At 37.0% G+C, this 72,089-nt stretch overlaps 1 protein-coding gene across 3 annotated transcripts; it reads right to left on the bottom strand.

Annotated features, from left to right (window-relative positions):
- Positions 1–21,758: 21,758 nt before the first annotated feature.
- Positions 21,759–58,024, bottom strand: SNX16 (sorting nexin 16). Of its 3 annotated transcripts, XM_060127415.1 has the most exons (9): positions 57,856–58,024; positions 55,876–56,123; positions 55,649–55,788; positions 50,022–50,108; positions 42,629–42,777; positions 28,466–28,535; positions 24,387–24,523; positions 23,744–23,863; positions 21,759–22,888 (listed from the first exon to the last, which is right to left on the bottom strand). In XM_060127415.1, exons 2-9 carry the CDS (start codon positions 56,021–56,023, stop codon positions 22,792–22,794), a joined length of 948 nt encoding a protein of 315 aa, XP_059983398.1. In that variant the 5' UTR covers positions 56,024–56,123; positions 57,856–58,024; the 3' UTR covers positions 21,759–22,791. The 3 variants fall into 3 exon arrangements, with proteins under 3 accessions (XP_059983398.1, XP_059983396.1, XP_059983397.1); XM_060127413.1 differs by having other exon boundaries at positions 55,649–56,123; XM_060127414.1 differs by lacking the exon at positions 57,856–58,024 and adding an exon at positions 57,345–57,818 and having other exon boundaries at positions 55,649–56,123.
- Positions 58,025–72,089: the final 14,065 nt, after the last annotated feature.

The raw sequence follows: 72,089 nt of genomic DNA on the forward strand, positions 1-72,089 counted from the left end.
GTGTGCATCCTCTACAAGTGGTTGTGCTTTTGTGTACTTTACTATACAGTACTGTAGAGAGTACAGTAGTACAGCATCTTTATTTCAAGCCCAGGATGCCTGCAGTTTGTTCATGATTTTCGTAGATTTGAGGAGGTGGATGAGGAGTCCAAAGAGGTCTTCAGTGACCATTAGCAAGAAGCTGGAGCTAGATCTGCAAGAGGACGACTTCACTGAACTCCTTACTGTGCAACTCGAGGAGCTTACTAATGAAGACCTGTTGGAATTGAAGGTCCAGAGACAGGATGAAGAGAGACAAGAGGAAGAAGAAGTAACTGAAGAACCGAAGAGATTCACGATGCAGGAAATGGTAAGGGGATTTTCTTTATTTGAGGAGGTACTGTTAGTTTTTGAGGCACAGGACCTGAACATAGAATGGTACATGAAGGTTGCAGCAGCAGTTTGGAATGCAATCCAGTGCTACAGTGTCATCTATGACAAGAAAAAAGAACTACTACTCAGACATCACTGGATCATTTTTTTCAAGAGGGTAGATAGAATTGAATCCAGCAAGGAACCAGAAACTGTGCCCTCAACGTCAGGTGTGAGTGAAATTTCAGCTTGCCTTCTGTCTCCTATTGCTGATGATCCTTCATCTCTACCATCTCCCACTTCCTCTCCCTCCTCCAGTCAGTAACTCTTCTTGCCTGTTCACTCGATTCCAGCCCACGTATGCCAGCTGTTGTACTGTACTAGTGTAATTTTCAAGGTACTGTACTGTAAGATTGAAAATGTTTTCTTTATTTTTTGTGTTTGTTTTTTATGTATTATTTGAGTGAAAAGTATTATAAACATATTAGAATACAGTACTGTATAGCCGATTGTGTTAGTTGGATACCTAGGCTAACTTTGTTGGATTTACAAACAAATTAGACTTACGAGCATGCTCTCAGAACGGAACTAGTTCATATGTAGGGGACTTACTGTATTGAATTTTAAAGATTTAGTATAAAAAGAATGTAGAATGTGCCATTAGTTCTTTTATATTTATTTTATGTTGAAATATTGTTTTAGATGTATTGGGTTAAGTAAAATATATTATTAACATTTATTTCACCTGATTGTTTTTACCATTTTTGAATATGGCTACTTGGAAATTAAAAATTACAGATGTGGCTCACATTATATTTCTATTGGTTAGCTTTGGGTAAGAAGATCAGTTCCTCATTAACCATGAGTGCACAAGTAATGCATGATTGGAAGTACTAAATGCCGAAGTGTTAAAAATAAAATAAATTTTGCAAAAGGTGACCTCTTACTCTGAAAAGAAATAAAATATTTTGAAATAAAATTATAATGTTGTTGCCCCTCTGTTGACAGTAAGAAGGAATGAAAGAAATGAGAGGAAAGGTGAAAAGTAAATCATCCTTAGATTGAAGAGGTATTGAAAAGAATACAGGTATTAATCAGCCATCTAAAGGTGTTTCCAGCAATGCATCTTAGAATGGAAAAACTTCTGTTTGGAAGTTATAAATTCTGGGATGTTTGCTAAAAATTGGTTATTACAGGGATACCTCATGGGTGGATCTCCATTCGGGCAGTGCTGCTTCATATTTTTTAATAAAATGTTTTCCAATATATCACTTAGACTTTTCTCCTTCTTTTTGGTTGTAAGAAACACACAACGTAGCTTAAGAGACAAACTTGGATTTTTTTGGAAGTGATTTGGATAGTTCCTATAATCAAAGAAAACACTTGAAATGCAAATCAGAGGAAGATTAGAAACCAGAGAGGCTCTGGAATTCACAGCAGCCAGATCTAAGGGACTCCTTTTTCTGAGTAGCCAACGATGAGGAAATGTAAACTGCCACCATTTCGACCAAGCTGTTATTCTGCTCAAGAATCAAATTCCAGAGCCAGAATATTTGATTGACCAAGGTTGGCTCATATAAGTAACTCTGGAGTAGCTACCCGGACCATCATGAACTGAGAAGCAGGAAGGGAGGTTTGCTAAAGCATAATCAAGGTGCTCCTACCTGAAGAAGAGAGAAGGGGTGTTAGCTACCTAAACCTAAAAACACCGCTTCAAACCACACATGTCCACTCAACAACCGAGAATAATTAACTCTGAATTGCAGCATTTCCTTATTCTTGGCAAACATAGAGTCTAAGCACTGATTTATTTAGTAGAAATTGGAGCACAAATAGTTTATACACCACAGTGGTATATGTCTTACTAAAACAAATTGAATAATGTGTCAAACTTAGCAATCCAAGCAAGAAGAAAGAAAAAAATATTTTAAGGGAAAAATTCAGAGAAGCTAGGACCAATAAGGATATCTTGATAGCATTACATTACAGCCCAATGGAACAAATTGATGAACTGTTAGTCAATACCTATTTCACCTCTCTACTTCCTTTCATTTCTTTAATTTAAGACAGATATTAATGTTTCTGATGGAGAAAATGTTTCTTAAAATAGTTAAAATACTCCTCTAACTTCAAATTTACTTTGCATCATTTGTTTCCTGACTGACTAGAAGTTTTATTGCACTTTATACAAGACATTGGAGCTACTTTTCAGAAAAAAAAAAAAAAAGACTTGATATACATTGAGGACGTACAAACAGGGCAAAGCAATAAAACTGTTACTCAGAAGGGAGATATTCGAGCACTGAGCAAGTAGGTAATGCCTCTGATTATGAATGATTCTCCTGAACATTTCCGATATTCACAGGCTACTGAAAGTTATATATACCCTATTATTTGTGGTATCAGGAGGGCTGAGTGTTCCTTTTCAGCATCCAAAAAAAAACTCCAATTCATACTTCTCGATGAAGCACTGAAAGGATGACATGTATGTGGCATGATTATATGTAATATATCTATAAATATATGAAATGTGTGTATGTAGATTATATATGCTTATATACAAATTATACATACTCTCTATATTAATACAATAAGTGTGTGTCCTGTACTCTTGAAAGTCTGCTACTCCTTGCCCTCCATGACTTTCCTGTATTTCCTCAATCTCTACTCTTGCATTTCTTTTTCTTTGGAAGACTCAGTCTTCTTCCTGACTCATAAATGTGAATCATTCCCAGATTTTCTATAATTTAGCTATTTGACCTCTCTTTCTTCTATACTATTCATAGATATCATTTAAATTATAGCTTCAACTACGCTTCTATGAGAATGACTTCGATTTCACATATAAATTTATTCATTCAGTCAACCAATATTTACTAAATATTATACTTTAACTTCTGAGCTAGCATGGGGATTAAAGTTTAATATAACAGTCCTGTCATCATGTATATTTCTAGCTGTGACCTCTATCCCAAGCTCTAGTCAATTAGAAGTTTACTTTAGTTTTCCTGCCATCTCTTCTATGTCAACATCTTTGTCTTAAAGTCTGTTTTATCTCGTGTTTTTATAGGTCCTCCAGCTCTCTTGGTTACAGTTTGCATGGGATATCTTTTTCCATCTTTTTACTCTCAATCTATATCTGTGCTTGAATCTAACGTTAGTCTTTTGTAGACAGCATATAATTAGATATTCTATTTTTATCCATTCACCAATCTCTGCCTTTTAATTGGAGAATTTAAGTGTTACTATTTAATGTAGTTACTGTATTTGTCATTTTGCTGCTTGTTTTCTATATGTCTTATGTCTATCTTTTCTCCTTAATTTCTCCATTACTCACTTCTTTTAAAAAGTTAATATATAAATGGTAAATAAATACATTCTAGTGTACTATTTTAATTCCCTTGCAGCTTCTTTCACTATGTAATTTAAAGTTATTTTCTTAGTGATTTCCTTGGGGATTACAAATAACACCTTAATTTATAACTAGTTCAGATTAATACAAACTTAACTTCAATAGTATACAAAAACTCTGTTTCTATATATCTCCATCCCCCTTTATGTTGCATAAATTACATCTTTAGGCATATGTGCCCATCAACATAGATTTATAGTTATTGCATCATGTACTTGTCTTTTAAATAAAATGGGAAAAAAGAGGAGTTACAAACAAAAAATTACATTAATACTGTCTAATATTTACCTAGCAATAGTTACCTTTACTGCTATTCTTTATTATTTTGTGTTGATTCAAATTACTGTCTAGTGTCCTTTCATTTCTGCTTGAAGGACTTCTTTTAACATGTCTTATAAAGCAGGTCTATTAACAATGAATTCTTTCAGTTTTTCTTTATCAGGGAGTATCTTAATTTCTCCTTCATTTTTTGAAGGGTAGTTTTTTTGGTTATAAAGTTTTGGGTAACAGTTTTTTGTTTTGTTTTTTTTTCTTTCAGCACTTTGAATATGCTACTTCCTTCTGGTCTCCGTGGTTTTTGTTGAGAAATCAGCTGTTAATCTTCCTGAGGATCCTTTGTACATGATGAGTCTCTTCTGTCTGGCTACTTTAAAGATTCTTTGCCTTTTGATAATTTGATTACAATGTGTGCAGGTGTGGATCTTTTTGAGTTTTTCCAACTTAGGGTTCATTGAGTTTCTTGGCTAAGTTGATTCATATCTTTCATCACAGTTGGGACATATTTGCCATTATTTCTTCAAATATGCTTTTGGCTCCCTTTTTCTCTCTCTCTTTATTTGGGTGTCCAATTACATATGTTAGTTTGCTTGGTGTTATCAGACAGGTCTTTTAGTCTCTGTTCTTTTTTTTTTTTTCATTTTTTCTTTTTGCTTTTCAGACTAGATAATCTTAATGGATCTACCTTCAAGTTCACTGATTCTTTCTCTGCCTGATTAAATTTGCTGCTGATTTTCCCTAGTGAATTTTCATTTCAGTTGTTATATTTTTCAACTTCAGAATTTCTATTTAGGTCTTTTTTAGAAATTCTTTCTCCTTATGAATATTTCTTATTTGGTGAGAAATTGTTCTCATGCTTTCCTTTAGTACTCTAGAAATTGTTTGTTTTAGCTGTTTGAACACATTTAAAATGGCCAATTTAAAGTCTTTGTCTAATAAGTCCAACATCTGGGCTTTTTCAGGGATAGTTTTTATTGATTGCTTTTTTCCCCCTGTGTTTGGACCATACTGTCTTGTTTTTTTGTATGTCTCATCATATTTTTGTTGTTGTTGAAAACAGGATATTTTGAATATCATATATTCAAATATTATAATCCATCCCTTCGTGTTTTTTGTTGTTTCTTGAACTTGTTTGCTTGTTTAGTTACTTTTCTGAACTAGTTTTTTAAAGTCTGTAGTTTTTGTTGTGTGTGTCCATTGAAGTCTCTGTTTCATTCGTGGTCAGCTAATAACTGGATACAGATTTCCTTAAGTACCTGGAAATAAAGTATGTTGTATAAAACAAAATATTCTGCATAAAGTGGTGTGTACCACTCTCAGTACCTTTTATGAATGCATAATAACAGTCTACATGATTTGTTAAAATTTCAGTAAGACTTCTGTTTCCTTGAATGTGACGTATGCACAGTCTGCACTACATGGGAAATAAGGCTTACATTTAGTTTATGCATTCCCAAATTATTCATTTGTTCATATATTTTTTTCACGAAAGACTACTTGATGATAGATATTGTGAATTTAAGCAAGACACAGATGCTGCTCTTAGGTAGGTCACAGTCTAGCTCTGTGACCTTGGGAAAGTTTCTTAATTTCTCTGAGGATGAAATTCTTCTATGATATAATAGGAACACTATCCTTGATATCACTGGATTATCATAAGAATTAAATGGGAATATGTATGTAAAACTAGTACAGTACCTGGTACAAAATTAATGCTTAATAAATACTTTCTTCCTCTCCTTGTCAATTCTCAAAGCAACAGAGACATGTTAGGTAACAATTAACACCATCTGTCATGTGCTATCTCTATGCCAACTGAGTGCAAAAGTCTTATTCAATATTTCATTTGTTTGTAAAACATGGCTATGAATTAGGTATTAATTAATTAATATAAGTAGTCATTAATAATAAGCTTGAAAGTGACTCAAAGAGATGAAGCAACTTCCTGAGGACACACAATTGCTAAATTAAGAATTTGAATTCAGTTCTCCTTTAGTTTAATACCTATATACTTAACCTCTTCTCTGTACTTCTGCTGATACCACTGCTTCTCTCACAAGATGACACAGGCATAAAATCCTTAAAAAAATAGTTCCAGACCAGTAGAACCTAAGAAAGGACCATTCCTTGTTTTTCCTTGGCTGTAGAAATCCAGACTGTGAAAAGGGTGAGTGCATCATACTGGTATTTCTCCTAGAAGGTTATTTTACTTTGGACAATGCAAAATTACATAAGCCTAAAACTGTGTAATAAACTCCTGAGAAACTGGGCCAGATTGGTTGCATTTCTAATTAATTAGTTAATTGTTTATTTGTTTTTCTGACAGAGTTTTAATTTTTTATTTTAAAGAACTATTATGCTTTTGGCAGAGAAAGAAAGCAAACTTCAGCCGAAAAGATTGAGCTACTAACAGGCTCCCCTTGGTCCCTATTGGAAAAGTTAGCCCATTTGTAGTTCTTAGTCAAGATCGACAAGTTCAAGATCATGTTTTAAAACTAAGGTTCAAATTGGGAGATTGTGATTAACATAAATGAGAACCTACTGTATAGCACAGGGAACTCTACTCAGTGCTCTCTGGTGACCTAAATGGGAAGGAAATCTAAAAAAGAGTGGATATATGTATAACTGATTCACTTTGCTATACAGCAGAAACTAACACAACATTGTAAAACACCTATACTCCAATGAAAGTTTTTTAAAAAAAGAAAAAAACTAAGGTTCAAAGGAATTTGAGTTGTTTTTACTCTGATTTCTTTCCCGAAGATGTTTGTTGACAGGATCTGGAGCATTCTGCCATAGCTAAAGGTTTCAGATGACTACAATGCTTGAAGTCAATCAGAGCAGACTGTAAAGTGCAGGAGAGCTAAACGTGTGACATGAACACTCCTGGTAGACCCAAGGGTCATTACGTGCCTGTGAGTTCTTCTCTCTCCTTCTCTTAAAATGTTTCGCTTTTTAATGGCCTTAAAGGTATTTACTAAAATAACATCAATAAGACTTGGATTAGGCTTGTATTTAAAGGGTAGAAATATAATTGCTAAATTTTTGAGTTTCTAAAAGCATTGATAAATAAAACAAAGTCTAAAATTAGAGCGTTTTTGTACTGTTTGAAGCAATTAAATGGATCATTTATTGACCTGATCCTAAAATCATGAACTTTAGAATATAATTTTCCCGCCCCTCTGTGGCAATAGACTAGATGGTGAGGTTCCTGAGGGCAAGAACTGTCAACAAATAACCCTAACCAACCAAGCCAAAAGAACAGATAAAAAGGTGAATTGACAAATATTTGTTGAGTACCTATGCTTAGTACCAGGGATACAAAGATAAGTAAGGCTTGTTTATCATAGGAGGTGGTGTAGTCTAATGGATCACGAGCACAGCTCCTGCTGTAGGCTGCTGATCTGGTCCAGGTGTTGGCTCCATCATTTACTAGCTGCATGACTATTACCAGCCAGGTTCCCTGAGAAGCTGACTCTGAGATGGAAAAGAACACAGGAAGTTTAATAAGGGGTACTTTTGGCATCAATACCGAAGGAAAGGATTAGATAGAAGGAGAAGCTGAGCTGCAATGCAATCTAAACGGAGGCCTTAGCTAACCCTGTGAGACAATAAGAAGTGGTATCTGAGTGGAGGCAATCCCCCATAGTGATCGGTTATTGAATGTGGCTGCCTTGATACAAGGTATAGTCTTGGCGTGAAGAAGAGTGCCACAGACAACATTTCAAGGAGATGAGAAAGTCAGTAATATCTTGAAGGGGATGTGGGAGGTACATTATAGCTTCCACCACAGTCACCTTAGATAATTTAACTTTGTTGACCCTTGTTTTCTTCATGTGTAAAATAAATATTTAAAAATATCTTTATAAGATCAAAATTAGGATTAAATATAACCATACAGGTAACATCCATGTTGTGCCTGGCACACGAGAAGTCACAAAGATTCTCCATTGTCATCTTGTTCACAACTTCTCCAATAAGTAAAACAACTACTCTCTAGGGCATTAAGTTTTCAAAAATGGGTAACCTCATTCCTGCCCTAACCACTATTCCTGGTTGGGGGAGGGTTGGCACATCAAAAGACAGTGCAGGGCTTCCCTGGTGGGACAGTGGTTGAGAGTCCGCCTGCTGATGCAGGGAACACGGGTTCGTGCCCCGGTCCGGGAGGATCCCACATGCCGCGGAGTGGCTGTGCCCGTGAGCCATGGCCGCTGAGCCTATGCGATGTGATAAGTGTTCCATTGTTGCTTGGATGCCTTAGTCTGGTCTTCTGGACAAGCTGTTGCTTGAGTTGAGGACTGAAGTGTCTAGTCCAAGGAGCTGGCGGGCAGTGGCTAAGGCAGGGCATTGTGAAAGATTATGCTGGGGTCTAGGATGGCCAGAACACTGGGTGTAAGACAGAGGGTGGGGAGAGATGAGGCTGATAGGAGCCAGGTGATGAAGGTCTCAAATATCCTAGTATAGGATTTGGATTTATGCTGAAGGTACTGGGGAGTCAAGGAAGGATTTTTAAGTGTTAATGAGCTTGTAATTTTACAAAGTCCAGTCTACCACAAAAATAAAGACTAGATTGGAGACAGGTGAAGTGAACACAGAAAGACCCACTGAGAGGTGTAAACTGAGAGCACCGCAATGGGGTTTAGATGAGGGGTCATAGATACCCTCAAGTACTGGTTTGAGAGGCTCAGCAGATGGTTGTGCCATTTTCTATGAAATAGGGATATCAGAAGGTGGATCAGACCTGGGTAGGAGGAAGGGGATCAGTTTGGTTTTGGACATCAACACTGAGATGTTTAGTGCGCATTGATGATTTCAGGGCTGGAGTGCAGAGGGTAACCTGTACAAGAGTCAGAGTTTGGAGTCAGCAAACTGCAGCTGTAGAGAGAAGAGGGTGGAGTGGAGGAGGACTGGCTAATCGCCAGTTAGTGGAAATTGCAACTGAGGAAGGAACAGGATACATGGAAAATCCAGCAGGTTCTTTTTTAGCTTCTATGACATATTTTGACAGAATGGAAAAATTCCTATTTCCAAGAAGCAGCTTTCCATCTTTTAATTATTTGAGCAAAGCCACTTCTCTTCAAAAATCAACCTTTCCCTCAAACGGAAGATATGGAGAAAAGAGGAAGAATTTTATTTTTTTCAAAATAAGGTGACAAAAAGTTTTCAAACATACCACTTTTAGAAAACTAGCCGTAAAAGGAATTAAAACACAAGAAAAGTTTTGATAAAGGAATAAAGAGAATGTGAAAAAATGAAAAGGGTGATATTGGGAGTAGAATTATTAAAAATGTATAGAGACAGGCACCTTTCAACCTTGTGTAGTTGGCAACCTAAGTGAAAAATAGGTAAACTAATAGAAATGGATACATTGCAAAGTTTATTACAACTAAAAAATAGTTGATCATGACTTTTAGCATTTCAGATATAAAAATGGGTAAGGCAAGGGTAAATTTTATATTCTTACTTTATGAAGGTAAAGGTAAAAATTCACCAAAAATTCTATAGTAAATGAAATACATTCCTCTGTAGGCTATTTGAGATCTAGCTGGGATGAGCTCACTCATTCGGGTAGTACATTTTCTTAGATGAGATAGTCTCTCAAGATAAATCTCCTTGGGATGGATCTCCTTTAGGTCTGACAAACCCGTAAAACAACAGCCAGACAGAGATCTTCAATTTGTAGCCTCTCTGACATCGCCTGATAGTTTTTTCCTCCGCAGAATGCGAGGCTATCAAGTGCTACCACGCATCGTTCCCACTAGGCGGCACTCCAAGCTCATCGTCAAGCCGAGTATTAGCCGCCGGCTAAAATCTGCCATAGGCAGCTCGGTTCGTGGAAAATCGCTAATAGTTTGCATTTTATTAATTGAAACTTTAGAATTGATAAATGCTTCTTTATAAACTAGGCAACAAGGCATGACATATGGTTTAACTGAGCCTGAAAGCAAGTCGTCTTTGAAATCCATCCTGCTTCATCTCACACTCCAGGGCATCTTGCGCACCAGTAAGGTGAGGCTGCCAGTGACAGCATCAAGTTTGCAGTGATGCCTGGGGTGGCCCTCTCTTCCCCGAGTACAGGTGGCTTGGGACTGTGCTAACTGGGAGATGCCTTGGTTGACTGCTTCTCAAGGAATTGATAAGACCCAACAACCTTGCTCAGCCATGCACGCAATAGAGGTAACTTCTCTAACAAGCAGCTCAGAGGAGCATGGTTTTCACTGCTCACTCGCACAGAGGAACCAGGACTGCATGATTGCAGCAGCGCCTGAGGGGCTCAACATTCCAGTAAATTCGGAGAAACAGCTCTCCTTGTCTGTGAGCTTCTAGGCATTGGAATGGGCACCGATTTTCAAAGACTTCAGGGAAGAGGATAGGATGCGTGCAGCCAGGCTCAGGCTGGAAGTTGTTGACTCCTGTTTGTTGGTATTAAAATGGGACACAAGATCCTTCTTCACCAACCTCTTCTGTCAACAGAAGCCTAAAAGGTAGAACTGGAACCTGGAATCAGGGACAAATTTGAGAACTCTCCCTCCAGTAACTGTGGGAAAGTTAATACATAGATAATGGCTATGATCTACCATCCATGTCGTCTTTATGGATATAACCAAACACAGGAGAGGTTTGTATGAAATAAAGCAGCACTGGACTGGAAGCCAAAAAGACTTGTTTCCCATGACGCTCTACCACTCAGTCACTGCATTCAGGTAATCTTTCTGGTTTGACTTTTTTTACCTGTAAGATGAGGGATTTGAAGCAAAAGATTTGACAGGCTCCTTCAGGCATAAACATTCTAGGATTGGAATCCAGAGAAGTAGAGTCTGTCTGCAAACTTCCATGCCACAACCCCTGCAGGAGAGCTGTCCAAATCACAGTCGCCTCTGGGGGAAAGGCAGCTTGTTACGTATGGGATTTGTGCCCGAGGATCAGTTTAAACCAGCTAATTTCTAAAGTACTTCTAGTTATAATAGACCCTCTGAGTCTATATTACTTGTGAGTTGTTGATAAAGTATTAATTGACTGAGCTCCAAATACCTTATTTTAAAATTATTTTTAATTTCCAAGATTGGTCACAATCCTTTCACATGCAACAAATATCTATAGAGCCTCTGGCATGCATATGATTAGTGTCTACATGGGGAATGGACTTAAATGTACAGCCCAAAGCAGTAAGTACTCTACCAGAGGAATGTACAAGGTGCTAGGGGTTCAACTTCCTGGGCATCCCAGTGGCAATATGCCATGCAGAGCTGGAAGATAGCATGTCTGGAGTTGAGAACTCACAGAGGGCTGACCATGTCTGGAGTTGAGGGCCTGGAGAAGTAGCTGGGTCAGGAAGGGCCTTGTTCCTTGCAGCACATGTCAAGAACAGGCTCTACCATGCAGACGGCCAATACGGTTTGCTGATTAAATGCCTGAACTCATACAGATTACAAAGTGTTGTGTAACTGAGAGCAATGTCTAAAAAGTTTCTGCAATATTTCTCTAGACAGAATCTAAGGCCAGCATAGACTGTGTCTTTGTTGCTGTCATTTTTCCATAAATTCCATGGACATGGGGAGGAATCTCAAATTGGTTAAATTTAAGGAAATTCTTATTTCTGCATCTCAAAATACAAATTTCTTAGACTACATCTCCTCTCATCCCAGCAGAAGCTTGTGAAAAAAGAATGGAATAACGTAATTCAAATAATATTTATTTTCAAACATTTTTAAGTTGAAAATGCCCTATGTAATAAAATGAGGAACCTACCAAGGCCTAAGGCATACAGTCTGTTTAGTCATGATGACCATTCTGTACCCTGAAAATAAATTTAGGAAGTGACTTCCATATCAGATTTTATGCCTTGACAGTGCACTAAATCAATATTATTCCTCTGACATATTTGAAAGGTGAGACTAAACCAAAAGAAAAATGCTTCCAAGAATAAGTCTGAGGGAATTTGATGTCTGACAACAAATAGATCAACTTCCTTCATTTCCCTATTTCGTTGTGTCCTTAAATAATATGCTCTGTTTGCCTTATGCATTTACACTGGACAATTCATTTTAACTTTCAGTGTTTATAGAGCAGTTTGTAAGCAACACTCATGAAACAAAACTTATCGGAAAGACAGCAGAAGCAGGAAGTTGAGATATCCTAAGTTTTGGCTTTATGCTTCTATTGAAAGAAAATGTGGAGATAATGTTGTGTGTGAAGGTAAGGGGGTAGGAAAGTAGAACACTCAAGGAGCTGAAAAAGGCTAATATGACTATTAGGAAATGAGAAGCAGAGTGATAGATGACCTTGAGAGGTGAGCTCCAACCGATTGTCAACTTGGGTGCATTAAACGTGTATTTCCATGAAAATATCTATTCACACAGAGATCCCACTATCACCAAGTGAAACTATGAAAGGTAGGAATATGGATAGTCCAGGACTGCAGGTAGCTTTCTCTTCTCCACTTAAGTCTCCAGACTGTGACTGAATTATGACCTTTTTATAACACAGCTCTGTAGGCACTGGGTGAGGCAGAAATGCCTGCCTGACAGCTTTACCTGTGCACAGAAGAGCACGCTTAGCACCTTTGCAACACCCATGCTGCCCCGGGGCTATGGTGATATTTCCAGGCCATGGGAGATGCCAGGTCCACAGCTGCACACTTGACACACCCTTTCACATGTCCTCCTTTCAACAAACCAAATTGGTGAACACTATCATTATCTCCATTTTAAATGAGCACTGAGGCTCAGAGAGGCAAAGTAACTTGCTCCACTTGGTAAGAAACAGAGCCACAACTCAAACTTAAGTCTGTTCAATTTTAAAGTATATTCTTAACTAGTATTGGATTAAGAGGTAAGTGAACTTGGAAGGTTCTGAGGCTTCAAGAACTGGAGAAAATTAGGAAATATTTTGTAGATATGAAATGTTCAGAAAAGTAAACCCAACAGGTTTTTACAAAATACTTTGAGGAAGACATTGTAAATATATCCATGTTAGCTATATCAACCTTTATCGAGGAATTAATGTATTACCTAGCTAAAAAGTGAAAGCCATTTCTAAATGTATTTATGTCTTTCAGCACATACAATAAAAGTCTTATTTTGAACATAAAGTTGTTCATATACTATAAAAACAGTTTCTCCAAGACCCTACTAAATAAATCATTGGGTTTCTGAAGGATTGAAGTCTGACACAGTGAAATATCAGCCTCCTAGAAGGAAGGCCACTCCGCTTTTGTCTGTCCCAGCTTTATCCACTGTATTCATATTTGTCTGGTCTTCTTTCCTTCATTTCCGGGGCATGAGCCCAAATGTTGTTGTAACTTGCTCTTCTTTTATCATGCATACTTTAACTATTTCAACTATAGGCCATCTCTCACTTCTTTCTCTGTCTTCCAATTCCTGTTCATTTATCACAGGGAAATCATTAATCCATTTTAAGCAAAAACACATCCCTTATTTTGATTAATGAGCATAAAATTAGAGCCGGTGATTGATAGCCTTTTGTGAAACATGAGTGCATGAAGACACTAAAAATAGAATTAATTGTCAGATAATTATGGCACTGAAAGGGATTCCCTTGTATGGCAGTAGGTGGGCCTTTAGGGCTGACATGGCTCCACTCTAGCTAATGTACAGAAGGCAGGGAGGGAGCCAGTGGTTACTTGGCTTCTGTGACCTTGTGCCCCACGTGTGCTGCATGAGTCACCAAACTAGAGGTTGGCCTCCATGAGAAACCAGGGAGAATTTGGGGAGCTATTTTTGTATCCTTATGGCAAATCTTTTGCACTGTCGGTTGGCTTTGTTGGCCCATTTAGTTGAGGTGGTCAGAGTTGTCATTTTTGAGCAGACTACAAATCTGTATCATCTCTTTGTGTTTGGCCTGACTCTCTTTGAAATCGCCCATTAGATTCTTTACAAAAGTCTCCACTTAGGTTCATCTGTACCATTATTCTAGATTCCACATATATGGAATAGAGACGTAGAGATAGAGAACGGACATGTGGACACAGTGGTGGGAAGAGGAAGGTGGGATGAATTGGGAGATTAGTTTTGACATAAATACACTACCATGCGTAAAATAGATAGCTAGTGGGAATCTGATGTGAAGCATAGGGAGCTCAGCTCGGTGCTCTGTGATGACCTAGATGGGTGGGATGGCGGGGCGGGCAGTGGGAGGGAGGTCCAAGAGCGAGGGGATATAGGTATACATACAGCTGCTTCCCTTCATTGTACAGCAGAAACTAACACAACATTGTAAAGCAATTCTACTCCGATAAAAAAGTCTCCACATACCTTTCATCTCTAATCAAACTGCTTCCCTCAAGCCCTGTATGTCCACATAAATATTTATTGTTAAATTATTCTTGTTTAATCACCAGTTCAAAACCATTTTGCCCCATTGCAAACATTTTACAGATTTCCATTATCTTATAGATTAAAAAAGCATTTTAAGCTCAGTTTGATAAACCATCGCCTACCAAATGGGTCACGTGGAAGTATGGTTAGAACAAAAACCATTTGTAAACCAGACAGAGCCTATTCAAGCCTTCAAAATGTGAAATATACAGTAAATGATGGAATAACATGGTTAATGAATGACATTCGGTCTGTCCACCAATATCAGTTTAATGAAGGATTTCCACTGTGTTTCAGGTTTACGGGTATACACCTGAATGGCCAACAATGATGGTACACAGGGTTGGATGTCAGAGTCTGTTCATTTATAAGTGCCTACTATGTGATAGACTGAGTTTTCACACTCCATTTAGGCCTCAACAGTGTTGTAGTTTGAATGGCACTATCTTCCTTTTACAGGAGACAGGTAGGTTGAGGAATTTGCCATGAGTCAAACACACAGTAGATGGTGGTGTTAAACACATATTAGTTACCATTAGTTTAAAAATTATTTTAAAAAATTACAAAGTGGGCTTCCCTGGTGGCGCAGTGGTTAAGAGTCCGCCTGCCGATGCAGGGGACACGGGTTCGTGCCCCAGTCCGGGAAGATCCCACATGCCGCGGAGCGGCTGGGCTCGTGAGCCATGGCCGCTGAGCCTGCGCGTCCGGAGCCTGTGCTCTGCAACGGGAGAGGCCACAACAGTGAGAGGCCCGTGTACCGCAAAAAAACCACAAACAAACTACAAAGTAATGCATGCTTAATGTAGAAAAGTGAGAGAATACAGATTCATGAAAAGAAGGAAATAGAATTCCTTCGTAATTCCATCTAGCAGATAATTATGGCTATGATCTTACGTATTTATTCTTTATTTAATCGTTACATATTCTTATATTTTACGTATTTATTCTTTCTGTATACCAATGCATAAGTGTATACCTTTTATACTTATAAAAGTGAGACCATACTGTCTTGAAATCTGCTTCTTTCAAGTAGTGGTATTTCATGTACATCTTTAAATCTGCAACCTTGCTTTATTGGGTACAAAAGAATCTACCTTTTTATATATTATAAAATATTTAATAAATCTCCTTAGCAGTGGAAATTTTGGTTGAAGTGTTTGCGATAAATGTGATCATATCCCTCAAGCAAGATCTTTAAACATCACATATATTTCGTTGGTTTAAGTTTCTAGAAGTATAATTCCTAGGTTGAAGGCTATGAATATTTTTAATAGTTTTGCTGTATGTAGTCAGATCAGCTCCAGAAATATTATTCTTAAACCAATTCCCACTGCCACCAGCAATACACAGACTTCATTTCTCCAACTCTAGTAAAAATACCATTAAAAAATATACATATATATAGCAACTATTTTTGATTAGTGAGGTCAAACTTTTCTCATTTTATCGTATATTTGAATTTCTTCTTTTTCTTAACCTTTGCTTTAAATACTAAATATTAAAATTAGCCTCAAACAAGACAAAACTGTGATATTGTGCCATTATTGTATCTCCTCTGAAGGAAGAAGAAAAACATGATCTTCTCTGATAACAAATTACTTATGGGATGAAAAACAAATTAACTGGATGAGACACCTGGGCCCATTAGGTATATTTCCATGATGCTTGTCACCATAGTACACATGGAGTCATGCATTTCTGGTCTTCATTTTAGTGCTAACATATGAGTCCCTGATAGGTTTTAGACTAATGTACAATGGGCAAAGGATATGAAAAACAATCCTAATTTATCTGACTTGAGTTCTACAAGGCACACTGTTCCCCTGAATTTTGGAGGATTGTATCCAAATTCCTGCTGGAGAGCTCCACTTGGATAACCTATAGTATTTCAAACCCAGCGTGTCCAAACTGAATCTATGCCCCCCTCCCTAAAACTCCCCCTCCCTGCGTCACTCTCTTCCTCAGTTGGTAGCACAACAATCCACAGAGAGTGTCAATCCCCAAGACTTAAATTTCCCTTTCAAATACCTCTACTTTCTCTACTAGTTCCCTAATTTAGGTCTTTAATTATTCAATAAATATTTTTGAGCACCTACTATGTGCCTTATCTTTCTAAGCTTGGTAGTGGTGGGGACAGGCAAGGGTTAGAAGAAAGTAGACAAAGCTTCAGAGCTTCCTTGTGGAGGAAGCTCTGAAACAGACAATACGAAAGTAAGAAATCTGCAGTTGAAGTGACTGTTTTGAGGACTATTTGAGGTTGCCTATAAAGATAACACTTAACTTAAAATTTGGAGAAGAGCCAGACAGGTAGGATTCTGGATACAGCATTCTAGACAGGGGATATGGAAAGGTTAGGTGGCAGAAGACCTTAACAGACTCAAGGAACAGAAAGGTGGCCCTGTGGGCTGGCGTTAGGGAGAGGAGTTGTCAGGGTAAAGCCATGTTTGGAGGCCACATACAGAAGTTTGAATGTTACAGTACTAAACATGATAGGAAATCTTTGAAAGTTTTTACGTAGAGAAAAAAACATTATGTGATTTACATTTTTCAGAAAGAACACTATGGCAACTATGGGAGACTATAGTGGGGCAAAGATGGAAGCAGGGAGATCAGTTGATAGAGGCTCACAGTCGTTCACTTGAGATATTTTTGTGGTTTGGACCTGGGAGATGGCAGTGGAGATGAAGAGAATTGGATAAATTCAAGGTATAAGGTAAGCCACCTCCTCGCCACCCCCAAACTTAGAATACATAATTTACCCGCTGAAGTTTTCCATCTTCTCTAGAGAATGTGCTCATTGACACCCATGGTATGCTGGATGCTCGTGGCTGGTTGGATCCTTCTTAAAACACCTGCACGCTCTGTTCCCTCCTAAGAGGGCTGTGTGATTACCAAGCATCAGTTTTGTTTCCAAACTTGTATCAGCTGTACTTAGATTAATTTTAAATAAATTTATTAATAGTATATAAAACAGTGAAATAGGAGAATAAATAATTTCTAGGAAAAACTAGGTCAGATGATACTTGGTAAAAGGGTATGTAAGATAGCAGTACAGGATTGAAAAAGAAAACAGTAAGAAATGTGCTTCCTGTCGCAGATTCCTTCATACATGTCTTCATTCTGCAGAAACCAAAGCTAAGATTCAGAAAATGCATTAGGGGTATGGCTTAGCAAGAGAGAGAATCAGAAACTCTCACTAGTGAAACTATACCAAAGAAAAGCCTTGAACCTCTATAAGAACATTGGTAAATGAATATACACTTATGTGCATTAAGTTAAAATGATATGTTTAAGGTGTGTATCATAGTATGTGTCTCTGATCTATCACATCAGGTAAGTGGACTTCTGCATTTTGTAGCTATAAGTAATGTACAGGATAAGGGAAGAAGAATTATGGATAATTGTACTTGTCACTTGCATAGGCTGGAGCAGACTCTTCGGCTTGGTGTGCCCTTCACATTCCACTTTAAGAAGCAGCTAAAGCACTAGACCTCTACTGCTTGCCAGTCTTTGCCCCCCTTTCCAGTCCTCTCATTCCCATAATTCATCAAGAATATTACCACATCTACCTCAATGCCACACCACATAGAGATCATAAAAAATCGTATCACTCTGAACTCCTTGAAGGGATCATGTGCCTCTCAGTAATTTTCATAACCCAGAGCAGACACACAGTAGATACTCAGTGTTTGTTGAATGAACAAATGAAAGAATATGCTATATTTTTTAAGGCTATCTACTTTTATCTTTTGAACTGAGAAAAATCTTTGCAAGCGTTTAGTGATATCATATTCATTCCATACTGTTATGGACTGAATGTTTGTGTCCCCCCCCAAATTCCTACGTTGAAGCCCTAACTCCCGAGTGTGGCTGTGTATGGAAATGGAGCCTCTAAGAGAGTAATTAAGGTTAAATGAGGTCACAAGGGTGGGGCCCTGATCCAATGGGACTACTGTCCTTACGAGAGATACCAGAGAGCTTGCTCTCCACATGCACGTGCACTGAGGAAGGGCCATGTAAGCACACAGCGAGAAGCTGTCTGCAACCAGGGAGAGTCTTCAGCAGATACCAACCCTGCTGGCACCTTGATCTTGGCATCCAGACTCCAGTACTGTGAGAGAGTAAATTTATTGTCTAAGCCATCCAGTTTTTGGTATTATAGTAGCCCGACCAGACTAATACCTATATGTAGAATACTAGATTTTCATATTTGTCAAAAGGAGCCTCAAATGTAATGTGACCTTGGATATGTCTAATAGATGCTTCTCTCCCCTTTAGCTTTCAAAAAATTTTTTTCTCTGCTAATATACAACATCATCACAGGAAGAAAGGCCTTTTATTTTCTCTTTAAGCTTACAATCCACAATTCAAATTTAAGATAGCTTTTATCTTGGTACAATTAACAAAAAACTACAATTTAGAGTGGTTTAACAAGTGGCTAGTCTCTGTGATTTTCTTACTCTTCCCCCATGCTTGTCATACCTCATGTTTGCAAGATGGCTTTCATAGTACCTCTGGATACCATCTGAGGTCAAAACAAGAGGAAGGGGGGAGAGGATGGGTCAGTAGCATGTTTACCTTCTTACAGGAAAAGCAAGAGATTTCCCAGAAGCTACCAGCAGACTTCTACTTGTGTTACTGGCCATAATGTGTCGCAGGCTCAAACCTAGCTGCAAGGGGAGCTGAGAAAACAAGTATTAAGTTTCTCCAATTCTTATTTTGGAGGTGGCAAAGGAGATGAGGAATGCAAGCATCTGTCAGGTTAGTCAATGAATCGTGTGTGCTAGAGAGGGAACTGGAAGACTGGACTGGCAGATCAGCTCATTCTAGAAGAGTCCTCCTGTCATGAGATTAATCATCACAAGGTGGGCTTTATATTTCACACTGTAGCAAAGGGCTTTAGCCACCATCTGACTAGCACTAATACCTCTTTGATTACAGTTAGCTGGGCTGCAAACATTACACTAGGGTATTTGAAGTCTGTACCTAGTCTTCCCTGTATCTAAAACACTACCTTTCATCTATTGAGTATACATTGGCTGTATTTTTGTTGTTGTTGTTGTTGTTGTTTGATTTGTGTGGAGATATTAACACTGTTCTACTTTTCCATCAATGATAAATACAAGAAAGTGGCAAGTAGGGTTTGCTCTAATTTGAGGCAATGGTTAAAGCCATAATTTGAGTTTATTGTGTTCTGGCCGAGAACCTACCAATAGCTTACCACTAGCCAGCATTTCTAAATTTGCATTCATGTTCACTGATTTTACTTAAAGGCATCTTTTAAAATAATTTGTATAATTACTGGCATCACTTAATGATGCAGTAATTGTTTTAGTACAGGATATGACAAGTTCTTACCTAATGTAGTCTAAAATATCATTAAAATATGAGACTTTACCAGAACAAAAATACATCTGTTCTAATTGAAGAAATTAAATAGGGAAGAAAATTGGAGTTAAAAGAAAATAAGAGGGAAAAATAAAGTCATCTTTACTATACAAAAGGATAACTCATAAGGTTCTATACAGTAGCTACAGGTGAACCACAATTTGGCTTAGAGCTCCCCAGAAAACAAAACAAAAAAGAGAATGACAGTAATACAGTCTTTAAGATAAAAACAAATCAATTGTTTAGGAGACGCACAGGTTTTACTGGAACTGAGACCTACGAGAATTTTCTCCCACGAGTTCTCATAAATGGTACACAATGTGATAGAGAATGCATCAGCTTTAAAAACACATGTATTGAAAATACAAGTTTTGATGATTGTTTTTGCTAGTAGAAGCCAACAGCATAGAAGCAAATCGCAATGGAGTAAAGCTAATTCTATGAAGAATCAAAATGTGGATCAAATATGTAGCTCTTTGAAAATCTCCCAGAATATAAAACTTAGATTCCTTTCTCTTTCTAGTTGGGAATACAAACTTGTTTTAACAACATCTAAAACTTCCTCTATTCCTGTAAGTAATACAAATCCATTTCAAAACCAGACTAATTATTCTTAGACCTAAGGCCACTGTTCCCTGCTAATCTCACAGACAGGTGAAGCAGACTACATGATTTATCTGAGGACCATGGTTTTCCAAATAAATGTGCTTTAAATGGCTAATCTAAGTATAGTAGATAGAACACATTCTAAAATGCTGAATTTTATGGTTGTACTTCTTATACATGGACTTAATTTTCAAAAGGTTAAGTTAAAAGATTATCTACAAAATTGTTTCAGTTATGTTCAAATTTTTAATCAATACTGGTTACATTTGAAGTGCACTGCACATATTTACAAAGACTTAAAATGATCAGTAATATAAAGTGTAAACTTAAAACGAAAATCACAGACTCATTCCACATCTGTGAAATGCAGCAGTTAACTGTAATTAAATTTACAATAATCGTAAGGGATAGGAAGAACATAGAAACTGGAGGAGAAAAATAGTATTCAAGATCTGAACAACACAGCTACTGTTGTACTGAAAAAATAATTTATTAAATGAGTATAATACTGGGAATAAGATGCATTATAAAAGTAAATTCTAAATATAAACAACAGTGGTTTTCCTAATTAACAAGAGTTTTTCTTCACCCATTCAAAGTTTTAAATACAATCTTCTGAAAGGCCAGATTTTGAAAGTGTATGGTTCACTTTAAGACAGACATGTATGTAGCACTATAATATCTGGAATTTATCATCTTGTTTTATTAGACTAAAAATGATATTGATTAATTTAAATGATTGTTCTTTTTAAACCTTTTAAAGCCTAGAATAATATTTTGAAATGAACAAGTAGACCATTTTATTATACTCTTTCTGTCTCCCTGGACAGCACACACATTTCAAATACAGTCTGTGGAAAATATTGAGATAGAGCATACCTGTCCATTTTGATGAAGACTTTAAAAATTTTTGTACTTTGGTAAAAAGCAGTCTCCTTTTTAGATCAAAGGTTGACAACAGCCACTGTATCTATTAATCTACGTCCGTAGAATTTTAAACAACCACATCTTAATATGTACATCAAGATACTGATAAGCTTTTAGCTAGTGAAAGAAAAAAACGGAGACTTATTCTTTCCCCAATAAGTTTCCTTCAGTTTTTAGAAAGCATACGCAGTTAAATATACCAACTGGGATTTCAAAATGCCAGCATGATTACAGTGCTTATTAACAGCAATATGCAAAACAATAGAAATATAAAATAAATAACTTCATACTATAAAAATGAAACAAGGCACTTTCAACAACTATATGCAAAGCTGAGATAAACATTGTTTTCATAACGCGGACTCAAAGACTCTAGGAGACTTCTGTAAAGAGTGAAATAGTGAAGGCACTACATAATTCTTTTTCCTAACTCCACTTACTAAAGAAATTCACCAATTAAACTTGGCACAAAAGAGTTTAATTGTCATAAAGTGCATCACTTGGCTAAATATATTAAGAAGAAAATCAGCATCAATACATTATAGCAACATATTCACATATACAGAAATAAAAATGCAATGCCAGGAGCTGACATAGGAACTTTGTAGGATATATGGCTTTTTCTCTTTTATTTTTTTGTATAACTGCCTATTTGCTTACAATCTATATTTTTAAAGAGTATGCCTTGATTAGCAAAAAGAGGTAGTGTTCTGACAAAGGCAAACCCACTGATTCTATAGGTAGAGATTTAAGATAAAGATTATGTGGAAAATATACAAGTATAACATATAATACACTGGTACAACATTTATTATAGTATTTTGATATTAGCAAATTTGCTTTTAAAATCAAGGCTATTTTATCACTTTAGCTATGTTATTACAGCTCTTTCAAAGAGTTTTCCTTTGGTACTAGAAAGTTTTCTTCTTTTAAATAGTAACATTCCAAATAAGCAACTTTTATTTAGAGATGATAAACATGTCAACATTTAAAACTCAATTCATCTCTACCACTTATTTAAACCATTAATGAAAATATATCATGTCTGAGACACAAGAAGTATATAACAGACAGCAACATGCAATTTATGTCCACTTAACTAATGTAACTGGTGATTTAAACACACACACACACACACACACACACACACACACACACACACACAAAGTGTGCACACCCACGTTAGTCTGGAGCAATATATTGGCAAAACAACAAAATAATTTATGCACAGTATTTAAGGATGTGGGCCTTGATGACAGAACTCCAGATTTTTTTTAGTGTGTTAAATACAAAGTTTGGCTAAAAGACAATGTAAAGCAACAGTGAATATATTTCCTATACCAATAACTTAAATTTTTCTTTATGTAAACTTTATACATGTGCAATCTTGCTGTTTTCTGTAAATGCTTCAGTCTCTTTTTTTCTTTTTAAATATCTGCCACTCTATTCTAAATTTGCAGGAACGTAAAAATGGAAGGAACCACTTGAGATTCATTAGTCGTCTTCCGCATTATATGCCACTTCTGCTACTTCTATGTCTGATGTGGAATTTTCAGGTTCACTAAAACTTGAGCATTGCTTATTATCAGCTCTGCAAAAAAAAGAGAAACACAATGAAGAGACTGGATGCATGCTATTTCACTTCACTATTACCGTAAACATTTTTTAAGTCATGTAAAGAATATTTAAATATTTAATGGAAAAATATTTAATGAAAAGGAACACTTAAATATTCAATCAGAAATTTAATATTTTAAAGTTGTCATTGCCAGATAACACCTTTGGAGATATATTTTTAACTCTTTCAGCTCTCTGAACTACCACTTTTCAATAAAAATCTAGTTTATATTTTTAACTCTTTCAGCTCTCTGAACTACCACTTTTCAATAAAAATCTAGTTTATATTTTTAACTCTCTCAGCTCTCTGAACTACCACTTTTCAATAAAAATCTAGTTTGTAATGACCTTTAACCAACAGAAAATTTGTTCTCATAATTATAGCTCAACCACTATCACTAATGTATTAATGGTGACCTTGGATTTATATGTAATAAAAATTCTTTGTGTGTTCAAATATACCATCTTTCCATCATTCCTATTAGGTAGACAGGGTGGTTGCTATTACAGTGTCCCACTTTTTGCATGGAAAAGACTGACATTGAGAGAGATTAAAGTAATCTGTCAAGATTACAAAATTAATGAATTAACTGAGTCACAGCCCAGTTAATTCAGACGTATCTTCAAAATAAGTAATGAAATTTATAGGCTGGATGACAAAGATTCATTTTTAGGGACAGCCTAGAATATCTATAGTCTTCCTCTGTTTGCTCATCAGATTCATGATATAATAACACTGAGTTCATAAAAACATGCTCTACAGAGTATTATGACTGTTTCTCTCCAATTATTCAGATGATTAGGCTATAATAAACCAAACATTATATACCTAGATTCTTCATCTAAGACATCTTGATCAACCTCAAGTGCAGAGGACTCCACCTTTAGGATCTGTCCACCTTCTGTTCCTGACACGAGCAGTGATTCTTCAGGTTCCAAACATAAGTTCCTAAAGGTAAAGTACAGCAACAAGTTATTTTCTATGAATAAAATAGGTATATATTTATTGTTCTGAATGCATGTAGCTTTAGTAGCCTTCAGCTGTTCTAAGTGTAGTCATATACCTAATAAACTGTTGACTCTGGGTGTCAACAGTGAAATCAGTACTTATGATTAATTTAAAATGATTTTAACATCAATTCGATATATGCTGACAAGAAGGCAAACTAGAACTTTCACATGTGAAAAGCTGGCATAAATGCCTAGAAACAAAGATACTATTTAAATAGGTTAAAATAATGTTTGTCTTGGTGAACAACTAGAGCTTTATTTTCCCGATATTTCCCGTCCTTCAAATTTTCAGGCTTCTAAATAAATAAGCAAACAACAGACAATTTTCCCAATCTACAAGGATGTACACCATGAGTCAAAGACTTTTGGAGTCAGAAATTTCCTAAATTGTAACGTACAAAGGGCATTTAGCCCAGAGTATCGAGCTGAATTAGACTGACAATGCAAGCATCACAACATACCTGATTCTGTTTTCTAGAGTGTCTATAAGAAGTTGCTTCTCACAGAGCAGTTTCTTCAGTGATTCCAACTCTTTTTGTTTTTCAAGTAGTTCTTTTTGAAAACGGTAGTTTGTCTCTTCTAAAGTTTCACAGAAAGCCTTAAAAACAAACAGCAAATAAAAAACACAGGCAGAAAGAGAATAACATTAATTACTTATGCAGTACCTTTCTCAAGGGCATAACTGAAGAGTCAAAGAACATAGTAACCAAAATAATGTGTATACAAACCAGATGATTTGTTCTCCACCCTCATCTTTTTAGGTCTCTGCTACCTTGGTACCTACTGGGCAACTTATAAATAAATACAAGTCCCTTTTCTTGAGAATTATTAAGTAGTAAGCTAGGGTGCCTGAAATGAATATGTGATATCTCTCTAGTGTATAACTGGGAAAAAAATTACTAATAATCACTGTTTTAGCTTCTATTCTCCTTAGCCTGTTTTTGCCCGGTCCTAGATGATTATACTTTAAAGAAAAAAAAATTAAAAAAAGAAAACTGTGGCTATTGCCATTTGTATTAGCTCAGAAGACACATCCTATAATAACGATTTCCTTCATAGTGCCTTCAATATTATTTTCCCTTGCTTCTCCTTTTACTATATTCACTCAAAGACATTCTATCCTTTATACCCAGGAAGCTAAACACTATTGAAATAGATTAAAACAAAATCATACTGCCATGAAGAACGATGTCATGAAAAAAATCTGGGTCACTTACCTTGATGAGCCTTTCAGTGTTGCTTTTAATTGTTCCCAGTTATCTATCATTATCTATCATTCCCTGTCTCCTTTGTGACTACGTTAAACCTTCACCCCTGGCAAATCCCCTACAATATGTTACTACTGGTGAGCCCAAGCCCAGCAGATGATCTTTATTCCTATACCAGAAAAAAAAAAGTTACTCTCCCAGAATCCTAACTACATTTGCATTCCGTTCTTGTCCTCAAGAATATGTGCCTCTTCAAGTTAAGCCCAATCTCCTTTGGAAGCCTGCCCTATCCCATACACTTTCTCTTAAATTTTCAACCTTTCCCTCTCTTTTGGCCTTTAGATTTATTTAATCAAGTTGACTGAAGTTGATTAAGCAAACCTAAAAATCTCTCCACATAAAAACAAAGTCATATCCACCGGTCCCTTGATAGGAGTCTCTCTAGCTACTAACTCATCTTGTTCTTTTCAAAATAAAAAAGATTTCCAGGAAAAAAGTTTTTATCATCCAAATTTAGCTTCCCCATTCATGGCTAAAATCATTAGTAGTTTTACTCGCTTTTCTCTACTAATTATACCCAGGCAAATGCTAAGAATGACTTCTGTCAAATCCAAAGTACTGTTTTTCTCAACTTCATAGCATGTCACTACTGACTTAAAAAGTAAAAAAAAAAAAAAAAAAAAATTAATGGAATCCTCTTTTATTGTGCTCTGTGAAACTTCCTGGTTCCCCTAATTTTACAGTTACTTCTTAGATTCCTACTTGTTCTTTGCATGTGGGCATTCATCAGAGTTTTGTCCTTGATTATATATTCTCTTGCTCTATATTTCATCCTTGGGCAATTACTGTTATCACTTCAACTATAACCTATACTATTTGCTATCGACTTCCAATTTTTTTTTCTGTTCATCTCCAGCCCAGACCTTTCCTGAGTACATAGATATCATTCATATGCCTGTTGGTCCCCTTCAATTGTATGTACCAATGGTAAGTCAAAATGCACTCCCAACGGTACATCTGCACTACCACCTCATCATCAAAGCCACCAGGCAAACATCTTAGATCACTGCATTTCGCTACTTTCTATGCCCCAGGTAACCCAGTCTTTTCCACCTTCCCCTTCTCCTCCTCCCTCACTGCCTCATCAACATCTCGCTATACTCATCTACTCTCTATACTCATTTCTACTGTGCAGTATAAGGCTAGGTAATGTGATCACTGAAAGAGAAGAGTGCAGAAGCAAACCCTTCCTTTCATGTTCATTTGACTTTTGATAAAGGTGCCAATACAATTCAACACAGGGTACTGACACATTTTAGTATCTATAGAAACTTAAGGTCCTCACTTCACACCTTATACAAAATTAGCTCAGTATGGATGTAGGAGTTAAAACTATAAAACTTCTAGAAAAAAAAATAGGAGAAAATCCGGGTGGTCCTGTGTTAGGCAAAGAGTTCTTATGATACAATACCAAAAGCATAAGCCATAAAGGATGTGATAAAATGACCTTCATTATAATTAAAAACATTAGCACTTCAAAAGATACATTATAATTAAAACATTAGCACTTCAAAAGAAGGTAAAAAGACACATACAATGAGAAAATATTTGCAAATCATATATTTGATAAAGGACCTGTAATCAAAATAATGAATTCTTACAAATCAATAAGACAAACAACCCAACTAAAAAAATAAGCCAAAGGCTCACACAGACAATTCATCAAAGAAAACATACAAATGGCAAAAAAGCACATGAAAAAGCGATTAACATAAAAATCATTACGGATGTACAAATTAAAACTATAATGAAATACCATATCACACCTACAAGAATGGCCATAATCCAACAGACAGATAATATCAAATGTTTGTGAGGACATGGAGAAAATGGAACTCTCATACACTACTCGTGGGAATGTAAAATGGCATAGCCACTTGGGAAAACTCTTTGTAAGTCTCTTAAAAAAGTTAAACATAATTTACCATATAACTAAACATTCTACTCTTAGGGATCAACCCAAGAGAGATGAAAACATATGTCCACAAAAAACCTTCTCTGAAATTGTTCATAGCAGCATTATTCATAATAACACAAAACTGGAAACAATCCAAATACCCCTCAGCTGGTGACTGGATAAACAAAATGTGGTATATGTGCGCAACAGAAAACATTCAATAATAAAAGTAATGAAATACTGATAGAGACTATAACATGGATGATGCTCAAAAACATTATGCTAAGTGAACGAAACTAGATGCAAAGATTATATATACTGTATACTATTGCATATTGTATATATTATGCATATACAATATTATGCGTATTGTATATATGAGATTACATATATATAGGCACACATATACACTTATATGCACATATATATATACACACACACAGTATGATTCTATTTATATGAAATATCCAGAAAAGACACATTTGCAGAGGCTGAGAGCAGATCAGTAGTTGTCTGGGAGTGTGGAATGGCTGCAAAATGGCTTGTAGAATTTTTTTTGAGGTGATGGAATTTTCTAAAACTGGATTATGGTAATGGAGACACAACTCTACAAATTTACTAAAAAGTTATTAAATTGTACATTTACAATGGAATAGCAAATAGCAAATTTTATGGATGAAAGTTTTACTTCAATAAAGCTGTTTAAAAAAAAGCTATGGCATTCCTCTAACACAAAGAACTGACTCAGTTTAACTGAAAACATTACAAATCTACCAATTAAATCTGTTCCATTTAAACACTATTAAACATTTGGAAGAAAAACTTGCATAAATCCTAGCTAATCTATTATTACCAAATCTGTCTGTGAATCTAGCCAATTGCTTCAAGAAGTAGGCTACTTTAACACGTCAAGTAGTGTAATTTGAGTAGCCTTAAGCTTGAGCTGAATTGATAACAAGACAATAACTTCTACTTCTGAAGATTAGTTTTTTAATTTGATTTTAACTGTAGGTTCTTTACTTTGATACTTAGATGGAAGAAAACTCAGCATGCAAATGTTACTTTTAAATGTAAAATAAATTTACAAGTAATGTTCTTTTTTCTGAAACGGTATAAATAAAGAGAATAAATGTAGAATTTAATTTTAGGGCTTCGTAGACTATAGGACATGTACGAATTTTTATTTTTTCACTGAATTATGTTCATGTATTTCAATGAAAGAAAGCTTTGACTCAAACATTAAAAGCTTTCTGTGCAAAACTACCATAGTCCGAAATTATAACTTTGCTGTTTGCTGTTCCATTCAAGAAACAATGTAGTTATTGTACGGTATTATTTGTTCCTCTTTTCATGTGATATATAATACAGCACTTACCCTGCTTTCTTCTAGGCTATCAAATGGACCTGGTGGATCATCCAGACAAAGAAATTCTCTCACTGCAAGGCTTTCAAAGGAAAAAAAAAATTAGCTGGGATACAAATAAGTTTACAAAAGAGAGCAAGATAGCAGAAAGCAAAAGTTACTCTGAAGCTAGCTATAGTGTTTTAAGCAAGTTGGTTCTGCTGATAAATGAAAATAAGCAAGATGGCGTATGCGTTTTCACACAAGTAACAAAATACAAATATAAAATCTATAGAAGATACAAAGATTTTAGGTTATTTCTATGATCTTATGAACATAAAAAGATTGTGAATTTATGTTACATAAAAACTACACGACATAAAACATACATCAGAAATGGTACAGGAAACCAACGTAAATGGTGAAAAGACAGTATTATTTTCAAAGAAATATTAATTTGAACTAGTCTAAAAACGTCATTATCTTTTTATGAAGAAATACAATTTCTACTTCATACTTCATTTGTTTCTTCTTCAGGAGATGATTCTAAAGTAACTAAAGTATTTACTATGAAACAAGTTAAAGATTTTTCTTACAATCATGTTTATTATATTAATTCACTTAAATGTTTTCCCTAGAGAATTCAAGAGAAAGAATTCTGATCCTCCCATTTCTGAATTACGATAAAGTTCAAAATAATGAAATAATATGATATTGTTATACTTATACTTTTCAATTACCAGAAACAGGTTAAGAAGGTAGAAACCTAACTTCCTTGTTACAAAATACTTCTCTTTCTAAAAAGTAATCTTGGATTGAGGGACAGCTCTATATGTATGTTAAAATAAAAATGTGGAGACTTAAAGGATGATGATGAAGGGGGTGGTGATAAAGAGATAAATGGGATCTTTAGTAAAATCATTCCAAAGGAAAAAATGAAATAGAGAAGTGGTGTTAAGAAAGTAATCCGGAAGATCCCAAAAATAGAAAAAAGAGGAGCAAGTTTCTGGATTATAAAATCTTGATAATATAGATAATAAAAAAACATACACTCAGGGTAACTGAGATAAAACTTGAGTATTCATAATCATGAAATAACAGAGATGGAAGGGATCGTAAATGTGATCTAGTTGAACTATCCATAGTATGCTGCTTATATTTTCCCTTTTATATGTTCAGCCAAGACTATGTCTAAACACCTCCAGAAATAGGGACTATAACTGTCTCTTAAAATAAACCATCAAAATAAACCACCCTAAGTTTGAATAACACAGAAAACTAGAAAATTATTTCTTCACTGAGCTGGATTTTTCTTCCTGAAGCTTCTATTCATGAGTCTTAGTTTGGCTTTCTGGGGCCCTTCCAGGTAAGTCTAAGTCTTCTTTCACATGATAACCCTAAAAATATGTCAAGAATGTTATGTTTACTCTAACCTTATACCTCTAGCAAGCAATACTAACACACTAACATTTCCTTTTCTTTTTTCATGTAACAAAATTTAGTGAGTACTTAAAGCCTATATGGTCTTCTGCATTCATGGAGCCAACATTTTTTCCAGTTTTACTGAAATATAATTGACAATTAAAAATTATATATATTTAAGTTATATAACTTGACTCGATATATACATACATTATGAAATATGAAGTACAATCAAACTACTTAACATATCTATCACCTCACATGGTTACCATTTCTAACATTTTCAAAGTACATTACACACACAGGGTTTTCACATACCCTACTTTATTCAATTTCCACAACAATCATGTGAGGTGAGGATAGGCATTATAGCTCCATTGTACAAGTGATAATAAAGTTCAGAGAGGTAAAATGACCCACCCAAGGTCATTAGTGCAAGTGGTAGAGCTAGACCTTAAATCTGTCTTCTGAGTATAAATATGTGCCTTTTTCTACCTTTAAACTCTTTTCTCTTATGTTTTGGTTCATTTGGATTCTTTCCCCTTGCTGATCACTTCTTTCTGACCACATTCAATTTCTCTGTATCTTTCTTTAATCAAAGTCTCTAGAATACTGCAGTTGGTCTAACAGTATAGAGAAGAACAGGACCACCACACGTTCTTTTGGTTTAGATATTATACTTTCTATCCACCCACTATGTATATCGGAAAACTATTAGGCAGAATGAGGCACAAGAAATAAACTGATCTTGGGATTGACAGGCCAAAAGTTTGGATGGGGGCTTCCCTGGTGGCGCAGTGGTTGAGAGTCCGCCTGCCGATGCAGGGGACACGGGTTCGTGCCCCGGTCTGGGAAGATCCCACATGCCGTGAAGCGGCTAGGCCCGTGAGCCATGGCCGCTGAGCCTGCGCATCCGGAGCCTGTGCCCCGCAACGGGAGAGGCCACAGCAGTGAGACGCCCGCGTACGGCAAAAAAAAAAAAAAAAAAAAAAAAAAAAACGCTGAGAGAACAGCCTTTAAGGATGAAAAGGAAAGTGCTAAGAAGTTTATGGAAGAGTCTTTTTAATACTTTCAGTGTATGACAACTTAATGTGTGACATTATTTCTTATAAGTTTATACTCAGATTTCCTCATTCTTTAGTAACATTTTTATGTTCACCATTACTCTAATTATTGGAATGCTGCTGCTAGGAAAGAAAAAGGGGGTAAAGGGATATATGTATTTCTTTTTATACCTTTGGTTTAAAGCAGAAATTCAGCCCAAGATCCACAGTGATGTTGACAATGTACCTAGTTGTAGGAATTTTTTTTTAGAGTAGTTATTCCATTTCATTCTCCTTCCTTAAAAATCTTTATGATTTATGGCTCACTAGAGTTCTATGCAAATGAAATCCAATGGATTCTTTAAATTTTTTTTCACTACAGTTCCAAGGTTATATTCCATGCCCTATTTTGTTTAATCTGTAGCATAAGAATGAAATTTAAAACTGGCACTACAACTGTGATTGACAAAACACTTTTTTCAGGGGTTCAATACATTTCTTCTGTTTCAACAGGACTCAGTTGATGGAGGAAGAAAGTTAATACTCTTACACTCTTTTCCCATCCAAGGAAAGGGACACACAAGAATGTCTGGCAGATGGTAGTGTTTGAGAAAAGAATTTCATTCTCAAAAATTCAGGTACCTTTTCTCCCCCCGTAGAAAAGGAAGCCATTACCCCTTCTTGCGAATCACTGACTAGAGAACTTTATTTAGATTTGATAAATATTTGACTGCCTACGTGTGCCATGGCTCTGCTCAGTGATTTCTTATATATTATCAATGTATAATTTATAAACAAATCAAGTAAATTCAAATAAAGTATAAGTACCAAAAAGTCTATATTATTAAATGGTCTATGGATTAAATAGAAGTCAATTTAAAAAATTATTATTTATTTACTTGTTCACTGATAGGTTCAATACAACCCCCAATCTCTCTTCTGTATTTGATCTTTAATACTTTTGTTTCCATTTGACCATGATAATGAAGGTAAGAAAAACATCAGAATTAGGAGAGAAACCTATCTAAGAGAAAATCCAACAATCTGGAATTGAAAGGTATGGAAAGACTATCTTTCTGTTTATCACGTAGAGAAACTTCTTAGTGTGGTTGGGAAATCTCTATTTTAAAATTGTGATCAGTTGACTTAACTTGCCTGAATATAAGGAAACCAGAGATGGTACCCTTCAGCATTGTTTTCATCAGAGCAAATTTGCCCTGTATCTTAAACTCTTCCTTTGAGTCTCTTGAAAAAGTCTCCTTTAAAAGAGTTTTACTGTAATTTTCAAACTTCTTAAAAAACTATTTCATCCAGTGAATCGTCACCTTTTACTTCATAATATACCTTCCTTTTTTCTTTCATGGGTATGTATTTGTTTACATTCCACAATTTTTTAAAAAAGACCAGTAATTTAATAGCTAAATGATCTCTTTATCTCAAAATTTATATTAAAAAAAGCTAAAACTAGGGCTTCCCTGGTGGCGCAGTGGTTGAGAGTCCGCCTGCCGTTGCAGGGGACGCGGGTTCGTGCCCCGGTCTGGGAAGATCCCACATGCCGCGGAGCGGCTGGGCCCGTGAGCCATGGCCGCTGAGCCTGCGCGTCCGGAGCCTGTGCTCCGCAGCAGGAGAGGCCACAACAGTGAGAGGCCCGCGTACCGCAAAAAAAAAAAAAAAAAAGCTAAAACTAATGCTTACAATTCATTAAAAGGTCTATAAAGAACTAAGTAAAAAAAGTACTAAAAATACTAGATATTTCTTCTGTCAAAACCAAATTAAGCACAAAAAGTCACTGCATGAAAATATTAATTGAGGGATTTCAGATAGAAATGTTTTATCAGTTACTATTTCTCTTCAGTATTCTCTACCAGTAAAAAGAAAATAACAAAAATATGACATTAAATACAACCCCGAGGATAGGGACTCTGGGATCAAGGCTGGTGACAGTGAGGGTCATGGTGAGGGAGATGGGCTGCTGGGTGTGAAGCTGAAGGGCTCACATTTACCCTCCTGTGCTGGATATGCAGGCAAGGCTGTGGGCCTAGTTTATATCTTGGTTCTCTCTCACCTAGTTACTTTTAGTCCACTTGTGTCCCTACATTCAGTTTTATTCCTTCTAATACAAAAATACTTCAAAAGCAAACGTTTTATGTCCAACTCAGCTTGAAACCCATCTATGCCTCCTCTAACAAGAGGGAACAAAGCCAAGGTCTTGGCGTTGGCATAAAGCACCTGTGTACATTCAAGCTTTTACTGCCTTTCTTATTTGACACTTCAGCAATAGTACTTCCTCATGCCTATCATGTTGTTTCATGCTTGCTGCTATCACCCTGGCCCATCCTTCCCACCTTCAGCTGGCTGACTCAGACTTCACATTCATGACTTAGCTCATCTATTATCTCCTCATAGAATCTTCTCTGACTAAATCCCCCTCCCCTACACTCTACTCGGTTCAGTACTCTTATATGCATTACTACACCACCTTGAAGAGATCCCTTTCATAGGACTTACTACACTGTATTATTAGTATTTTCTGTTTACCAAGCAGTCTGCTTCAACAAAAAGTAGATGACAAGTTCCAGGGCTGTACAGAATCTGAATAAATTAGCATAGCACAGAATAAGTATTGAAAAAATAATGAATTTATTTGTAAGAGCTATGCTAATTGCTCTTAAAAAATTAATGACACTATTAAGAGCATCAGAATAAATTTCTATCCACTGTTGTAGATAAATAATACAGCACACTCTCAAATTTGAGATGGAATTTAGTTTTTAATAGATATGCCTACTTTGACGAGGGACTAAGCTTAGGACAGCAACATGTAAGACCAAAAGTCTTAAGAGTTAAAAGAAGGTTAGAATCTGGCTGTTTCTGATGGTACTCCTTCAAGATTTATAAAGAAGCACAATGAAAGGAATAGCATATGAGAAACTTAGAGCTGAAAGTGGATTTTTAGAGAACATTTAGTCCAATTACTTCATTTTCTAATTGGAAACACTAATTAAAATCAGTTAAGTAGGGCTTCCCTGGTGGCGCAGTGGTTAAGAATCCGCCTGCCAATGCAGGGGACACGGGTTCGAGACCTGGTCCGGGAAGATCCCACATGCCACAGAGCAACTAAGCCCATGCACCACAACTACTGAGCCTGTGCTCTAGACCTGCAAGTCACAACTACTGAAGTCGGGGCACTTAGAGCCCGTGCTCCACAACAAGACAAGCCACAGCAATGAGAAACCCGTGCACCGCAACGAAGAGTAGCCTCTGCTCACCGCAGCTAGAGAAAGCCCGCACGCAGCAACGAAGCCAAAAGTAAATAAATAAAATAAATTAATATATAAAAAATAAATGCATACGTTTAAAAAAATCAGTTAAGTAATTGCTTAAAATTATTTCACTACTAAGCCCAGAAAACTGAATTTTGCATAAGGTCTTTGAGACCTAATTTAATTAGTTAAGAGTTTACGTGGGGCTTCCCTGGTGGCGCAGTGGTTGAGAGTCCGCCTGCCGATGCAGGGGACACGGGTTCGTGCCCCAGTCCGGGAAGGTCCCACATGCCGTGGAGCAGCTGGGCCCGTGAGCCATGGCTGCTAAGCCTGCGCGTCCGGAGCCTGTGCTCCGTAAAGGGAGAGGCCACAACAGTGAGAGGACCGCGTACAGCAAAAAAAAAAAAAAAAAAAAAAAAAAAAAAAGTTTACGTGTATCTGAATACAAAATATTTGCTTTATTACATTAAAAAAGCTGTCCATAACTGAAGGTCCACCAAACTAATATTTTGTGGTAAAAATCATGCAACCAACCTTAGCAATAATGTGTTCATTCTCATGAGCTGTCATTATATAAACTATTGCATATATAACTGAATTCTTTTATAAAAATACTAACCCAACCTCTCTTGACAGTATCTTCACATATAAAAACAACTTACACATTAATAAAATTTCCTGTGAGATGTGAAAATGTATAAAAATAGCTTCTTTACATATTTTTGTTCAAAAATTATAGATTTATTGAATTTTACAACTAGAAGAGACTTAAGAAGTCATCTAATCCAATATATCCCACGTAAATAATTCCTTCTTTAATACCACTGATAGTTATCTAGCCTAGTCTCTTCAAATATTGATGCTTAAGGTAAACTCACTTTCTCAAAAGGCAGAACATTTTTATACCAGACAGCTTGAAATGACATGTAGCTCTTTTTTCTCTGAGCTGATGGGGGCTTCCTCTAACTGTTCACTTATTCCTAGTTCTACACGTTAGTCTTGCTATTCAAAATGAGGTCCCTAGGCCAGCAGCATCAGCATCACCTAGAAACCTGTTAGAAATGCAGAATCTCCACTCCAGACCTTGCTAATTCAGGACGTGCATTTGAACGAGACGCACACTATAGCTGGAGAAGCACCGCTTTAAAGCTAAATATCATTTGATTCTTTTCCCCATCACAATCTTTCAAAGACGTGAAGATGGTTATCATGTCCTTCCAAGTACTTTTTTTTTCAAGGGGTAAATTCTCATTTCTTTCAATTGTTTCCTCATGTAAATGTATGGATACTATATACTACAATATATATTTTTTAAACCATGAACTGCTGTTAATCCAGATCTATCTGCACTTTTTTTCTTTTAACAGATGTAGAATTTAGAACACTGAATTTTGGCATGGAACTCCTTATAGATGAATGCTAATATAAGGAAAAATATGTAATTTTAACCTTGTATTTTAAAGAATTAAGAAGAAAAATGTGGTAAATCAGGATATATGTGTAGTAATTCTGAAAACAGAGAATAGTAAGATATTTGGTGTGCTGATTAAATGATGTAATTATTTCAAAGTAACACAAACCAGAATAAAACAATAAATAGCTAAATTTTAACTATAACAGATTATGCAATATGAGAACACCCCCCTCTATCCATCTTTACACATGCTTCACCTTGACAAGCTGAGTTACATGCTGTTTCGGGTATAGGACTTGGCCTGCTTGCTTCTGCATTTTCACATAATATTCCCTCTCATTTGGAAAGTCCTTCCTTACTTTCTCTTTGTCGGTTCAAATAGCACTCAGTCTTTAAAACTCAGCTCAAATATCACCCTCTAGGAAGCCTCCTCTAATTCTCCCAGTCAAAAGTTCCCTCTCTCCCTCTTCTGAAAGACATCAAGCTCTATCCATTATAGTTCTTTTGGGTGTGTCTTCTTCCTATTCAGTTTTCTTGAATAAAGGATTAGCATCTAACGCACCTTTGTGTAGCTGTAATACCTTATATATAGTAAGACCTAAATAAACATTTATCAAACAAACAAAAACCAATAATAAATCCTTTATCATAAAAATATTAACATTTTTATCTGTTTTCTTACTTTGTATTCTCCAAATGCATCTGAAAATAACATTCTCTTAAAACATTTAAACCAACAATTCTTAACATCCCTTCAGTTCTTATTTCACTTCTGTCTTGTTATAGTTAGAGAAGTTGTAATATTAAGAGCTGCCAGTTGTGTACTGGCAAGCTCTTAGCCCACATGAAGGTTAACAAATAACTGTGTCATGAGCTGCTAAGGAATCAAAACGGAAAGTGAAAGAACTGTAGAAAGAATTAATATCAGATAATTACTTGGCCATATAAAGATAGTAATTTTCTATGCTGCCGTTCCAACTGTGACAGGATGCTAACAGGTATACCAATAGGTAAGGTAAACTCACTGATATTTTAAGTAGTGATTCTTAAATATGTAGTTTCATGTTTTTATAAAGAAGTATTGGGATTTTGTCTTTATCCTTTCCTCCCTTATAGAATTCATAAGTGGCTGTTTGACAACCTCAGACTTTCTGGATATTTTCTAATTATTTGTCCTCCCACCCATAATCTTAATCTATTGTTCAAGGTTCTCAAACCCCACTCCCTACTTCAGTATTGCTTGATTCACTGCAAACAGGACTGATCTTCCCCTTCTCTGAATTCCTTTTACTTTTATAATCTGTATCATGCCAAGTAGGACTTCATAAACTCCATTATTTTGTTCAAACAGAAGCTTAATTTCTTCAAATGAATTAAGTTCAGTAAGTATATCCTCAGCTTCCTTTTTACCCTTCTTAGTATGACAAAGGGCAAATGCTTAGGATACAGATTAATAACTTTTCCCTCTGCCAAGTCATGTTTTAAACAGTAATTTATTAAGAAACTGCTTAAACTGTGAAATAAAAAATGCTACTCATCACTCGCAAAAAATATAGTACCCTAGAACAAACAAGGTATACAAACCTTATTTAGAGTTCTCTTTAAGTTACCTTACTTGTATTCCTTAAATGTCTGAGATATATGACAAAAATAAGTAAGCAAGTAAATGTGAGGCACAATAGGTTTTCATGCAACACTTTTTAGAACCTTTAATATTCTAGGAATGTCAAATGAAACCTTTCTCCAACTTACTTGACCAAGAAATCTTTCTGTCCCTGAAACACCTATCTATAAATTGAACATGATTATCACTGTTCTAAGGACTGCAGTTTTAGAAACAGGATCTTGAATGTTTACCATACAGATACAGATCTATTAACAATAATTTAAAAAAAAGATACATCTCAACTAAGATATACTTTTAATGTTTAAAAAAATCAAGAAATCACAAGATGAGTTCATCAACGTGGTTCATACTATTTAATATTTCATTGAATAGAAAGAGTATAGTCATTTATAGAATAAATTTGATTTTAATTTACCATATTTGCAATACAGAGACATAAAGGTTTACTGAATAAGGAATAAGAGAAAGGGGATATGACGTTTTAACTTCTTAGCTGTAAAAGTCTTCCTTTATGGTATGGTATAAAATATATTTTCTTCAAAGGCTTTCTCTATGATTTTAGATATTGTTGGTTTCTATTCCTGCTTTGTGTATCTGAATTAACACTAACCTTTTTTTTTTTCTTTTTTCTTTGGAGAAATGTAAAAAATTATAGAAAAGTAGGGAGCATCCATCTTCCCACCATCTAGGCTGGAACACACAGTTGCTAAGTTTTGTCATATTTGTTTCAGTCTCTTTTTCTTATAAATAGTACGACAGCAAATATCAACAGTTCTGCCATTCATTCAACAAGTACTTATCGAGCATGGACTCTGTGTTGCATTGTGCTAAGCACTGCACACTGAATGGTGGGTAAACCAGCCACATGACCTACTACTATGTATGCACCTTACAGCCTGGTAGGAGAACACAATCAAATAATCACAGAAATAGTTACAAACTGAGATGTTGTGTAAGTAAAGTACCAAGCAGCCTTTCTCAGCTGGGATTCCATGACAGGATTAAACCCTGCTGACAATGATGTGAGTGACTATTTTCTCATTCTCTTAAGACTGGTACTTAGCTAGTAGCATCCTAGAAGTATGTAATGAGAAGTTAATTCATTACATGCAATGGGTGTCTTAGGGCATTAAGAACTGACTTTCAGAACCAGTAGAGAAGATACTTTGAGAAAGACCTGACCTAGTTTTTGGTGGTGGTGGTAGGTGAGGGGTTGGTCCAGAGAGCCAGTTACCTAAAAGTCTGTGTTGAAACATGACTTTTAGGCCAGGGCTGGGGGAGCAAGGGTAGTAGTGTGAAATGTTGCCTTTCTAGGGAATAGCATATTGAAAGGTCCTAAGGGACAAAGGAGCAGGCGACTTCGAAAAATTACAAGACCAAGATGGCTGATGTACAGAGAATGGGGGCAGGGAGGAATAACAAAACATGAAGTTGGAAAGACAAGCAGATGGTCAGGGACCAGAAAGGATGACTTAAACTGCATTACAAAAGATCACTGTGGCTCCAATGGGCTATAAGAAATAAAAGTCGATGAGTGATGGGAAAGGAGTAATTAAAGTGAGAGAAAACTGCTAGACTAGGTGGCGATGGCAGGAATGGAGAAAAGTAGACAGATTTGAGGAGTGTTTAAAGTATAAAGGCTGGGATGTGTCCAGATGACTTGCGGGTTTTAGGTAGAGGATGATGCTGAATATTGGGGGAAAGGTCAGAGAGTAAGCACTGAAGTCTTTCCTAGGTTTGAGGTTTGTCTGAAGGAGATGTCAAGGAGGCAACTGCAGATGTGAATCTGGAGATGAGAAAGGGGTCTGGCTTATAGTTCCTTTATTAGAGGAAAGTGAGGGGGGATGGGCAGAGATCTTAAGCAGTCACTGAGCTTAGCACACATTAAGAAGCAAGATGTAAAAGCAAATTGGAAAAGAAGAAGTAAAACTGTCACTGTTTGCAGATGACATGATACTATACATAGAGAATCCTAAAGATGCTACCAGAAAACTACTAGAGCTAATCAATGAATTTGGTAAAGTTGCAGGATACAAAATTAATGTACAGAAATCTCTTGCATTTCTATACACTAATGATGAAAAATCTCAAAGAAATTATGGAAACACTCCTATTTACCATTGTAACAAAAAGAATAAAATACCTAAGAATAAACCTACCTAGGGAGACAAAAGACAATTTTCTGTATGCAGAAAATTATAAGACACTGCTGAAAGAAATTAAAGATGATACAAACAGAGGGAGAAATATACCATGTTCTTGGACTGGAAGAATCAGTAGTGTGAAAATGACTATACTACCCAAAGCAATCTACAGACTCAATGCAATCCCTATCAAATTACCAATGGCATTTTTTACAGAACTAGAACAAAAAATCTTAAAATTTTTATGGAGACACAAAAGACCCCGAACAGCCAAAGCAGTCTTGAGGGAAAAAAATGGAGCTGGAGGAATCAGACTTCCTGACTTCAGACTATATTACAAAGCTACAGTAGTCAAGACAATATGGTAAAGAAGATGTGGCACATATATACAATGGAATATTACTCAGCCATAAAAAGAGACGAAATTGAGCTATTTGTAATGAGGTGGATAGACCTAGAGTCTGTCATACAGAGTGAAGTAAGTCAGAAAGAGAGAGACAAATACCGTATGCTAACACATATATATGGAATTTAAAAAAAAAATGTCATGAAAAACCTAGGGGTGAAACAGGAATAAAGACACAGACTTACTAGAGAATGGACTTGAGGTTATGGGGAGGGGGAAGGGTAAACGGTGACAAAGCGATAAAGAGGCATGGACATATATACACTACCAAACGTAAGGTAAATAGCTAGTGGGAAGCAGCCGCATAGCACAGGGAGATCAGCTCGGTGCTTTGTGACCGCCTGGAGGGGTGGGATAGGGAGGGTGGGAGGGAGGGAGACGCAAGCGGGAAGAGATATGGGAATATATGTATGTATATAACTGATTCATTTTGTTGTGAAGCTGAAGCTAACATACCATTGTAAAGCAATTATACTCCAATAAAGATGTTAAAAAAAAAAAAAAAAGACAATATGGTACTGGAACAAAAACAGAAATAGATCAATGGAACAGGATAGAAAGCCCAGAGATAAACCCACACACCTATGATCAACTAATCTGTGACAAAGGAGGCAAGGACATACAATGGAGAAAAGACAGTCTCTTCAAAAAGTGGTGCTGGGGGCTCCCCTGGTGGTGCAGTGTTTGCGAGTCTGCCTGCCGATGCAGGGGACGCGGGTTCGTGCCCCGGTCCAGGAAGATCCCACATGCCGTGGAGCGGCTGGGCCTGTGAGCCATGGCCATTGAGCCTCCGCGTCCGGAGACTGTGCTCCGCAACGGGAGAGGCCACGACAGTGAGAGGCCTGTGTACCGCAAAAAAAAAAAAAAAAAAAAAAGTGATGCTGGGAAAATTGGACAGCTACATGTAAGAGAATGAAATTAGAACACTCCCTAACACCATACACAAAAATAAACTTAAAATGGATTAGAGACCTAAATGTAAGACCGGACACTATAAAACTCTTAGAGGAAAACATAGGAAGAACACTCTTGGACATAAATCACAGCAAGATCCTTCTTGATCCACTTCCTAGAGTAATGGAAATAAAAACAAAAATAAACAAATGGGACCTAATGAAACTTCAAAGCTTTGCACAGCCAAGGAAACCATAAACAAGACGAAAAAACAACCCACAGAATGGGAGAAAATATTTGCAAACAAATCAACGGACAAAGGATTAATCTTCAAAATATATAAACAGCTCATGCAGCTCAATATTAAGAAAAACAAACAACCCAATCCAAAAATGGGCAGAAGACCTAAATAGACATTTCTCCAAAGAAAACATACAGATGGCCAAGAGACACATGAAAACCTCATTAATTATTAGAGAAATGCAAAAGAAAACTACAATGAGGTATCACCTCAGACCAGTTAGAATGGGCATCATCAGAAAATCTACAAAAAACAAAAGCTGGAGAGGGTGTGGAGAAAAGGGAACCCTCCTGCACTGTTGGTGGGAATGTAAACTGATACAGACACTATGGAGAAGAGTATGGAGGTTCCTTAAAAATCTAAAAATAGAATTACCATATGACCCAGCAATCCCACTACTGGGCATATACCCAGAGAAAACCATAATTCAAAAAGACACATGCACCCCAATGTTCATTGCAGCACTATTTACAATAGCCAGGACATGGAAGCAACCTAAATGATCATCGACAGATGAATGGATAAAGAAGATGTGGTTCATATATACAATGGAATATTACTCAGCCATAAAAAGGAACAAAATTGGGTCATTTGTAGAGATATGGATGGATCCAGAGACTGTCATACAGAGTGAAATAAGTCAGAAAGAGAAAAACAAATAACGTATATTAATGCATATATGTGGAACCTAGAAAAATGGTACCGATGAACCGGTTTGCAGGGCAGAAATAGACACAGATGTAGAGAACAAATGTAGCGACACCAAGGGGGAAACTGGCGGGGGGTGGGTGGTGGTAGTGGGATGAATTGGGAGATTTAGATTGACATGTATACACTAATAGGTATAAAATGGGTAACTAATAAGAACCTGCTGTATAAAAAAATAAAATTAAATTTAAAAAAAAGAAGCAAGATGTATATGCATAGTACATGTGTAATATATGGGGATATACATAAAAGAAAGACTAAGAAAAAAGGGTGAAAAAAGTAAGGGCAGTTTTCTTATTTGTTTTCCATTCTTATGTGAAAAATTGCTAAAGATAGTTACAGACACAGGTGTCCATAGAATATGCTATTGCTTCTTTATAAATGCTCTGTAATTTTTTTCAAAATGGTTCTAATTTATCTGATAATGTAAGTTCCAAAATTAAATACCCAGATGATATTAAATCATATAGCAATTTTCTTGTAAATATATTCAGATACGAAAACCCCATATAGGTCTTTTCTTTCCCTTTTTAATGACTTCTGGTATTTTCACTTTACCCTCTGTATAAATTAACCTGACTTCACAATTTTCATATTTTTGCATTACTTTGGAGACATATAAATATTATCATCAAAATTATATGGTGTTATTTAACTAAAAATCTACCAGTATGTGAGCCACTCCGTTTAAATTATTACTAAAATTCTAAAATAAAGTTTATAGCTGGGTGGTTTGAATATATGGCACACCGAATTTTCAACTTTGCTGACTTTTTGGAGGTGTTACTATAAATCAAACACCAAATAATGTCCTTGCTGAAAAAAGGCAATAAAATTACAGTTAGTGCTTTAATAGAGATAAACACGCCTACCTTATATTTCTGTGCTTGAATATATATGGTCCTAGATTTATTCTTTAATTTAAACCAATTATTGGAATGCATTTATAATCTGTTATTCAATTTGTTACATACCAGTTAGCAATGTCCTTGTGAGCTACTAAATTTTGAAGAAATGCTTGTAATCCTAATTGTCTATCTTCTAAAAAGTCGGCATTGTAATTATCTTTAAACCAGCGTTTTGGTGGAAGTGCTAATCGAAAGCCTGGAAACATCTCTTTTAACTGAAAAAGAAGAAAAAAGAAGATACAATGTTCAACTCAATTATATGAATTCTACAAAATCTATCCTGTTGACTATGTGAAACTATTCACATAACAAGCTTACAATAAAAGAATTAAATTCAGCTATGCTTTTTATGCCTTGGTTGTTTTATTTCTTGATTTCTACCAGTTGTGTATGCATAGGAGTTACAGTTGCTCCCTGTCCCTGCTAACACGTGGCACTGCCTGTCTTTTTAATGTCAGCCATTCCAGTGGGTGTGCAGTAGTATTTCATTGTGGCTTTAATTTACATTCCTCTCTTGACAAATGGTGTTAAGTATCTTCTCATGTGCTTGGATCTGCATATCTTCTTTGGCGAATTATCTATTTAAATCTTCTGAACCTCTGCTTTAAAAAAACTGGGTTACTTGTCTTTTAAGTTGTCAGAGTTCTTTATATATTCTAGATGGAAAGCCTCTGTCAGATATATGTATGACAAATATATTCTCCCAGACTGTGGCTTGATTTTTCATGTTAACCGTCTTAACAGAGCACATTAAAAAAAATTTAATGTTACCTAATTCATCCACTTCTCTTTTATGGTTTATGCTTTTTTAGATACTATCTAAGAAATCGTTGCTCACTCCAAGGTTACAAAAATTTTCTTCCACGTTTTTTCCTAAGATGTTTGTAGTCTTAGCTTTTACAGTTTAGCTTATGATCAATTTTGCATATTTGGCTTAAATTTTACTTTCTTAGGAAAGACTTTTCCACCTTTTAAGCTAGGTTAGATTTCCCTTTATACACTCTGATCAAGTGACTATAACTGGATAACAAGTTACCTCAAAACTCAGTGGTGTAAAATAACCATTTATTAGGCCATGGACTCTGTGGGCTGGTAATTCGTACAGGGAATGGTGAGGATGGGTTGTTTTGTCACAATGAGTTAGAACCTCAGCTGGAAACTTGAAGCTGGGAACTGGAAGCCACTGAAGTTCGTTCCCACATATTTATACTGGATCATGCTGCTTGTTGGCTGAGACATTAGCTGGGGCTGTCTGTCACAAGCGTAACATGGCCTCTCCATGTATCTTGGACTTTCTCACAGCATAAAGTCTGGGTTTCAAAGGGGAGCATCCCAAGAGAGAAAGCCAGGATGAAGTTGTATGCTTCTTATGATCTAGCCTCATCATCCCACAGCATCGGTTCCACTGTCCTCTATTGGTTAGATCAGTCACAAGCTCACCCACGTTCAAGGGGGAGAGGAAACAGATTCTACTTCTTGACAGTCAGTGGCAAGATTCTGGAAGAGCATATGGGACTGAGAGTATTGCTGCATACATTTTTAGAAAAGACAATCTGCCACACATTCTCAAATCATTAATCTGTTTTTTAAATGACATTTATCACTATGTAAATTAAGTAACGTTTATTTAATTTTGGACTCTTCTACCAGACCAGTCTTCTAAACCTTGGTTGCACGTTGGAATCACCCAAGGAACTTTGAGTAAGAACTCATAACACACTTTGTGAGGGCTCTATTGTAGAACAGCTCCCTTTTCTGAGGATAATTAATGAGGATCTTGTATTAATGACTGTGTCCTATCTCTGATATATTTGCATTTAATTAGTTGGGATATGGCCTGGGCATTGTAATTTTAAAAAGTTTTCCAGGGAAGTCCAAAGTACAGCTAAGACTTAGAATCATTTTACATTGCAATGACTGTCTTATTCATAGTTGCACCCCCAACGTTCAGCATAATGCCTGCTACATTACAAGCAGCCAACAATCTATGTTCAATAAATGAATGAGATGAAATCATGTACTGTTCAAATTTCTATACTTATATATAAGACAAAATATCACAATGTAAGAAAAAAGACTAGCAAAAGAGAAAATTCACAGGGTAAAATGCGAAATAAAAATATAAAACAAAAATTCTGTCTATATTTCTATCCTGAAAACCCTGATTTGATTTCAAGATGTAAACAGATAATTTTGGCCTTGGAGTCTGGTCGTTTACTGTGTATGCAATGCAAGTAATAAAAGCCATAAGGAGAAAATAAAAATAGTCTTTTTTATTAATTTCAAGCTTTAAAATTTAAATGTCACACATGTCCACATGCATGGTTAGGTTTTTTTTCCCCTAAAAAAAATAATCCTCAGAAAAGAGTGAGTTGTTCCACAATTGAGCCCTCACAAAGTGTTTATATTATGAGTGCTTACTCAATAACTTTATTTTGAACAAAGGACAATTTGGGAACTATACATTAGCTTGAAATAACTTTAGTAAAGGCTAGTTTTTTTTGTTTTTTTGGTTTTTTTTTTGCGGTACGTGGGCCTCTCACTGTTGTGGCCTCTCCAGTTGCAGAGCACAGGCTCTGGACGCGCAGGCTCAGTGGCCATGGCTCACGGGCCCAGCCGCTCCACGGCATGTGGGATCTTCCCAGACCGGAGCACGAACCCATGTCCCCTGCATCGGCAGGCGGACTCTCAACCACTGCGCCACCAGGGAAGCCCAAGGCTAGTTTTTATATTTCATTAAATTAAACATTAATAGATTTCCTGTGAAATGACATCATAATAGGCATTTGATGTTTCCATAAAAAGCCTTTAAAAAAGTAACGCACAGAATTTTTGGATTAAGTTGGAGAACTGAGTACACTCATCTAATTCTCTCTTTCTGCAGCCCTGCTAAAACTATAGTGAAGAGGAAAAAAAAACCATAAAACAACATACTGGAAACCAAAAAGTAGAGAGGAGAGTAGCAATTGACTCAGGAGAGTGAAGAAAACCCAAAGTGCAGAAAAATTTATACCAGGTTTATACTTACAGAGACCTCAAATTGCTCACAAACTGGCAGCACAAGGCAGCAGATTGGAAAACACTTCTCTGGAGAGTCTGATCAATCCGACAGGAAAGACCTTAAGATCCTGACATCAGAAGTTCTCCAACACAGCCCACCTTCCCCATTACACAGTGAGTCTTAAAGTCAACATAAGCCTCACCCATGGAGTAAGAGATTCCAATCAGCTTTTAGTACCCAACTTTTAATCATGACTAGACAACCAGAAAGAATTACTACACACTATTACTTAACATGGAAGACAAAGACAAACAGAAAAAAAGTAAATCAGAGAACACAGACAACACAAGGAGAAAAAAACCATAAAATAATAAAAATACAAATAAAAACAATCACTAATACACTCAATGGATTAAGATACTACATTCAAGAAATAAGAATAAAATGACCAAAAACAGGGACATTCAGAGAACAAAAAGGTTGTTTTAGAAAGAAATAAGGAAATCTCCTTCAAAATAGCAAAAAAGAAAAAGGTACTAAAGAAAGGGGAGGAAAAGATCTGGAACAAGCCCAAATGCCTGTTTTACAAGAAAGGTTACAGAAAGAGGGAACTGACAACACAGAAGGGAGCAATTCATTAATAAAGCAGTGCAAAAGCATTTTTCTGATCTGAACCACATGGGTTGCCCACAGAGTGTACAAGATAATAGAAGAAAAGAACTTTACAAAAAGTCACTGTGAAATTTCAGATTAATTACACAGAGAAGATTCAACAGACTTCCAAAGAAGAAAAAAGCAGGTGACATACAAATGATCAGGAGCAAGAATACCTTTGGGCTTCTCAAGGGTAATACTCAACACTAAAAGCGAGATGAAAATAGCTTAATGTCTTCAAAATTCTGAAAAAAAAAATTCCAATCTATAATTCTATACCTAGCCCACATTTCAATCAAGTATGAAAACCGCATGAGAATATTTAGAGACATGTGGGGTCTGAAAGACATCACTTCCCATGTAATCTTCCTCAAGAAGCTACTAGGGGATTAGTTCTACTAAAAGGAAAGAGTAATTCAAGAAAGAAGACATGAGATAAAGGAAATAAAGTCCAACAAAGGAAAAAAGTGAAAAAAATCCCCAGAAAGACAGTAAAAGGCAAACTTAGGACACTACTTATGAACTGCCTGATGTCAATCAGTTCAGGACAGTTCAGGACAGTGTGACCCAAGAGACAGACATGTTGAGGATTACCACTGAATTTCTTTTTAATGAGAGGATCAAATACTTGGCTGAGCTTAGCCCAGATTTTCATATGAGCTTGGCTTGTCTTGACAGTGAGCTGATAATGGTTCTGCTCCTTGCCTATGCTCTGCTGTGTGGAACCAACTGAGAATAATCATTTTACCTCACAGAAATACTCAGCTTTGACCTACTCTGCAACCTGGAAGTAGAAAATAGCAAGCTTTTAAGTAGAATATAGAGAAAACCCTACTCTCATGGCCATATTTCTGCAAATTATTCATCACCAGCCTGCCCTACAACCCTGCCAGATGCCTCAACTCTGAAAAGCTCTATGTGTTCCAGATCTTGCTCATGACTTTGCCCTCTGACTTTCCCAGAAGAGGCTCTTAAAAACTCCTAGAGAAGCTGAAGCCAGATTATAACCCAGGAGATTAAAAAAAGAGGAATAAAAAAAAGACTAGCGTTCTATAGAAAATTTTCTTCCTAAACAGTGTTATTTTAACTATGTTAAATAATTTTCATATTGTCAATTGACTATTTTTTTCCTCCTAGTATAGATAAATGGAAAACATAAACTCTTCAACGTTAGAATCAGATCTATATAGTTTCTATATAATACCAAATTCCTAGCACAGTGCTGAACTCTCATTTCACAAATACTTCATGATTGGTTTTATAAAATGAAAGATCCTAAGATGTTATTTTATTTTTAACAATTACAGAAATAATAACTACCATTTAAACTGTGTGGCTGCTGGTGCTTGACACACATTTTTGATTCTTGCCAGTAAAATCAGGTGATGGGTGGAGCTCTTTCTGGTACCTAGAAGACTGACACAGACACATCAATTTTAAGTGCCCAACTCAGAGTATCAAGGAGATATTTACTAGATTTAAATTAAACTTCTACTAACATCTTTCTTCAAAAGCTTAAGAGCTATCTAAATCTCAGCTTGCCTAAGATGAATATTTTGGCAATAAAGATGAATCTAGAGAGACCAAGGGACGTAAACACTAAATAACAGTTGAGTCCTGAAAAGAAAAATAAGAAGGCATAAAGGATGAAATAGCTCAAAATTGAAACTATTAGAAACTGTATGAATAAAAATTATAACAATTTCATAAGAAAGCTAAGAATTCCACTTTAGTATCTGGTAACCTCATCAATTACTTTGGTCTTCTTGTTTGTTTAATCATTAAAAAAAATAAACAGAAGTAAAGAATTACAGGTTTTAAAATCGTGAATATAAGAAGAACTCAGAAACAGAAAATAAAATTTACATATAATGGTAGAAATATATTAGAAATAATACTTTTAAGTATTTTGACATGTTGCAAAAAGTCATCTTAACAATACCTTAATTAAGGCTAAAATAGTTTAGCATTTTATATTTTATCTTTTCATTCAAACTGAGGTTTTCAGAAATGGTAGAAACTTTTTGGCATCTGGGCAGTTGCAAAGTCACATAAATGGAGTTTCCCACCACCAAACATTTTAAGAATATACCAACTTGAGAAGTTCTGAGTGTCCAGGAAGAAGGTGGGGGGAGGTGGCAGATGGGAAAGAATAGGACCAGTAAAGTTTCCTCTACTAAACATGTGTCAAAATTAGGGAATAATTTGTTATCCAAGTTCAGCTTACTTGGCCTCTCAGAAGTATCATAAATCACTTGCTTCTTTTGGAAAAACGCTCTTTCTCTTGGTTTCTTAAATACCAATTACCCCCACCTGCCCCACCTGATTTCTCTCCAGCTCTGTGAACGCCTCAGCTGCTGTTTTTCTACTGAACTCTTACTGCAATTAACTCAATGAATTCCCTAGTGTTGGAAATTTAGGTTGGTTCTAATTTTTTAACTATTAAAAACAAAATAAAACATGAACAAAGAAAACAACAATACATAAAGCATCATGATAAGTATCCTTAGGGCTAAATCTTGCTCATATCCATAATTTATTATATAGGATAAATCCCAGAAATGTGATTGTGTCAAAATTATGCTCAGTTTTAGGGTGTCCTCTAGGAAGACTCATGTTTCCAACAATGGATAATACCATTTAAAGTCTGTCAACTTGACAGGTGAAAAACTGTTTAATTTTCTTTTCTTGGAGTACTTGTGATAGTAATTTATTGGTCATTTATATTTCTTCTGTGGATTACCCCATTCATATCATTTGCTGAATTTTCTATTTTTTTTTGTTACTTATTTTTAAGGGTACTTAATATACTGAGGTTTATTATTATCGTCTTTGTCTATTTCACACGTGCAGTGGGCAGAATTCTAGATGGCCCTATGACCTTTGCCCTTGGTGTTGCCTCTGTGTTTTGTTTTTACACAGGAAAAGATTCTGTAGATGCAATTAAGGTTACTACTCAGTTGACCTTAAGATAGGAAAATTATCTAGGTGCGCCTAACCTTATCACATGAGTTCTATAAGGGTAAAAGTTTCTTCCTGGCTGGTGACAGAAGACAAAGTCAGAGATATTCAAAGCACAAGAAGGACTTGACCATCTCTTCCTGACTTTGAAGATGGAAGGGCCATGTGCAAGGGCTGAAGAACAGTCTTTATGAGCCAAGAACAACTTTTGGCTGACAACTAGCAAGGAAACAGGGACCTTGGTCTCACAACCACGAGAAACCAAACTCTGCCAACAACCAGAATGACACTGGAAGCTGATCCTTTTCCAGACCCTCCAGGTAAGAGGCCAGTCAAGCCAACAGCTTGATTTTGACCTTGTTTGATCTTAAGCAGCAAACCCAGCTGAGCACTCCAAATCTCTAGATAATGAACAGGTAAGTTTTAAGCCACAGTTTGTGATAATTTGTTATACAGCAATAGAAACCTAACACAATGTGCTAAATTTTTCTTTCTTGTTCTTTTGTAGTCATATGATTTAGGGGGTCTTATTATACATATACATCTTTTCAAACTCACAAGATTATATAAATAATCACTTATAACTCTGTTGCCAATTTTAAGGTTTTCACATTTTTAATATTAAAAATAATTTTCTGTTTCCAATAAAAGGAAGTTATGCGTAGGGATGGGACTTTGAACTATTACAGTTAAATGAAACAGTCAATTTTGTTTGGAAATAGCGAAGACTTGACTTCGCTCAAATAATTAACAAGGAAGAAAAAACACAAATATAACAGAACTCCAGGAACAGATAATAATTGAAAACTGAAAAGTCAGTTTTAGATTTATTAAAGTACTTACTTTATCATTAAGCCTAGAGAAGTCAGTGTATCTTCTAAAAACTACCCAGCTTTCTTCTGGACTCTTCTTTACTAGTATTTTATATACCTATGCAGATAGAGGAGAAACAGAGAGTTTTAAAATGTATTTATGTAAAAATACTTAAAAATTCAAACCAAATAATTTAAAAACTTTTATTTGACAACCCAGATCATAACAATATGTAAAAAATATCAGAAATAAAGACCATCAAATGTTCAAATAATCTAATGTAGGTACCAAAAGCAAGATTTTTTCTTAAGAAACATGACTGACATATTTGAGGCAAAATGCTTTTTTGCTGAACACTAATAATAAATAAACTTATCAGCCTTCAAAATATATTTTATGCTAATATATTCTAAAATGAATAAAAGAATCAATCATGCTTGAAAAAACTTTGAAAAATCTTGTCTTATACAGTCAACTTAATTTTTAAATTCAGTAACTGCCAAGCAAAGTTTTCAAATAAATTAGATGATGTTTTAATCTTCAAAGCTGAAATACAAGGTAAAAAATACCCATATTAAAGTTTATATAATTATGTACAATTATCTAGGCTATTGAACAGAAAAACTTGGTTGAAGCAAGTCAATATTTTAAAAAGCATATAAGAAAAAGCTAGATCCTATTTTTCATAAGTATAATTTTGGAAGTACTACTTATAACAGAATCTCAGAGAAACATCTGGTAGTTTTCGGTACAGTGTTTTGAGCTAAACTATATACATGACATATGAAAAGTACTCAGTAACTATCTATCGAATGAGTGAAACTCTCTTAAAAAGAGTAACTTTTTTTCTTAAAGTCTGCTGTGCAGTAACTTTCAATTGTAGCTCTAGAGCTCCACTCTAACCACATGTGGCTATAGAACACTCAAAATGTGACTAGTCCAAATTGACATGTACTGTGAGTGTAATACAGACCAGATTTCAAAGACTTAGTATGAAAAAAGATGTAAAAATATGTCATTCAAATGATTATATACTGGTTACATGTTGAAATTATATTTTAAGTATATTAGGTTAAACAAAATACATTACTAAATATAATTTCACCAGTTTCTTTTTACTTTTTCTTAACATGGCTACTAGGAAGTATTAAATTACAAATATGACTCATCATAATCCTATTGGATGATCTAGAGACAATTCATTATTTAGGGACTGTAGATCATCCTTATCATTTGATTTTTCTCCCTTACAGACTTCTTTTTCAGCTTTGAAGGGAGTCAGCAAGGGTAAGGATGAATCCCTTTGTTTTGAAGTAAAACATAAGTAATTTATCTTTATTACATTTAAAGGTGAGGAAGAAAATTATTTGGATACCCTGTCTCCAGACAGCCCTGATGTAAAATAGTCACGAAGGGGATACAAAGAAAACATTCTTTTTAGGAGTTACTAATTTAAATTGACTTCAAAACTTTTGACTATGAATAACTGATGCATGATACAAGTCAACTTCATATGATAATTAGGTTTATCTATACATAATACATGCCAACTTTATTTTCCTGTTTTAAAAAATGAGCCCTTTTCTAACAGCCACTCTTTGCAGTGGTCCCTAAACACTCCTGTTTCTCTAGGAAAAACAAAGAGGTTTTCATTTTATCTTTTCTAGAAAGCTCTCCTACTTTTCTACTTGTTTAAGTAGTGCTTTCAATGAAAACTTTATGGACAGTATGGATCATTGCCTCCTCTATGTTCTAATAGTAGTTATTGTCTTTACTCTTTATTTGAAACTTAGTATATACTACTTTGTACTGTCTATCTTGTTATGTACTCCCTGTTTTAAGTAAACAACAACAAATGTAGATGCATACACTAATCATAAGATACATACAGAAAAGTGCCAAAATCTTAAGTATATAACTTAATGAATTTTCACAGAGTACACACACCATGTAACTAGTACCAAGAGCAAGAAACAAAACATTACCAAAGAAGTCCACCTCATGACTCTTTCCCGATCCAACTCACCACCCCTCCTAGTCACTTTTTGTTTTTAATCACTTTTCAAAGGCTTGACACTCTCTATATAAGATCTTGCCAGTTTGTCCTAATACTTTCTTCAGTTAAGAGATCAATTTAAAGAAATATACCAAGGTAAAATTATTTTACAAACCTAAGACTCCCAAGCTTGTAACTCCAGCTTAGACTTCTACCCTAAACACAATACCGAATATATATAGAGAGATATAAAATACATATATGTGTGTACACATTCACATGCACAAACACATACCTGACATCTCCATTTTGATGTCTAACAAACATCTCAAACCTAGCACTTCCCAAAACAAATCCTGATCTTCCCCTCAAAATTTGCCATCTAGTTAAATGGCAACTCTATTCTTCACATTGTTTGGACCAAAAACTTCGGGATCACCTTTGATTTCTCCATCTACCACGTCCCAAGGCTCTACCTTCAAAATATATCCAGAATCTGATCACTTCTTAGGACCTCTTCCACCACGTGGTCCATGGCACCATCATGTCTCCCACGGATTACTGCAGGAACCTAGCTGCCTCCTGCCTCTAATCTTCCCCCACAAAAATCTAATCTCAATTCAGCAGCCAATTTTAAAGGCTCATGTGAGCCTTTAAAAAAATTAAGTCAGATCATCTGACTTTTCCTTTTAAAACATTTTCAAGATTCCCATCTCATGCAGAGTAAAATCTAAAGGCCTTATAAAGGCTAGGTACTCTACTTGATCCGGGTGTCACACTCACCTGCCTTTACTTGTTACCTCAGTTCGTACATCTCTTCCCATCACTTATTCTCCTGTCAGCCACAAGGGTCTTGGCAGTTATGCCACCTGTCTGGAAAGCTTTCCCCCCAGATATTCCCATGCTAACATTTTAGTACTAACATCTTTTCTGTGAGGCCATGACTGACAACGCTATTTAAATTGCATCTCCAGTTTCAAGAAACTCTCCATTTCCTTCCCCTCTTTTATTCCTCCCTATAGCACTTATCACCATGTGACATACTAGCATTAAAAAAAAAAAAACTTATCTATCTTTCATTCACTCAGTCGAGTTGCTGTCCCAACATTACCTGGAAGAGGGCCTGGCACATAACAGGTACTCCAAAAATGTCAAATAAACTACTCATGACTAATTTCATATTTGCCACTTATTTCTTCCTCTGTATTGTCTTGAAAGAGTTTATATTTATATATCACTGCCTTCAATTTGCCTATGAACTTTTCACACATGTCACCTCAATGAATGCTCCTTCCTTCGTATGGAAGGTAGGTCAATGTAAGGAAACGAGCCACCAATTTATTATAATTTCCAAAAAATCACTCGCAAAAAAGTCAGGTCCATGCAGATTTCCCATCATATCATCAGTCTTACAATATTTGAACTCTAAAGACTGCCTCTTCATAAATTATTTCAGTACTTGTTTTTTGGCGGTCCTTCCATACTATCATAAATTTACAGCATGAAATGTTGAAATAAATAGGAAATCATTACTTCAAGAAAATCCAAGAGAAAAAACAAACTAACAGTTTGAAAGAACAAGTTTATAAATGAATTTAATTTAGCAAGGTCACTGGATGCATAAATATATAACAACATATGAGACCAAAATATATAAACTAGCAAAGAACAAATAGAAAACATTATGTCAAGAACCTCAAACGACATCCATACCCAGAAATAAATCTTACCAAAAGATGTAAGATATCTGCCCTGAAAACTACAAAATATTATTAAAAGAATGTTAAAGACTTAAATAAATGGCTTAGGTTCATAGATTCAAAGACTTAGTACTGTAAATATATCAGTTCTCCCTAGATAGATTCAATACAATCCCAATGCAAAGGGCCAAGACAATCCTGAAGAGGAACAGCAAAGCTAGAGTAATTAAGTTACCAGATGTCAAGACTATCATCAGGCTTTAGTAATCAAGACAGTGTGGAATTGGTAAAGCAGGGAAAAATGGAACACAGAATCAGACCCATACATTTATGGTCACCTGACTTATGACATAGGCAACAGAGTAAATGCAGAGGAGAAAGAGTTGTCTTTTCAGTAAAAATTTGACTTTAGGGAGAAAAAAAATGTGTCTTGACCCTGACCTCACACCACGGACAAAAAAGCAATTCCAGATGGTTTACAGAACTAACTGTAAAAGGTTCAACAATAAAGCTTTTAGAAGAAAACATAGGACAACATATTTTTAACCTAAGAGGAGGCAGATTTTATTTTATTTATTTTTAATAAATTTATTTATTTTATTTATTTATTTTTGGCTGTGTTGGGTCTTCGCTGCTTGTGTGGGCTTTCCCTAGTTGTGGCGAGTGGGGGCTACTCTTCGTTGCGGTGTATGGGCTTCTCATTGCGGTGGCTTCTCTTTTTGCGGAGCACGGGCTCTAGGTGCACAGGCTTCAGTAGTTGTGGCTCACAGGCTCAGTAGTTGTGGCGCACGGGTTTAGTTGTTCTGCGGCATGTGGGATCTTCCTGTACCAAGGCTCGAACCCGTGTCCCCAGCATTGGCAGGCGTTTTCCTAATCACTGAGCCACCAGGGAAGCCTGAGGCAGATTTTAAAAAGTGCTAAGCATAAAAGAAATTTAATATACTGGACTATATTAAAACTAAGAACTCTTGTTTATCAAATGCACCATTAACAAAGGCAAACCACAGAGTGAGAGATGATAGTCACAATACACGTTCTGAAAAAGGACTTATGCCCAAAATGCATAGAAAACTACAAATCAAAGTGGAAAAGGCTTTCTAAAAGAAAAATGAACAAAGGTCTCAAACAGACACTTCAGAAGAGAATATCCAAATGGCCCCAAAAAAAGTCTTAAATGCAAATTAAAACCACAATATGGTATCATTCTACCTACTAGAATAGCTAAAATGAAAAAGACAGAAAAATACCACATGTGGGGAAGATGTGGAGTAACTGGAACTCTCATACACTACTTAAAGGAGTGTAACTTAGTACAACCACTCTGGTACATTGTTCATCAGTATCTTCTATAGCTGAGCAGATGATCCAACAATTTTACTCCTAGGGAGCTATCAAAAAGAAATGAGTTCATGTGTTTACTGAGTGACAAGTACTAAAAGGTTCACAGCAGTAGTATTTGTAAGACTCCCAAACTGGAAATTATCTAAACGCTCCTTAACAGTAGAATGGATAAACTGTAGTATACTCACATAAAGGAACAGCATCAGTAATAAAAATGAGCTGCCTACGATTACATGCAAAATCAAGGATGAATCTTACAAACGTACTGCTGAAGAGACCATACCCAAGAGTACATACTCCATAATTCCACTTACATAAAGTACAAAAATAGGCAAAATTAATCTAGGCTAATAGGAGAGTGGGTATTGACTGACAGAGAGCATGGGGGGAGGCTTTTGGGCTGTTGTAATGGTCTGTTCTTGATTTGTGTACTAGTTTCACAGCTGTGACTGGTTTGTGAAAATTTGTTCAAGTAAAGCAAAAGTTCACTACGGCATGACCATTTGAATTTTATGTTCAAGAAATTACAAGTATAGGCTAACATCACTTAACACAAGTTTAGAACACAGGTTAATCAATTTTTCATCTTCTACTGATGTACCGCAGAAGTCAATACTCACAGTAAATTTAGCTCTTTCTTCCATCACCTCATAACCCAGGATAATAGGTGTAGAAGGTCTATCTTCCAAATTCACTGTTTCAGGATTTTGTTCTTCACTTTCTCTTGGTCTAGCAGAATACTCAATGGAAGAATCTGCACCTGTAAATTTAGTCCTAATGAGGGGACTGCTACAGACAGAGGAAGTGCTTTCCATTTGATCAGGTACACTTGTCTGTTTAAAATTACCCATATTTGAGTCTTCTAACTGGCCTTTGGAAGAGTTTGAGCTTGTTGAGATACTCCCAAAAGAAGAACTTCTTTGGTTTCTGTTGGTTGCAAAACTGGAAGCAGAGTTCCCTATTGGCATAGGAACTGGGACATAAGGAGTTGCCATCTTCTTTTGGCTTTTGCAACAAACCTGCACACTTCTGAGTTCAAACAATTAGAGAACTAGTAATATGCAATCCATTATTTTCTTCTTAGGAATTCACTACCTAAAAATGAGAAGAACATATAGAAAGATTAGTCTTTAATCGGGAGCATTATCCAAAAAAACCCAAAATGCTCATATCCATTTCTTTTAATTTCGTGACACTCTATTACTTTATTTGGAATGAAAACACGCCCCAAACCTCTTCCTTTAATCCCAAAATGTCATCTCTAAGAACTCCCGTTTTTAAGGTAAGGAGAGCAGAAGTATTCGCACCCTTTTTCTTGACCTTGATCCTTTTTTACCCACTTTATTTCTTCGTGATGGATTTCTATAACGACCATTGTAACCTGATCTCATCTATATGAGTTGCAAAGAGGAAAAGTGATAAAGACCGTCCAGAAACTTTATTCTCTGCTTACGATCCTGACACTACTAAATACAGTACAGGGAGGGAAGGGTAAAGGGAAGGAAAGAAAGGGAGAAGAATTATTCATATTTCCTTCTGATTTAATTAGTGAAACTGAACAATTACGCTGAGTAATGATAGTGAGCCAGAAGCTTAGACACCTTGTAAGATAAATAATAACAGTTCTTAAAGCAACGATTTATTAAACCCAGGATCAAATGGATTTAAAAAAAAACTTAGTCAAATTACATTAGTCAGATAAACCCCAAAGAACATTAAACTTATGTCCAAAAAGATTAAATGAACAAAAGTTTAAATATTCTTCAGTTTCTAGATCATCACTAATACTGCTACGCCATAAAGTGCAGGTATGTAACAAATCTTCAAAACTCATACTCGGTAAGCTCTGTTGTCAAAAGGACGAGTTTATCTTGCCTCAGAATAATTTCGTACTGATACGAAGAAAAAAGCTTTACCACTAAGTTGTTAACTAATAAACTAAGAAATGGAGATAACTACAGACCAGGGAAATGGCACATAACAAGAGGTCTGCCTATCCAATTACATCTACGCAACCCTACTGGTGAGAAAGGTAGGAAACAAGCCGCTCAGACTCTGACAGATGCTGAAATAAAATTTTTAACCCAGCACGTGGCTCTGGGCTACCTTCCCCATCATCAAAGATTCAGGAAACTTGAGCTGCTGATTCACCGCTCCTCGGTTCCGCCAGATGGCCTCCCCAAAAAGAAGTAAATAAAAGTCTGAAATCTCAACCTCCTCACCGCCTGTAAGGTCGCCCCGCCTCCAGCCATTCGAATGAATACCTGAGGCCGCAGGGCTGGCGTGGGGGGCGCTCAGACAAATACAGCCATTTACCTTGTAAAGACGTGAGCGCTACCCAAACGTTAGAAAAACGTACTGGGCTCATTAAGAGTGTCTCCACTTTTGCCTTGGCATCCACATGCTCTGAGGACGAACATCTCAGTGCTACTCTGGAAAACCAAGGGCAGGTAAAGTGTCCCGAGCCTGAGCAACACGGTGGGCGAGAGAAGTCGGTGGCGAGAGCGAAGTGCAGAAGCCCGGGCTTAGCTCGACCCCAGGAGTGTCTGGTCGGTGTCTGATCAGGCCAAGGGTCTTCGGCTCGGTGGATGGCAAGACTCACAGCTCCCGGACCTCCTTGGGGCCCCAAGACGGTCCCGCCTCCGCCGTCCGGTGCGCAGCCAGCGCCTCCCAGACGCCGGGTGGAGTTGGCGGTGGCCTGAGGTTGGCCTGGAGCTCCTGCGGCGTACGCCCACCCTCCTGGGGAGCCGGCCCGCCGCCAGCCAACCGCGGGGCGCAGGTGTCACTGCACGAGCGCCCAGGACAGCGCCCGCTGCCCGGTCCCTACCTTAGTCCGCTCTGCGATCCAGCTCGGGCGCGCTTCCCTGGGACGGTTAAATCCGACCCTCCTTAACCGCAGCTTTCCGTCTCCACCCACCACACCGAGAGGCCTCACGTGACCCCCCTTCCAGAAAACAGCTGCTCCCTGCCTCTGCCCGCCTCCGCCCGGGCCACAGGGCGCAGGATCCCGGCTAGGTGGAGGGCGGGGCTGGGCGGGGCCGCCGCTCCAGGAAGTGACGTCACGCCAAAGTGCGCCGGCCCCCAGAGGCGCAGGCGGGAGTTGTGGGGCTAGGGGTCTTTGGCACCTAGGTTGAAACTAGTTTTGTGGTAAGAATTTTGCCTTCTTTTCCACAGCTTTATTTTTATAAATTAACTTTTGAGAAATGGAGACTACGGTCCCTAGTTTGCCCAACAGGTGATGAGAAGACTACAACTCCCGGGAGGCACTGCGGCCAGCATTGGCCCGGGCTTCTGCTCTGCATCATGGGACTTGTAGTCATCACCGGTTTGGGCTTGTTCTACTAGGTTACAGAATAGTTTCCAGAGTTAACAGCGCTTTAAGGGATGACAGTTGATTCTGAGTGAGAAGATAGAATGCTCCGCTACAGCCTATTCGTCCTACATAATTCAGAACTCCTCATTGGCAGAGAACTCCTGAAATTCTTCAGTGTGTTAGTGGTGGGTTTTTTGTTTGTTTGTTTTTTACTATCTCGAGAGCAATTTTATCTCAAATAATATGGTATTAGGCTTGTTAGAAGTGCACATTTAAAGAGCTGAAGATTATCAGGAAAGTCGTTCTTTGATAGTCAAATACTGAAATTCAGACCAGTCTGCAGGTCTGTTTATCATTAGAATTGAGCAATTTGATATAAAAATCATTCCATGATTTCTAAGGCTTTGGAATATTACGAAGACTCGGAAAAATTGATAATCGTAATTTCAAAATGCACATAGGAAGCTAATCTGGCTTGTGGCATAATAGTGGTTTTGGGTTGATAATATTGCTCTTCCAGTGTGAATGAGACATAAAAAGAGAATTCTGTAGAAACAGTAGACTAAAACATGAGGTAGTTTTCAGGACAGACTTGGGAGTCTTGGCTGTGAGGTGGCAGTTATATCCATGATTTCTGTAAGTTAATAAAGGTATAGAAAGAAAAGAAAAAGGAGCTTTGCAATATTTTCCTTGTGGTCAGGACTGCAGGTGGTAGCAAAAGATACTTTTGATGTGGGAAATCTGATAATCTAATATCAAGGAAGCTGAGGAATATTAAACTTTCAAGAAGTAAAGGCATAGAGATATCCCAGTTAGGAGGAGAAAAAAGATCTAGGAAAAATCATTGGAATTGTCCAAAAAGAACTTCCTTCACTAATTATTGAAAGGAGCATACAGGATATACATACTATATGTAACTTTTATCTTCCAGAATATCTGATATAGATTAATGTCTAGATTTTACTTTTAGAAAATGAACTGAATATTTCTTAAAAATATTTTTAAAGAGGTATAATTGACATATAACATTATATTAGTTTCAAGCGTACAGTGTAATGATTCAATATTTGTATATGTTGTGAAGTGATCATCACAGTAAGTCTAGTTAATATCTGTCACCATACAACTACGATTTTTTTCTAATGTGATAGTTACAATTTTTTTCTCATGTGATGAAGACTTTTAAGACTTACTCTCTTATCAACTTTTAAATATGCAATATAGTTTCATTAACTATAGTTACCATGCTGTACATTACATCCCCATGGCTGATTTATTTTATAAATGGAAGTTTGTACCTTGTGACCCCCTTCACTCATTTCACCCACACCTCCCACCTCTGGCAACCCCAGTCTGTTCTCTGTATTGATGAGCTTGGTGTTTTGTTTTGTTTTTAATTCTACATATAAATGAGATTACATGGTATTTATTTTGTTTTTACCCTGTCTGACTTATTTCACTTAGCATAATGCCTTCAAGGTCCATCCATATTGTCCCAAATGGGAAGGTTTCATTTTTTATGGCTGCTTAGTGTTCCATTTTGTGTGTGTGTGTGTGTGTGTGTGTGTGTGTATCACATCTTTATCCATTCATTTATAGATGGACACTTAGGTTGTTTCCATATAATAGCTATTGTAAATAATGCTGCAATGAACTTGGGAGTGCCTTGTATCTTTCTGAATTAGTATTTGTTTTCGTTGGATAAATACCCAGAAATGGAATTGGTGGATCATATGATAGTTCTATTTTTAAGTTTTTAAGGAAACTCCGTACTGTTTTCCATAGTGGCTGCACCAACTTACATTCCCACCAACAGTACAAGAGGGTTCCCTTTTCTCCACATCCTTACCAACACTTGTTATTTCTTGTCTTTTTGATAATAGTCATTCTAACAGGTGTGAGGTGATACCTCATTGTGGTTTTGATTTGCATTTCCCTGGGGATTAGTGATATTGAGCATCTTTTCATGTGCCTGTTGGCCATCTGTATGTCTCTTTTGGAAAAATGTCTGTTTAGATCCTCTACCCATTCTTAATTGGGTTGTTTGCTTTTTTGCTATTGAGTTGTATGAGTTCTTTATATATTTTGCATATTAACCCCTTATCAGATATATTATTTGCAAATATTTTCTCCCATTCATTTTCTTGATGGTTTCTTTTGCTGTGTAGAAACTTTTTAGTTTGATGTAGTTCTTACTAGTTTATTTTTGCTTTTGTTGCCTTTGCTTTTGGAGTCAGATCCAAAAAGTCATCGCCAAGACTGACATCAGGGAGCTTACTGCCCATGTGTTCTTCCAGGAGTTTTATGGTTTCAGGTCTTACAGTAAAGTCTTTAATCCATTTTGAGTTGATTTTGTGTATGGTGTAAGATAGTAGTTTAGTTTCATTCTTTTGCATGCGGCGGTACAGTTTTCTCAAAACCATTTATTGAAGAAACTGTCTTTTCCTAATTGTATAATATATTTTTGGCCCCTTTGTCAAAAATTAATTGACCACATATACATGGGTTTATTTCTGGCCTCAGGAACATCCTTAATAATTAAGAAAGAATATCCTGTGGTTGTCAGAGTAAAAATTGTATTATCACAGACAACATCTAATGGCTAATCTCTATGCATGGAATATTTTATTGATAGTTAAGCTTGGATACCTCTATACAGTGCACACAATCAAACTGAATTGCATACATTTTAATTTGTAAAGTAACAGGTCTTTAATTTGTAAAGACCATTTTTCTGCCCTTTCAGTACTTTAATTTTATATAAAAGATACATACCTAGCAGGATGTATTGACCACTCAAGGTACTATTTTATACAATGATATATCGACAGTGGTACTTGGTGGTAGTGGTTTTAAGGGGCGGGGAGAGGAAAGGTAGAAAAAAACACAACAGAAAAAGTATGTGAAATAGGCAGACATCTCTTGAGGTAGCTTCCTAGATCCCAACATTTCCCCCTTCTATGAAGCTTGTCCCTCTTCTACAAGACTGGGGCCCTTGTGGCCATGTTCGTAATATGATACTTTTATAACAAAAGTTTTTTGTCATAGTTGATTGTATCTGAAGAGGATATTTGACCCAAGTTGTGTCCAAATGATGCTCTCTTCTAGAAATTATTTTGAGGGTGGGTGGTGTGGATACAGGCTGGAAGTCACAGGAGCTAAAGTCAGACTAAGGGAAATTCTGTGGTCCATGAAGTCCCACGGCTGAGATCCCTGGAGTTGATCTGGTTCTTCCCCATTCTCCACTTTTCCTTAGAGTTCATGAGTAACTTAGTGTTCTTCGAATAGATTTGCTTTTTACTTAAATCTAGCCAGAGTTGGTTATTTTGCTTATAATCAAGAGTACAACTAATACAGCAAGTTGGAATGAGGCAAACTGAAGGTGCAAAGTAAAAGCTGATAAAATGCAAGCAAGTCCTTCTCAATGATTTATAATAACTAAAAAACATAAAATGACTCTTTTTCAATTATTACTTTGATATATTCATGAATTCCCTAATTCATGTATGCTGTTTTCCATAGGCAGTGTTTCTGTAATCTTAATATTCAGGATCTGTACTCCACCTGCCCTTTATTTTCTCCCTGCCATGAAATTGTAAGAGTTCAGAAAATGAACCACAAGTGATCTGTTCTTAGAGTAACGGGAAGTGACCAAAGTTGTAACAGGGCAGCGTGATAGCCAACTTTATTACAATGAATTTGTGACCTATGCAATTTCCTAAATCCAGGGTAGGAATTACATGACATTTATAATGGGACAAAGAAGAGACTTCAATACTGCTACCATTGATTAGTGATTTTCCACTCATCATATTAGATAAGGAAGATTTTGAAAGCATGTGTGGAAATCCTACTGGAAATACAACAAAGAGACCAAATTCCTTTACCAAATCACAGTTACAGTCTTAGAACTGAAAGGGACCATAATGGTCATGAAGATAAGCCTCCATTTTAGAGCTAAGACTACTGAGGAAAACAGAAGCAAAAAGTTCTGCCTGTAATCAATCCCAGAGCCAGTGAACTCTTGACTCCCAAACTGGTAAACTTCTTACCATGCATAGTAAGACGCCCTTTTCTGAGCACTTTTGCACTCATTGTGTCCTAAATATCTTTCACCCTTCCAATAGTGTCTTGCCCTGGTACATTCTCAGTTAACATTTTTTTTTTTTTTTTTTTTTTTTTTTTTGTGGTACGTGGGCCTCTCACTGCTGTGGCCCCTCCCGTTGCAGAGCATAGGCTCCAGACGCGCAGGCCCAGCGGCCATGGCTCACGGGCCCATGGGAAGTCTTCATGTATTTTATTCATGAGGAAGGCCTGCATTGGGCCTTTGAGGATTGCTAGGAATTGAATACGTAAAGGAAGCATGCAAGGCACCCTAGGCAAAGTCAAAAACTTGAGAAAGGGCATAACAATGTGGGGTGCTGTGGGACACTGAGGAGACCAACCTGATTGGATTGAAGGGTCTTTGGATGTAGCTGGAAATAGAGATATGAGCTCCTACTCATCCCTCAAGTCCATCTCCAATATGATCTCATGAGTAATACCTTCCCGATTTCCTCAGATGGAATTAAGTAAGCACTGCCTCTATGAGCGCATTGTATTTGTATTTGGTACATGAATGGAGACAATCATCACATTATTTTTGAGTACTTTGTTATGTGTGCAGCCTAAGGGCCAGGATTATATATTGGACATCCATGTGTTGACAGCATTTTATGTGATACCTGAATAAGGCAGGTACTTCATGTAAAGTCTCCATAATAATTTTTTTTATACCTGGCCCATCTTACTTATTCACATTTCCTATAATATCCCTCTAGACTTTTGCATTTTCAATTCCTAGTTTAGAGAATAAAATCCAAATTTTTTGAGTAGGCCCATGAGCCTCTTCATGTAATGACTTTTTTCTCCTTTATGGTCTATTTCCTCCAGATTAATTAATTAGTAAATTAATTAACCAGCTATTTATTGAGTACCTATCACATGCAATGAATCTCAAAGTCCAGCTATATCAATTATTTCCCAGTCTGAGCTTTTCATTTTTTTCTCTTGCTAGTCTTTCTTGTAGCTTTTGCCTGGAATTCTACTCCTCTCGTCCCATTTCTGAGGCTCAGCTCTAGGTGACCTGCTCTGCAAAGGGTTGTCTGAATCCCTCTTCATCATGTGCCCACAGTCCTCTCTACAAGCTTCTGCTGTGGTCTTGCCCCCACTGATTAGCCCTATATGACTGCCCTCCTGACTAGAACATGTGCTCCTTAAGGCAGAGGACATGTCTTTTTCTTCTCCACTGGCTCGCAGAACCTCTGGCGTATGTTGGGGCTAGACTGAATAAATGAATGAAAATGGGTGACTAAAGTTGTCTTATTGGATCAGCTTGGTGGTTTAAGAGAAACAGACACACATACAAACATTCTCAGTAGAATTTGGTTTCAAAGAGACATTAAAGGGAAATTTGCTCTATGAAACAAAGTGAAACAACTCTGCTTAAAGAGAAAGGATTCCTTCATTTGCTCAGAGTAATTTGTAAATCACTGGACTAGATAGATGATTTCTAAGGTCCACTTCAGATCTAATGCTTTATGAGTTTATGTGTATCATTTGAAACCTTAAGGAGATAACCAAACAAGTATCACAACCTGGTTAAGATCTATAAAAGGCATTATGCAGAGGAAAAATAAAATGAAAACCAAAAAAAGCTAAACTACCGAAATTAAACAGACCTGGATTAGGTTTTATTGTACATTTAAGTCTTTGTCTTAATAAAGTTTGAGATATGCTGCAGCTTCTGGGATAAACACAGAGAAGGAATTCTGGTTTCTGAGGTCCCAGTGCCAGGTTTCAACATCCCAGTGCACAAGAGATCCTTTCAAAAAAGAAAAAAAAAAAGTTTTCAGGGAAAAAAGTATAGCCTTGGCAGAAGTAGCAAGTGTCTGATCCATCAATACCAGGATTCCTGCTCATCTCCTATGTGGGATATCAGCCTCTTCAGGGAGGGCTTAAATCATCTGGGTTTCCTGTGGTCTTTTGTTTGGATTACTTCCAACTTTTTTCATCTGTAATATGCGACAATAATAGTTCTTCCTCATAGGGTTATTGTGAAAAATAAAAAAATGATCTTGCTTGGTAAGTGCTTAGTACAGTGCCTGGCAAAATGAACAATAGCTATTATTATTATCTTGAGTCAACTCGGTAGGTCAACTACTTTAAGAAGATAGACAATATTAATAGTAATGTATGTGGATACTTGTTGAATGAATGAATGAACCATGAGCAGAGAACTGCACTATCGATTTTATGTACATTAACTTATTTAACCCTCAAAATAATCCCACGAGTCAGGTACTATTATCATAATTGATCCTTTACAGATTGAGTCTCTGAAAGGCCAAATAGCTTGTCCTTCATATATGAAAAGTTATTCTCTGAGAAGTTATCTTGTTCAGAAAGGTTAGGAGTCAAGCCCAGTTCTGTCTGTCTCTGAAGCCCAAGCTCAGATTTCTCCTCCGCCATTCCTTCTCTGTCATTGCAGGTGGTAGAACCTAGACCCTCAGAGGGCCATACTTGGCAAGACATAGATTGAAGACAAAGTATTTGGACTTAGTTCCAGGAATTCCTGGGTTCCTCACTTCATTTAACAGTATGATAGCTGGCTCAGATGATTTCATTTCTTTTTTCTTTGACTCTTACCTAGCTCTAGTATAATTCATGCATCCTAGGTTTGGCTCCTAAAATAATTTGTCTTGATACACTGATGTTCTCATGTGCCTGTTCTGTCCTCAGATGCTTTATTGTTATTCTGATTTGCTCTTTGATATTGGTTCTGAGTTCTCACTTCTCTCATCTTCCTTATTGAAAGACTGGGTGGACCAGAATGATTGGGAAGGAATTAACCAGGTGAAGGATGTGTCTGGATGGGAAGCGAGGGGTATAGTTGGGAAAAGGAGTATCCTAGGCAGAAAAGGTAGAGGATTTTATGTAGAGATTGCTTAATAATGAGAGACAAAGTTGTTTGAATTGAAATAAAGACTTGCACAGTTTTAATTTTTATGTGGTATCAAATAGCCTCAACTCTGTGAGGAGCCAGATCTTTCTCTTCATTCAACAAATATTTGTTGCCTGCCTACCATGTGTTCCAGTTATTGTTCTAAGCCTCCAGGAATTTATCAGCAAGAACATATGCAAAGCCAACTCTTCTCATGGAGTTCACATTTGGTAAATGTTTACGTGGGGACAGACAATAGACATAACAAGAAATAAGTTTTAAGAATTTACCTAGGAATTTATATTCTTTGAAGACAATAAAATAGAGTAATATGATCAGAGTGGTTGGGGTAGGGGGACGTGCAGCAATTATCCATTGAGGCATCAAATCGGACCTCTCTGAGAATGTGAATGTCTAGAAGAAAACAACTTTGTAGACATTGGGGGGGGGGCAGAGCATTCTAGGAAAGCTGCTTCCTATGTTCTGTAGGAGGAAAAAGGAAACCAGTTAGCAAAAGCACTCCCTTTTCCTTTTCCTAAGAACTCACTCTAATTCCAGGAAGTAAGATGCCAGATGTTTCTCCAATTGCATATGTGAACCATATGTCTCTGAGACATTGGATGTTAACATTAATACCCAAATCTTGCTAGTTTCAAGCTCCCACTTCATTTTAAGGAGCTCTAGTCTCTTGTAAATTTTTCCTTTTCTACATACCCTTAAACTCCCCAAGAGATATCTTCTGTGCTCCAGGGAATCTGTTTTGGTCATTGCTCCCTGTCACCATTGCTGGATGAGCTGCTGTCACTGCTTTTGCCACTGATGGAGTCATGCTTGCATTGACAGCTCTGCACTAGCCTTTCCACTAACAGAGCTGAGACATTCAGTGTCACTTGAGTCAAACTCTTACACCACGGATGGAAGCTGGAGATCTTCCAGTAATGCTACCTGCCCCTGCTGGACTGGAGACCCACAGGACGGCAGCCTGCTGCCAATTGAAACGGAGAACGAACTTTCACTTTTGCTTGAATACTGTACACAGTTTGACAAGCAAGCCCTTTGAGTCTTGTTCACCTAGTCCTCTTTTCCCCAGAGAGCACCATACCATGTGGGTGGCTGAGTTGACAGAAGCTCCTGTAACAGTTCTGCAGCAGACCTTATTGGATGCCAACTCTCTGAGTGTCTTTCTGAGTCTGGGGAATTCCAGTCTTATGAATCTGGGTGAGAGGTCAGAGCCCATTTCCCCCTATAAAATTCTAAATTGCTGTATACTTGCTTTCTTAGCCTCCATTGCAGCTAGGGTACAGAATATGCCCTCGGCATTACCCATCAGATGAATCCTTTCCCATGCCGGCAGTGTTGGTCGTCTGAGGTAGAGCATCTAAAGCTCAGTGACAGAAGCATCCTCACAAGACTTGTTTTATGGTTTGATTCTAGGCTTTGTTCCTGGCAGCATTGTCCCCAAGTTTCCTAGAGGTTCTGTGGGCTAGTCAATATCTTTAAAATTTTTATTTTATCTTAAATTGGACAGAGCCACCTTAGGGCTGCTTGCCACATAGGCAAGTGAAGAGAAAGATCAAAAGAAAGGCCAAAAAAGGGAAGGGTTTAATTTCTGTTCTTGGGGGGAAATATTCTCTTCTTCTCCGCAATTGGCTATGAACAAGGAAGCACAGAGTCCTGACTGCCATTGGTCGTCATCTTGCAACTGCAAGGGAATCACTTTGGGATGGAGCCGGTATAAGGATGGCAGAGTGAAGGGGGGTAAGCATCTTGATGACATGATGGTGCCTTTGAATTTACTGTGCCTAGAGTCTGCTCTGCTTCTGGTCTTGAAATTATCTGAGGTAATAAATTTCCTTATTGATAAGCAAGCTTACCTTGGGATTTTCTGTTGTTACTACCTTTACTATTATACAATAAATAAAGATAATAATGCCTAGCCTTTACTGAGAATGCAAAACGTTGCAGGCATTTTTTATTCATTCAACAAATACCCATTGAGCTCCTTTAATTGCTATAACCACCCTAAATGTTACAACAACGTACTGTTATGTATGCAGCTGGATATATAGACTTAGACATATGTATATATATGCTTTATAGATATACACATGAGCATGTATATAAATATAGTTATAGGTATGGGTGTAGACATAGATAGACATAAAGATATGCAACTGACTGATACATGAGTTTTATCACCTATGGCAGCTAAGTACCAAAGATGAGGATATAAGTTGCTAAGTACTCCATGTTCTAAGGATGCAGTACACAGGTAGGTGGAGCCAGCAAACTTCTCCAAAATTCTTATTGAGGGCTGCTAGTTCAGAGAATTATTGAGATGTGCCACCAGCATCACCCAGGTAATATTTGAGAAGGCCTGAAGAGAGAGGATGAGGTGCCCTGGAGAATTCAGTGTTTGTGAATACAGTGTTTCTTTCCCATCACAACAGCTAACAGTTTAACCAACAATTTTTCAACCTTATTATCAGGATGGCCAGTTCCTCAGCCTGGGATATGTGCTGGACCATGCTTCTCTCATTCAGCTCATTTCACATTTTAATACCAGGTTCTAAATTGGTTGGTATGACTTGGGGGTATAAGTAATAGAAAATGCGGCTCACACTTGCTGAAACATTAATAATCAAATATATTGACACCTGAAATTACCTGAAAATACAGAGGTAGGATGGATTTTAAGTTGGGTGATCTGATGACTTAATGGTTCTGTTCTGTTTTCTGTAGTGTTAGGCTAAAAAGCCGGTAGTAATGGTAGTAATGAAGTATATATGGTAGTAATGAAGTATATATGTCTCCTCGTTAATTCTTGTGGGAAAAAGAACTTGCATCTGAATATTCCAGGCAGATTCCTGAGATTTATCCTGATTGGACAGTTTAAGTCAGATGCCCAACAATGCAGCAGTGACTGTGGCCAGGGGAATAGAACATGTTTGTTGGCTTAAATCAACCAAGGTCCAGCCCCGAAGTAGGTGACTTTGAATAAGCTTTATGCAAAGAACATGGGTTGCATGGGGGAGGGGGTGTATGTCAGCATAACAATCTGGATGCTGTTGGGAGGGGAGGATGGAACATGGATGCTGAAAAACAATCAATAATGTTCTCTATGAGGGTAGTTAATGACATAATCAGAGGTGATCAATGATGAGGATATGTGTAAATCCTAAATAAGAGGCAGAAGAACTTGGATGGTGTCCCAATTAATGGGTAAAGATGTATAGCTTTAGAGAAAGGTTGGGATGGTTTTCAAGGATTCTTCCTCAATAAAGATCAGCTTATACTTCCAGTGGATCTCTATTGATTTATGGAAAGTCAGGTTAGGTGGTGTCTAGTACAGATTGAGGTCACGTATCTTCCCCTCTAGCGATCCACAGGGAGAAGCACCCATTTCATTGTGGCTGCTGAGTGATGAGAAGTGTTTGCCTGTCAGCAACAGTCCAGCTGGAAAAATGGTAAAGCTGACCCCCCAATCCCAGTTTTTCCTTTTCTAGAAGTGAAGAGAATAGAAAAGGAAGGAGCATTCCACTTAGGCCTAGTCCCAAGAGCTGGTTGAACATTCCTACTTGAATGTCCCATCAGTACTTTAAAGTCATTATTTCTTCATTGTCTCCCTCCTCTCTACCTTGATGTTCCCCTCCCCTCTCTACTTTGGTTGGTGACAACATTCCTACCTACTAGATCACCTGAAGCAGAAAACTTAAGAATTGATCCAGATTTTTTTTTTTTTTTTTTTTTTTGCGGTACGCGGGCCTCTCACTGTTGTGACCTCTCCCGTTGCGGAGCACAGGCTCCAGACGTGCAGGCTCAGCGGCCATGGCTCACGGGCCCAGCCGCTCTGCGGCATGTGGGATCTTCCCGGACCGGGGCACGAACCCGCGTCTCCTGCATCGGCAGGCGGACTCTCAACCACTGCGCCACCAGGGAAGCCCTGTCCAATAATTTTATTTCTCCATTCCTTATACCCTGTCAGAAGCAGTCTGTATCGATTGTTTTTTAAAATATCTTTCAAAACTGTTTTCTCTTCATTTATCACTACAAGTACATTCCTTTGGGCATCCGATATATTGCCCTGGACCAATACAATTGGCTCCACATTGGTATCCTTGACACCAGACTTTCATTCTCCACTTTTGCTGCTAGAGTGAGAATTCTGAAACATAGGTCTACATGCATCATAATCCTTTATTATTAAGCATCATTTATGAGATAAAACACAAAACTCTTTAGCCTGGCAGCTGGCACAAAGGGCTTTATGATCTGGCCTCTGCCTACCAATCTAATCTCCTCATTCCTGGTTTTCTTTTTCTCTCTTTTTAGCCCCTATACCGGATGAAGCACTTGTTGTAAATGTGAAATGCCTTCTCTCCTTGGTCCATGCTGCCGCTTCTCTCTCCTCTGAAAGAGTCCATTCATAAAGCTTACATTTTAAATCCTTCATGTGTTTTTTCATACGTTTCCCAAGCTTAGCTGGCATTTCTTCCTCTGTGCTCCTGTTTGTCCTTAGTGTAAACTTTGGCCTTTATCACACTGTATTGAAATTGTTTTCATATTTGTCTCCCCCTTCATTCAGTCAGCCCACGTTTGCTGAGTACCTTGTGTGTGTGAAGCATAATTCCAAGTGCTGGTCATTTAAAGATAAACACTTTATACTTAACAACTTCAGTTAGCAGTTAAGTAGAGACAGGCACTTAAATCAATAAATATGAATGTGTTCTAGACACTAGGATGGATCTCTCAACAGGGTACCTGATCAACATAAAGAAGAGAGAGGCAGTTTTACTTGGAGTTGGGGATTAAGTGTCAGGTTCAGTGGTAGTCACTTTACATGTATTATCTCATTTATTCTTTTCACCAACAGATATTTATTGAACACTTATGGTTGCCATACTCCGACCCAAGAGACACAGTGGTATTAAAATCAGAATTAGTTATTGCCCTCATGGCATTTACAGTATAGTTCAAAGGCAACAGACCAAACAGGTGATTACAATACAGAGCAGCAAGAACCATAACTCGGTCAAGTAGAGAGTGTTCATACGAAGGAAGTGGGCCAACCCAGGCCGTGGAGTAGATAATCGGTGATGACTTCCTGGAAAAAATAACATCTAAGTTCAGATCTGAAGGATTATTAAAAGTTAGACAGGTGAAGGGAATGGGGATTGGAAGTGTGGGGAGGGGGGCATTCCAGGCAGGACAGTATTTCCTAAGGTCTGGTGGTGAAAAACAGCATGGTAGAGTCAACTGTATTAGGGGCAAAACATTATGAGTATATGAATATGTACAATTTTCCATGCACCCCAGACCTTAAAGTAAAGGAGTCAATCTTACTTATTAGGTCTTTTGCATAATGTAGTAATGGGCTGATTCTTTTTATATAAGTAAAGCAACCAAGAGGATAGCTGAGATTGCCTTTCCCAGGAAGTTCCATGTGTGCTTCCTTTCTGAGGACGTGAGAGAAGTCTAGGCGTCTGACTGCTAGGTTCTCTGTATGTCCTAAACCATTCTAGGTTGGATTACCTTAGCTATTGGTCTTGGGTGGAAGATTGAGGACCAGGATTGGTACATGATGGAGGTGGGATATAATGGAGGGTGGGGTTACCTGACTATAAGAGAGTCATGAGGGGAAAAAGATTTTTGCCAGCTGCTCAGAAAGGAAAACCTTCAGGGGAAGGAAACGTGTATAAAGGTAATGCTTAGGTAGCTTTCTTTGAAATTCTGCATGAAACTCCTGGTTCACCTCTTTAAGACGTCATACTTAAGATCTACCCCGTCCTTCAAGCTTTCAGACAAGCTCATGTTTCTGTGGCTGGAACACTACATAGAGACTTGACTGGGAATTCTTTGGATTTTAGAAGGGAATGCAAGAAGAGAAATAGAGGAAGTCCACAGAGCAAATACCTCAAATCATAGAATTGGGAAGGCTCAGGATGAGGCCGAGCAGGTGGAAGACCAGGTCACAGAGGATCTTGAAAGCAAGGTTGAGGAGCATAGAAGTTTCCTCTCGGGAATGGGCAATGGGAAGGCAGAGAAAAGAACCCAGGATCAGATTTGAATTTCAGACAGATTATTCTGTCTCTGGTGTCCAGAAGAAATAGAGAGGCAAATCTCAAGGCAGGGAGGTGATTTGCTAGGGTATATAGAAATCCTTGAGGGCAAGTATTACAACCTTGATTTTTCAGATGCAGAAGCAGAGCTTAGGGAGGTGTTTGGCAGTAAGCAGAGAGGATTAGGACTCTGGATTATCTGACTCCAAAGTCCATAAATTTTCTTAGTAGATCATACTGTCCCTGTGTACTCAACTATACTATTCTTTGAAGGAAGAAGCTGGGTCTTCTTATTTATGGGTTCAGTGCCTGTCCTGTTATTAATGAGTGACTAAACTTGGCAAAACCTAGTGGCTTAAAACAATAACATTTATTTTGCTCATGCCTCTGCAATGGGAACATGGCTTGGGAGAGACAACTCAGCTTTGCTCTACTCAGCCACACCTAGGGCGGCTTGAAGGCTGTGACTGGAACCACCTGTTGGCTCATTAATATGCAAGTCTGCCAGCCGATGCTCACTGTTGCCTGGAATCTTAGTTGGGGCTGTTGGCCAGACGCCTCTACCTGGACTTTCCTTGTGTCTTGTTCCTTGTTTCCTCACAACATGGTGTCTGGGTTCCAAGAGTGAGCATCCTAAGAAAGAGTGGGCCATGCTGAGGTTGTATTGCTTTCTTAAACTAGCCTCAGAAATCACTGCCTTCTGCTCT

This window comes from Lagenorhynchus albirostris, chromosome 17 (assembly GCF_949774975.1).
Source record: "Lagenorhynchus albirostris chromosome 17, mLagAlb1.1, whole genome shotgun sequence".
NCBI lineage: Eukaryota > Metazoa > Chordata > Mammalia > Artiodactyla > Delphinidae > Lagenorhynchus > Lagenorhynchus albirostris.

Excerpts from the sequence above, each read along its gene's own strand:
- SNX16 (XM_060127413.1), bottom strand. The coding sequence starts at position 56,023 with ATGGCAACTCCTTATGTCCCAGTTCCTATGCCAATAGGGAACTCTGCT. Across the intron at positions 28,536-42,628 it reads CACAAGGACATTGCTAACTG|CCTTGCAGTGAGAGAATTTC; the intron begins GTATGTAACAAA and ends TTCCTTTGAAAG. Across the intron at positions 22,889-23,743 it reads GTCTTAGATGAAGAATCTAG|AGCTGATAATAAGCAATGCT; the intron begins GTATATAATGTT and ends TTTTTTTTGCAG.